The sequence below is a fragment of the Giraffa tippelskirchi genome, chromosome 3 (genome assembly GCF_054371585.1).
Source record: "Giraffa tippelskirchi isolate mGirTip1 chromosome 3, T2T-mGirTip1v1.2.pri, whole genome shotgun sequence".
NCBI lineage: Eukaryota > Metazoa > Chordata > Mammalia > Artiodactyla > Giraffidae > Giraffa > Giraffa tippelskirchi.
In genome coordinates this window covers 82,307,444-82,379,532 of record NC_137277.1, presented here as the reverse complement: position 1 = coordinate 82,379,532, position 72,089 = coordinate 82,307,444, and the positions used below count along the sequence as shown (strand labels likewise).

Genomic DNA, 72,089 nt, shown 5'->3' with positions numbered 1-72,089 from the left:
CAGAGCACGTGAGTTGATGCTTCGTCCAGTAACCAAATAAAGTCTACAATGCCTCTTTTAGGGAAAACAACATGCAATAAAACAGCTTTAAAATGGGAAAGATTATATCTGAACCCTCCATCGTTTCATAGTCAACGATTTCTCCCCTTCATAGGAAAGGGGTTTCATACTCAGAGGAGTTGTTTTTTTGTCTATGAACATTAAATGTTAGACATGGAAGAGCTATTTATCCTCAGCCTGCTGAAGAGAACAGTGGAAATTTCTCTTTATTGGTCTATAAATAAGCCACGTCTGAACATACCCTTTGTTGGAAGAAGAGCCACGGCAGCTCAGCTCATGTGCCAACAGGCTCGTCAGGATCCCTTCATTTGATATTGCCGTGAGCATGCCGAGGAAGACACAGACAAAAGATTGCCTTCTACAACTATCAAACTTATTTAACCTGAGAGCAAGGAGTATTCCCTAGGTGAAAGAAAGATGCACATAAAACATAAACATTTATGATTAACAGGTGTTACTGTTTAAGAAGAGCAAGGTGAATCAGGAAAGTGTCATTTAACACAGCTCAGAAGTGACAAATCAAATGGCCGTAGGTTCCTTTGTTTTACAATTACATATTATCAACAAAGACATGTCGGGCTTTGGGGCTTTATCTATATAGTACCAAAGTTAATTGGTTAATTCAGGAAGAAAAAAAAAAGAAAACTTCCCCCCAAATAGCAATTAAGATGCCTATTTGAATTCCACAGCCAGATGATCTGGTTGCATTTATTTTATATATATATATATATTATTTGTGGTTGTGAACATGTAGAAAAGCCGTTGAAAATGTCTATATATGGGCAATATAGTCCATCTTTTCTATTTGAATCTGTTTAATTTGTTCATGTGTATTAACTTTTTCAGATTAGCTATCCCGTGAAAACAGACAGCTCCACTAGGGAAATCTAGTTGTGCAGACAAAATTAAAAGGCTATCAGTGTGAAAAGGAAGAACAGACAGAAAGCTTAACAAATTGGAAGGAACAACAAAGCAGCCAGCAATAATTGTGTTCCCTTTCCACAGAAGGAACTCTGTTCTCTGTACATGATTTGAGGCTCATACCCATATTAATAATGATACCTCTTCCATCAATATCTTAGATTATTACCAGTGTCTGGGAGAAATTTTATTGGCTGCTGCAGTTCATTGAGAATTAATTGATATGACACAGTTACTCTACATGAACTTGAAAAAAAGTCTATCCGGTGGAGTGATTTAATTCATTTTATGTTAATTATAAATTATGCCTGGAAACACTTATTAAGGGTGGACTTGTTTCCAGCTCTTGGACTGCACATGTGAGCAGTTTGTACTTCTGACATTCTGGATACCCTGACTTTAGCTGGCTGGCTAACACCTTAGGAAAGGCATTCATTTGGCATTCTCACCAATATTTGTGATGTGGCATGTTCTTAAACAAATTAGGCCAGAAGGAGGCAGCAAAACTGCCCACTTATCTTTATTTGTAATTTAAGCAACAGGATGAGAGACAACTTCCAAATTGGATAATTAAAAATATTTACCCACACTCTGTATATTTTAAATAATCTCCTAAGTGTTTCATAAAACTGGAAAGGAAGGGGGTGGGGACCAGTTGCCAAACCAAACGGAAAATGAAAGATGACTTTGGAAAGAGAATGTAAAGAGTTACTGGACGCATCCTAAAGAACTCTTTGTTTTCATTTCCTGTTCAATACTGCTGATGAGTAGATTCGTCATGATTCTTCCTCTTGGTGAGCGCGCACTAGTACTTTTATTAAAAGAAGTCCATCAGAATGCGGATAGTTGTTATGCAGGAGCAGTAACTCACATAATGGGGGATGGCATTTCTTTCCACTCGTGCTGCTCCGCTGGCTCTAATAGCAACCTGGAGCTCAATTTCCTCCTCAAGAACATTGCATTTCATGTGGAATGTCAATTATTAAAATGCAGTGTCCCGTGTCTTACTTCTCACTAGATGAATTCATTTGCAAAATTTGCTAATTTATGCAAATGATCCTTAACCTGTAATTGCCTGGAATCTATTTTACTGTTTCTGGCTTTTGGCAGCTTGGCGCCTAGATGCGGGTTAATGCAAAATTGGTCACTTCTGTCATCATTATGTTGGTTATTGAGTTGTTACCCACCTCCCCAGCAAAAACCACCACCTCCAGTAACCACAGATAAAAATGTGTTACTAAGTCGAAGCTGGCTGACAGCTGGAGTGAAAAAATCTGAAGATTAAATGAAAAATAAACTAGAATGAGAGGATCTGGTACCTGCAAGTCCTGACACTCTGAGTAATGTTAGAAGCTAATCACCTCCTTTCTGGGAAAAACTAACTGGTTAATAACCCAAGGAGGATCTATCAGCTATTGACTAAGACAGATACAGATAGTAGCCAGATAAGAAATTTCTTCCTGAGGGTAACAATTGAACTGGCCTGGGTTTTAGTATACACACAGCATGATTTTCAATTTGGGGCCATGGTTTTACATGTAAGAAAAGCAGCAAAAAAGGGATGTTTGTCAAGAAGGAGATTGCTGAGTGTGTGTGTGTGTGTGTATGCGTGTGTGGCAGTGCACATATGCATGCATTCAGATCTGGGGGGCTACAAGTGGGCCTGCTTGATGTTTCCGTCTGACTGTGCATCCCACAGGTACCCTCTACATCAGATCTGGAGGTGTTCCTCTGAATGAGTTGGGCTTTGTACTTTCTTACAGCAGGGGCACCATCTTAATCATCCACTGGCCCTGAGTGTTACACAGTTTATGTTTATGAAAAAGAGCTTCCTGCAAACCTCAGAGCTGGTTTTCCTTTTTGTTTCTGAGGTCAGGGGAAGGATTCAGAATCTATAGGAAATGGATACATCACATCATTTTTATTGTGTTCTTCATTCTGGCAAATTTCCGAAGGCCATTGCATTGAGCAGTTGGGCAAGCTGGATTGGATTGGCCAGGGAGACTGGACCAGGGAAGCAGATGGTCACGGTGTGTGTGTGTGTGTGTGTGTGTGTGTGTGTGAGAGAGAGAGAGAGAGAGAGAGAGAGAAAAGCATAGGTGAGCTTTAGTCTGGATACCTTCTCTGGGCTACTGATACATAATCTAGCCATCAAACAGCCCCCACCCCAGATTCCTGCATCACATAGATCTCTCTCCACTGTCCTCCACGATTTCTTTCATTTGGGCTATGACTTGTCTGAATCCATGCTACACATTCATAGCCACAAGCTGTCCTTGTAACCCACTCTTCTGACTGCTGGGTTGTATTTTCCTCTTTCAGGTGCACCAGTAGTTGCAAAGTAGGTGGAGGCATTTGCCATGGATATTGGAATGGATTCTTTCACTCCACAAGGGATTTCAATTAAAGAGAAAAAAAATTCTGCCTTTGGTAAAATGGACAATTACCACTTCAAGGAACATGTCCGAACTCTAGAAGAATAATATGAGAAGACACATTTAATTGCTCACTTTGCTGTTGTTTCTCTCAGAATCATAATCTCTTTAAATCTACTGAGGGAGCTATTCCTCTGGCCCACAGGATGCCAAAATGACTTGATTTATTTATGCAGCACTTGGCAACCCATAGTCCAGATTGTGCCTGAAGTTGAATTTTATGAGCCTTCCCCTAGCGAGTATATTTTAACATTATATTAAAAAAAATACTTTTTGAAAACCTCAGTCATGTTTGGTTCAGCCTCAGGCCCTGAGAAAGACAGTAACAGAAGCAAGGAATTAATACTGCTAAAGACTTCGCTGATGAAATTTTTTATTGTGAGGGATTAGAAAGATGTAAAGTTTTTATTTAAGGAAGGAGAAAATGGTATTAAGACCTAAATGCTTTAGTGATATCAAATGTGACCTTTTCTACTTATAGCCATTCATCTGGTCAGTCAACAATTTATTGGGCCTCTACTGTGGTCCAGAAAGTATTCTAGGCCCAGAGGATTGTGGTGAAAAGACAAGCCCTGTCCCTTCTATTGTGGAACAGACATATCAGAGAAGGGAGATAAATGATCAACAGGTAAATAAATACTGTAGGTGAACAGAATGGGTTCAAATCACAATTATAATAAGTCCCATATAATAAAGAGGAACTTTGAGCTGAGACTTGGCCTGAGGCACACAGAATTTATACAGTTGCCTGAGAAGATAGCTTCTCTAGTGTCAAATCAGAAAAGTAGAAGGTCTGACAAAATAGTTTCCTGGACAGTTTTATTTCTGCAAAATCCAGGTCAAAAGAAAAATATGTTGTCAAACTCAAATGAAAGGGTTTAGACCTTGAAGAAATGAAGATGGTCAGGAAGCATGATTCTAGAGGCAGCTTTGCAGTTTGAAATCATGGATTTAAAATTCATGTGATCAGTGATTAATTGTTTTAAGGAGGTCCAAGTTTATAAGATCTGAAAAAAAGGCCAGAGGGGCAGGGGTTTTATCAATGGGAAATAAAAAATGAGACAGTAAGGATATGATCTTAAAATCCTTGTCAGTTTTTACTGAGAACTATTTGTAGAAGTACCTCATACTTGCATGCCATTTTATGTTTTTTCTAGAGTACAATTCACATTTCTTATGTCCTTTAATTTCCATGACAATCCCATAAGGTGTTACAATATTGACATTAGGTGAAGAAACTGTCACAGAAAAGTCAGACAGCTAAAAAAAAGATGGCACTGTAGTCTCTACCATGGTTAGCCATTCCCTCATAAATGGAGATATTTTACCATTTTAAAGGAACCATTGTTTGTTATTATGTTACACACTGGTGGTCCATTACTTTGTCCCAAGTTTTATTCATTTTTACATGGATTTTTAAAACTGAAGTTATGTCTTCAAATAGCCACTTAAATAAGCAAATGGGGTCAGGGGGAGATGGAGAATGCTCAGGTTGCTCAACCAAATGCTCAACCAAACAAGGTATTTGAAGCCATAGTCTGTTGTGGTGTCAAGCAGACAAGGACTCAAGTTCAAAGACATAGTCTGGCTGTTACTGCTGACACAGTGGAGACAGATTTCACTTCACTTTAATTACTATAGAAAAGTGAAGGTCAAAGGAAAGCCTGGGATTCTGTCTAAGTCTAGACCAGAAGATATCAGGGGTCTTGTTATTTTTAAAAACCTTAGCCAAGAACAATCAGGAAAGCTAAGACACAGATGTGAGCTGTTATAATCAAGACTTTAGCTTCTTAAGAACTGCTGGCCAAGAAATGAAAAATCAATAATTTAAACTCACTGAAACTATTTTAATAACTCTGTTTGGTAAACAAAGATCTTTTCTCAAAACAAAATTTCAAGCGATTCGTCACTTATAAAGGAACAGATGTAATTATTACCATGTAACATTAATTGAGTGTCAAAAGCATTTTAATGACTTTATTGGGTACTAATAATGTATAAGGATATTGCATAGAACATGAAACTAGATGCTTTTCTGCCTATTAAGTATTTAATCATAATTTAACAGATAGACACAGTTCAACATTCTTAAGCTGAAGTGAATCTATCATCAGTAAATTACTAGTGATCATCTTTACAAAAAAATCGTTATTGCAGCTTCACAATTTAATCTTCAGTGCTCATTCCAGTCCATGGAAATTACTTTATGAGAGAATTATGTGTGTGTTAGTGTGTTTCATTGAAGATTCTCAAGCGTACACTTGAGTTAGGATTACAGTAATTTTGTCCAAAAATATCAAGGAAGAGAAGGTTTGATTCCTTCCGAACTGGCAGGTACACAACTATATGCTATAATGAGCTGACTCATAGGGAAAACTTGGGTATGGTCAGGCTCCATATTCTTGAGAATGTGGAAGAATCCTCCTGCTCTATTCCAGTCAAGGGTCATGGTGCTTCTCGAGGAGACAATAACAGCTAAATCCTGGATTCTATTCTGTCCATAACTCACAATCTGAAGCAAACTTGGATTAGTCAGGTTCAACTACTTTCCAGGGGAGTGAATGACAGTCCCGCGGTCGTGTCCAACTCTTTGCGACCCCATGGACTGTAGCCCACCAGGCACCTTTTCCATGGAATTCTCCAGGCAAGAATACTGGACTGGGTTGCCATTTCCTTCTCCAGGAGATCTTCCCAAGCCAGGGATGGAACACAGGTCTCCTGCATTGCAGGCAGATTCTTTACCATCTGAGCCGGCAGGGAAGCCTACTATAAAGAGACATTTCTAAGCATAAGGACAGGTCAACTTAAAAAGTATCAGCAGATACATGCTTGACTTTATCTTATAATCTATAGACAATACATTAGAATATGTAATGAATTTATACACCTTTTCCAAAGGAATACTGGAGAGAGAAGCAGCAATAAAGTTATAAATGACAGTCATCAATCAGATGAAATAATTTAGATGAAGCTTATCTCTCTCAAAGAGATGGGGGCTGGACTTCCCAGGGGAGAGTTCCTCAATTGGTGAAATGTCTGGATCCCATGGAACTTCATTAAAAAAATGTTCTCACCATAGAGAGCCAAAAACCCTTTGATTCTTTCTCTACCCTTCAGGACTCCCAGCATGATGGCTGGCCTCTCTGGTTATTCTAGAAGAGTCTAAGTCAAATCTCTAGTGAGACTAGCAGTCTTAAGCAAGGGACACCATAGTACTGATGGAAAGGTACAGCTTTGGAATCAGCTATAACTGAATTTGAATGTCACACCTTCTTTGTGAACTTGGGCAGATACACACTACTACTTGAGCCTGAATTTCCTTATTCATAAAATGGGGATTATCATACCTACTTTATAGGATGTTGTAAGGACTAAATGAGAGAAGAGTCCGGCACTAAGCATCTAGTAAGGGCTCAATACTGCAAGCTCCCTTACCTTTCAGCTCTCGAGTACCTTACCTTATAAATATACCTCCATCACATATACCATTTCAAGTCATAGGTATTCAAAGTGGATTTTATACCTTAGTTTCATCTGGTGCATATTTCATCTTCTAAGTACTTCACTGGCATAGTAAAGTCCTCTAATGTCTAGAGTCATTGAATTAATATAAATGGAAAAGTGTAAAACAGAATTTCCTTCAAACAGGGTTTATGTTGAGCTCACCTTATATTGCATGGCAGAATGGGGAATGGCCACCATGTAGTATCCTCCAAGGTGATACTAAATTCCATTGTGTAGTTAGGACTTAGGTTCTTTGTCATACTAAAGTCACACTTCAAAAAGCAAAAAAATGTGGACTAACATTGTTATTTTGTTAATACCATGGAAAATAATCAGATTTGATTTAATTAATTCATTAATTTCCCATCAGAGGTAGCCTTGTCACTTTCACAGAGACAGGGAATTAGTCCCTTTTAATGAATGTGGTTTCTTAGAGGCAAGGTTCTGTATAGACACTGTGATTCTTATGGCCCATTCTATTTTCCCCACGGTTATCTAGACAGGATCAGTGTTGTTACCTCAAGAGTTATACAATGGAATGGGGGGAGTTATAGGTAATCCCTTCTTCTGAACTAGCTTGAAATAAAAATTAAATGGGCCTTGAGCGTTTGTGAATTGCAGTGTTTCACTGGGGCCATGGAACACTAAGTGAGGCTCAGAAACAGGGTGTTAATTCAGGCCTAATCATTTAATTCCACTCTGTTATGTGCCGTATTTATTGCCCTCCTGGATCTGTTTTCTATAGCCTGATAAAGAGACAGTGATTCTCTGAAGCTCAGTCAGGGACTATTTTATTTATATCGTTAGTTAGTCCAATAAAAGCACTGGCTTCAGATTCCTGCTGTTACTTTCTGTTTTGTAGCCCTGTCATTAACTATGAAAATGCTGATGGTTTTTCATCTCTTGGGCTGGAGTTGCTTTGCAGTTGAAAGTGGAATTTGTAAGAAGAGGGGATGGTCTGGTTAGGCTGATAGTAGAAAATTCCAGGTCGATGTAACCAGATAGATGCAAACTGACAGGGAGAAAACTCAGGTTTCAGCTACAAATGTGAACTTGCCTCTCTTAAGCATATTGGTGTGAAAATTTGATTGACACTTTTCAGGGTGAACTTAAACATGTTTAGGCTGTGATTCTGTTTGTGACCCAGACCAGTTTAAAAGGAAGTTTTAATCAAAAACTTGCTGTGTCTCTATTCAAAATGAAAACAGTTCTAATATCACACAAAAAGAAATGGAACATAGCTCTATCTACAGTTGTCTGTGTATATCAAGTAAAGGAGAAGTCATGAAAAACAGACCCCAAAAATACAATAGATCACACTTCAGATCTTCCTTTCCAGAAATAGTTTAAACCATATAGTTTAATTGATTAATTGATTGTTTTCTTAACAATCTATAAAGTGCCATAAAGAGGCCCAGAATGAGGAAGTGATGGTGGAAACAGATTTACAGAGGTCACTTGAATGAATGATATGGCAATCAGATGATAACACAGGTGCGTTAACATAACATACTGAGTAATTACCAGTGCTTCCAATGGAGTTAATGTGTAGTTATGCATGTGATAATAGACATTATTTCATAGTAGATATGCAATTAGCTCATGTCATTGGTGTGCAGTGCACAAATGAAGTAAATCATTACTGTTGCTTCAACACTAAAAGATGAGAACATTTTGAGGACCAACAGCCTCTCAACCAGACAGATCATATTTTTAAGCCTTCCAAAGCATACATCCAGCAAAGAAACGTGAAAAGTAACCAGTCAATGGTTTCCATACTTATGATAGTGTTTATATGTTTGGAACACTTAGCACTGAGGATAGTTGTATTTGAGGAATGTGGTTGAAATATCATAAGTAGATGTGCTTGAAAGTGTAAATATAAATAACCAAAAGTTCTCATATTCTTACTGAAAGATAAGAACTGAATATTCATTCATTTTTCCAACAACGGTTTGTTTACCATTTTCTACGGGAGAAAGACAGTTAAAGATTATGGTCATACCTCTAAGCACCAGGTGGAGCCTGCTGATTTGAGAAATCTTGCCAGTTCCAATATGGCAGAAAGAGGAGGCAGAATTTTCCACAACCCCAAAAGCCATCTGAAGGGGATAAAATGAACAATATGTGAAATTCTCTTAAATATTGAGAGACATACCCTTGAATTGTGGAACATCTTTTTTAGAGTACTTGCTAAGTCCTCATTGGCTCTACCCAACTACATGGATAGGGTGGGGCAGACAGAAGGGCTGTGCTGTGTACCAGGACATCTGAAATGGTTAACAGCACTTAGTTCTTTATAATTTATGAATCACTCTCTTATGCATGATCACGTTTGACATTCAAAGCAAACTTGTGGAGCAGATGGGTAAGATATCTCCCTTTTACAGATGTGGAAACTGAATCTTGTAGAGCTCATGTGGCTGGCCCAAGGTCAGCTGTGGAGAAGATGGTGGAGTCAGGTCTTCTCATCCTTAATCCAGTGCAACTCCACTAAATCAGGATTGAGAGGAGGCTTGTAAAAAAATAAATAAATAAATGGTCCCATTCATGTCCCTGCCAGCTCTAAAACTTTTCATCATTCTGTGGCAAATTTTAAATTGTGGATTTTAGAGAGGAAAGGAGCTTAGACAATTAAAAAAAGAATTTCAGAGATGTGGGGAGTGTGTGGGAGGGGGTCTGGAGGGAATGGTAGAGTCCCTTGGGGCTGATGAAGTGAAATGCTGGCTAGAGGGTGCAGCATTCTTGGGGTCAGAAAGTGTGCCAGCCACAGAGGGTTTGCAAAAGGAAGCATGGGAAATACGCACTGAAGAGTAGGCAGTACCCAGACGGCAGAGTCCTTGAATGCCAGCTCGAGAGTCTGGCTGAAAAAAAGCAAGGAACCGCTGAAAGTTTTGAGTAGGAGAATGATGTCATAAACATGACTTTTATGAGGATTAGTCTAGTGGTGTGCAGGAAAAAGTAGCTATTGTTGGCAAAGACACAGCTATGAGACCACAGCAATTGTCTAAACATGAAAGAGAAACTAATACTGCTCAAGAGAGTATACAACCACAAAGATTTAATGATTCTCTGGTGAATTAGAAAAACAATTTTAAAATGTTCTAAAGTATTTAAATAAATCAGTCACAGCTGCTCCCCATTCTTAAGAAATGGCTCCAAATTAAGCTCAGCTTTTAGTAGACATGAAAAACAAAATTATGCAGTCCTCTAAAATCTGGGACAATGCCCTATACTTAATAAGTGCTCAATAATTTTTTTTATAATTTTGATGGAAATAGCATTCAATTCAATCAAGAAAAATCATATTTCTCTAGATGGTCAACTTTTTAAGACATTGATATTTCTGTTAAAATATGACGTATAAGGCTGCTTTAATTTTTCTATTTATTTTAAATGTATGGGTGTAGAATAAATACATACTAAATTTGGAGGCAAGTAGAGAACCTTTTTTTTCTTTATAAGCTAAGTGATATTAAACAGGATAGTAATAGAAATTTTAAAAGGAATTTAATTTTTGATTTGAATCTAGAATATTATAGACTTTTCCTAAGGGTCACAATTTCAATTAATTGAACCATGTGGTCTTAAGATCAGTAAATTCTATTATTCTTACAGAGTCTTGGGTTAAATTATGAACTAAGATAAATGAGCTTTTGGAGGCACCTGATTCTTTAGTATATTCATCGTACTGGCTGGGTACTCGTGATGAGCAGGTTCCTTAACATCTCTGGGCCTCCATTTTCCCATCTGGGAAATGGGGATGATATAATGGTGGCAGTACTTGCTCTCACAAATGAACTGTACAAATGTTAATCACTTTTGTGATTCATTCCCTATCCTTTCTGTGTGCCCCCTGCTTCTTCTCTTGCTCTGTACCTGCATGATGTCTTTTGAGCAACATTTCATTCTCCCCTCTCCCGTAGGAAAGGTTACCTGTGCTGAGTTCCAGCTCATCTTACTCAGCACACTAATTTTGGCTATTTGATCATCTGCTGCAGACCAAGATGTTAACAAATGTGAATATATCTATTTAGCAGTCATTCCCGACACCTTGTTTGCATTTTGACAGGACTTAAGAGGCTTAAGACTTCCCTGTGGCTCAGATGGTAAAGAATCTGCCTGCAATGCAGGCGACCAGGGTTCAATCCCTGGGTCAGGAAGATCCCTTGTAGATGGGAATGGCTACCCACTCCAGTATTCTTGCTGGAAAAATCCCATGGACAGAGGAGTCTGGCAGGCTAGAGTCCGTGAGGTCACAAAGAGTCAGATACATAGAGCAACAAACACTTTCACTTTTGAGAGCCTTAAGCCAAACACTGAAAATGGTATTGATTTTATTTTCTTCAGTTGTCTAGTGAGGAAGATTCTAGAGGGGAGTGATGGAAGGAGGACCTAAATCTAGCCACACCTAAGACAGACTCTGGGGAGAGCCTGGCTTCGGGGTGGTCCCTTAGTGGCTCCATAACTGACACCCAAAATAGTGGCTGCTCCGACCATAAGCTGATTTCCTCTCAAAGTCGGTCCTGTGCATCAGGAAGTGTTTTCTAGTTAATAAAATGTGCTGCCATCCCTTTTGCCTTTAGGAAACATGAAGGACTCCCTCTTTGAGTCCAGTATCTACACTTCCTATAGGTTCTGTGGCATCCCATGTTCCAGCTGCAGTAACGGCCCACTGGGTCTTCCTCCTGCGTTTACAAAACCGGGCATTTAATCCACAGCCGAGCTCCCCCTTGCTGGAAAAGAGCTGCCTGCATCCCTGTACGACGGTCTGTTTCCAGTCAAACCAATCGTGGCGCTTTCTTCCCTTGGCCCTGGTGCCTACCTACAGCTGTGTTTACTGAAGTGCGACTGTAATTTGCTACAGCATGCCAGAGTATTAATAGACAATTATTTATTGCAAATCTGTACCATTTATACTGTTTACTGGCTGACACAATGTAAAATTTTGATCCAAATGTTAATGTGTCCATGACATTGCATAATTCTATTCCATGCCATGGTTTTTTCTCTTCTAAATGAATCGAATTTGCAGTACAAGGAAATGGCATTTTTAATGGATGAGTGATTTACAACCTCAAACTTAGAAGGCTATTATTTGGGTAACTGAGGGAGAATTGACTAATTGCAATAACACAGCAAATTAGACAAATTTAGGATTGTACTGGGAATAAATTCATAGCAAGAAAACGAAAATAACTCACAAAGTTCTTAAAGGGTAACTGAATAAATCTCACTTTAGTTTTACAGGGCAATTGTATTTTGGTGGGGGGAGATCAGGTACTTTTGAGGCCAAACAGACTTATAAATATTCAATTGAGTAGAACGTAGATAAAAATTACCTCTTCATAAAGAACCATATGTGTAGGAGAGAACACTTCCAATTCTCCAAATGTTTACTGAAATTGCCTACACAAATGTTTTCAGCAGTTGGATGAAAACAAAGAGCTTTATAGTTATGTGGTTTTCATGAAAAAGACACCAATTTTAGCATATTTACCTTGTATGTTGTTAAGCATGCAACACAATGCCAAGGAAGAATGATTTCCTAATAGAGATCCTCATGATTTTTCAAAATAAAATATGTGCATCAGCAAAAGTAATATTTCTTTCTTTCTGAGGTATTCCACTTAGGTTGTTGATATTGATTCCTGTGATTCTGTTTGTTACCTCTGCCCACAGAGAGATTGTTAAGATAAAAAGTGTCTCAGTGCAGCTCTATTTAAATCTCTGGGAACTACATTGGGATGCCTAAACACAAGTTCATTCAAAGTGAAGATTCCTTCAGTGTTTTAGTCCAGGTGGTCCCCACAAATTAATGAAGAGAGAAAACAGATTGGAGGAGGTGGCAGCTCTAAGAATAACGATAAAATATGTGTGTGTTCTTTCAAATTACATACAAAATGGCCTTCTCTTCTCTAGTAGGCAAGATTTGCCCCTGCTCCCCAACTCCAGCTTCACTGATCCCTTCCTTGGTTTTCTTTCCTGCCACCAGTCTTATTCCCTTTCTTTCTGTTCTCCGCTTTCTAGCTGATCATCTTGCTAAATGTATGCTTGTCTGAATGGTCAGGATATGGCACAAGCACTTTAGCATGGGACACTTGATCCTTCTGAACCTCTCCACCACCTCTCATGCTGGTCCCCTTCTGCCCCACCCAGAGCAGTCCCCTCACCCCACATGTGAACAGCAAGATCGAGATAACTTGGGCTCCTTGGGACAGGCCATACATGTGCCTCTCTCTCTTTGGAGGGCTTCCTGCTGGTTCCCTTGTGATGCTCTCCCTGCTCTCTTCACCTGGTTCTTACTGATGCTCCAGGAAAGGGTTCAGATGATATCTCTGGGAAGCCTTTGCTGAGCCCTCCAGGTAGATGGATGTCTCTGCCTCCCCTCTCAGAGCGCATCCACACCCAGGTGACAGCTTTGCTTCTTTAACCTCCTTCTTCACTGGGCTGGAGGCTTCTGGAGGGCACGACTTCTTTCCTGGACTTGGCCACAGAGTAAACAGTTAACATATGAGGAATAAATGAAATACCTCCCTTGAAAATCTACTTTGCCCCAGGCACTGAACAAGGCCTGTGAAGAACGGAAAAAAATGGTTTGCACATGCTTCCTACTCTCAAATAGAGCTTTTAATTAAGTAGGGGTGATATAAGAAGGCCAGAAATAACAAAACAGAATTTGATACGGACCACAATAAAGACATTTCAGAAAATTGAGATTTGTTCTTTAAAAATCATTATCCTCTCTTTGTTTCTCTCTCATGTTCTCTGAAATCAAGCAAGTGAAAATGTTAGTCGCTCAGTCATGTCTGACTCTTTGCAACTCCATGGACTATAGTCCTCCAGGCTCCTCTGTCCATGGAATTCTCCAGGCAAGAACACGGGAGTGGGTTGCAATTTCCTTCCCCAGGGGATCTTCCAGGGATCTAACCTGGGTTTCTTCCATCGCAGGCAGATTCTTTATCATCTGAGCCACCAGGGAAGCCTGAAATCAAACAAACCGGAAATTAAATCCTTGTTCAACCACTTATTAACAATGGGATGCTAGACAGTTTACCAAAGCCTCAATTTCCTCATCTGCAAAATGAAGACAATAATATTTACCTTACAAGGTACCATGCCAATTAAGACTTGGTGGGAAGGGCCAGTGCATAGAAAAGACTCAACAAATGGTGCTAGGAATAGTATTTCAAGTGGATATGCTACTTGTTTCCTCAGGCCTGCTCCACTGTACTTCAGCCTTTATTATTTAGCATCTCATATTTCACCCGTCCAAGTAGGAGCCTTATCTGCTTACTGGCATATAGCCAATAGTTCATTTTTAAATTCAGTGCAGTTCGGTCGCTCAGTCGTGTCCGACTCTTTGCAACCCCATGAATTGCAGCACACCAGGCCTCTCTGTCCATCACCAACTCCCGGAGTCTACCCAAACCCATGTCCATCGAGTTGGTGATGCCATCCAACCATCTCATCCTCTGTCGTCCCCTTCTCCTCCTGCCCCCAATCCTACCCAGCATTAGGGTCTTTTCCAATGAGTCAACTCTTTGCATGAGGTGGTCAAAGTATTGGAGTTTCAGCTTCAACATCAGTCCTTCCAATGAACACCCAGGATTGATCTCTTTTAGGATGGATTGATTGGATCTCCTTGCAGTGCAAGGGACTCTCAAGAGTCTTCTCCAACACCACAGTTCAAAAGCATCAATTCTGCGGCACTCAGCTTTCTTCACCATCCAACTCTCACATCCATACATGACCACTGGAAAAACCATAGCCTTGACTAGACGGACTTTTGTTGGCATAAAAAAGATCTTCACGACCCAGATAATCACGATGGTGTGACCACTCACCTAGAGCCAGACATCCTGGAATGTGAAGTCAAGTGGGCCTTAGAAAGCATCACTACGAACAAAGCTAGTGGAGGTGATGGAATTCCAGTTGAGCTATTTCAAATCCTCAAAGGTGATGCTGTGAAAGTGCTGTACTCGATATGCCAGCAAATCTGGAAAACTCAGCAGTGGCCACAGGATTGGAAAAGGTCAGTTTTCGTTCCAATCCCAAAGAGAGGCAATGCCAAAGAATGCTCAAACTACTGCACAATTGCACTCATCTCACATGCTAGTAAAGTAGAGCTCAAAATTCTCCAAGTCAGGCTTCAGCAATACATGAACCATGAACTTCCAGATGTTCAAGCTGGTTTTAGAAAAGGCAGAGGAAACAGAGACCAAATTGCCAATATCCTCTGGATCATCGAAAAAACAAGAGAGTTCCAGAAAAACATCTATTTCTGCTTTATTGACTATGCCAAAGCCTTTGACTGTGTGGATCAGAATAAACTGTGGAAAATTCTGAAAGAGATGGGAATACCAGACCATCTGACCTGTCTCTTGAGAAACCTGTAGGCAGGTCAGGAAGCAACAGTTAGAACTGGACATGGAACAACAGACTGGTTCCAAATAGGAAAAGGAGTCCGTCAAGGCTGTATATTGTCACCCTGCTTATTTAACTTATATGCAGAGTACATCATGAGAAACGCTGGGCTGGAAGAAACACAAGCTGGAATCAAGATTGCCGGGAGAAATATCAATAACCTCAGATATGCGGATGACACCACCCTTATGGCAGAAAATGAAGAAGAGCTAAAGAGCCTCTTGAAGAAAGTGAAAGAGGAGAGTGAAAAAGTTGGCTTAAAGCTCAATGTTCAGAAAACTAAGATCATGGCATCTAGTCCCATCACTTAATGGGAAATAGATGGGGAAACAGTGGAAACAGTGTCAGACTTTATTTTTTGCAGCTCCAAAATCACTGCTCATGGTGATTGCAGCCATGAAATTAAAAGACGCTTACTCCTTGGAAGGAAAGTTATGGCCAACCTAGATAGCATATTTAAAAGCAGAGACATTACTTAAATTAGGACACAATATACTCAGTTCCTTTCAAAACTGATGGTAAATTAATAATTGGAAGGGCTGCCTGGCTACTAATAGGCTTTCTTTTGGTTCTTTTTGAAATTTTAAGGACTCAAAAACAGAAACCATACCTTACAATCTGCAGGTAGTCAATGATTTTCTGTTGAATTTGATTGGAGAACTGAAAAACCTGGATTATTTGTTCAGCACACATTTATTGAATTCTTGCTTACACCTTCTTATTGGATCTGTCTTTCCTTCCACAGACTTTTATCTAAAATAGAGAAATGTCAGGGAGAAATGGAAAGCAGTTAACAATTGCACCAATGTAGACAACAGTGATGTAATGACTGGTTGAAATTGAATCAGACTTTAACATTATTTGTCCTGTCCATGTCAGATAGAAGGACCAAATGCCACTGCTGTAGCTTACGTGGTAAATGAAGCCAAGCCATATTAATAGTGGACCCAAGGCTATATAGTGATCAAGAAATTGAGTTGCAAAATTAGAGAGGCCTACACAGCTGTGTGACTTTGTATCGATCTTTTAAAATTCCAGGTTAGGGATTGTAAAATCTACTTTGGGAGATTATTTTGTGACTTAATTGAGACAAGTCCATGGGTCACAAAGAGTTGGACATGACTGAAGTGACTTAGCATGCATGCATGCATATATAAAATACCACGATAAGAACTCAATACATGGATATTTTTATTATCATTTTGAAGATAAGTCATGGAATCTGTGGTATTTTAAAAGACCTAAGTTAAGGATGCCCATTTGAGAGAGAAGATTTTTACATTATTCTTACTTGACTGAATGCCCTGGCCATAATTATTAGACAGTGCAACCTTGCCTTCCTACAGACTGCCAAAGAACGAAGCAGGTGTTAAACACACATGGAAGGAGAAAGATCAATAGACCCCAAGGCCCTAAATAAATCAATGCAAATAGAAATTTGGCATTATTTGTAATCAGCTACAACCTTCGGTACATGTGACATTGCTTAGTCTTGCTTTCTTTGCCATCGTGAAAAATTAGAATGTGGAAAAATTAAAGAAATTAAAAAGAACCATTTTTTAAGATTTATCTCAGAAAGCCTGGAGAGCAGTTTGGCTCAGGCCTGTGCATTCATGAAGAGCCTCCAATTTAGTTTTTGAACATCTTTTCTAACCTGTAACCACCCACAAAGACACAGTGACAGAGTTAAAGAAAACACACATCTGACAAAATTCAACTTGGGTCTCCACGTTGGATCACAAGGCTTGCAACAAAGTATTAAGGAACATTGTTTACATGTTATTTAAATATCTTTAGAACAACAGTTATCTTGTCTAAAACATTTTGTGTTGAAGGCATGGAATCAGAACAGTTTATTAATTGAAAATATATGCCACAGATGTTTCTTCACTTGGTAATACTCGGAGCTTCTAGAAACAGGAGTAGCTGAGCCACTATCTTGACATGTCAGGGCCTTCCTAACACACTCACCTGGTTAACAACTGATTTGATCAACAGGGGGAAGCCACCCTTTTCCCTATTAAATGCATTTATCTTACTTTCACAGCCCATCCAAGAAGAAAAGCCATAAACGAAATATATTGGTTAAGAGCCAGTTTTTAATTGTGTCCAATGGAAGAATTCCTTGGGAGTTGTGTAGGGCTGTATCCCTGATGAACATCAAGAGGAATTCAGATTTTATATTATTTGTTCTAAACCAGAACATTTTACTTATTATTCATAATACACATTGAAAGCAGACACCAAAATGGCTCATTTGGAGCATTTCCGTGCTCGCTCACTAATGTACATTAACGCCAGTACACATTCTGTATTACGGATCCATAAAATGCATTTGCATAATATTGAAATTATAATCCCAAATGCGTAGTAAAAACCTTTATGAAAAATTGTTACTGCTCAGCTACTATACAGTGGCTAATTTTTAATCTTCAGCCTCTCTGCTGCAAGTTAAGATAGGGTATTCTTTAAATAAAAACCTCAAGAGTAGGAGCCTGGAACGGAGCCCTCCTTTCTTCTAAGTAGGATATTTTTAGGCAGAAGAATATAATCTCAACTGTGTTAAACAGCTGCCTTCACAGTGATCTTGGCCTTTTGTGGACTGGTGTCTTGACTTTAGATTCAGTAGAGCAGTATCACTAATACACCAGCCTCACCTCAGCAGTGGCAAGAGGGTTTCTCTCATTTCTCTCATGACCGCATTCAAGAGTCTCTACCGAGTCCATGAAGAAGCCATCTGGAAAAGAATCCCAGTGACTGAGCTGGCAAGTAATTTTGGCAGAGAATCCACTGGCCATGATTTCTTGATCCTGACTCTGTGCTCACTGCTGTGATGAACTCTGTGTTTTTTTTTTTTACGCTATTTTTTTTTAATGTGGACCATTTTTAAAGTCTTTATTGAATTTGTTACAGTATTGTTTCTGTTTTATGTTTGGGGTTTTTTTGGCTGTGAGGCATGTGAGATGTTAGCTCCCCGACCAGGGACTGAACCTGCATCCCCTGCATTGGAAGGTGAAGTCTTGACCACTGGACCCCCCGGGGAAGTCTCTGTGGTGAACTCTTGATTAGATTATAACAAAGAGCCCTCATATTGCTTCAATGAGGTGAATAGATACATCATTCCCAATGAAACAGACTAGAAAGGTTGAACCCTTTCCAGGGTCTCTCATCTCTCACAGGTAGACCCATACCTGTTAACTCCCAGATTCCAAGTGCTGAACCCAACTACAGTGTTAAGTACAAATGCTTGATTCTTCCTTCAAGTGATTCCACAATCATGTTTTCAAATAATTGTCAGAGAGCTCTAGCTGACACTTTCCAGAATTAATGTTACCAAATTACATTTCTACTAGGCTTTATAGACATAGCTCTTAATAAAGGGAGCCCCAGTGGCTGGGCTGAATACCCACCCGTGCCCAGTCAGAGAATGTTTCCCCTATGGAAGTGGTCATCTCTTGGTCATTGGCCCCTCTTGCCTTTTCCCATGCTCCCGGCAGAAATGCAGGTTCCTGTGCAACCTCATGAAGCTCTACTCAATTCACATTCACACAGAGACCAAACTGCAAAACAAGAACGTGTTCTCCAGCGCCCTCTCACAGGGCTCTGCCACCTTCTCACTCTTCTCTTTCTTCTGAAATTTCAAGCTGCTGGAAGAAGAGAAAATCGGAGTCAAACAGGCCTGCCTTCACTGGATGCCACCTTATACTAGGGGTTTTCCTGGCAAGGAAGGAGGGAGAGCAGAAATGAGACAGAATAGATCTACTTTATTTGTGGAATTTGGGCTTGGAAAAAAAATTTTTTTTTTCTTATTCATTTATTTTGGTTTGTTTAATAGGTATACAATGCAAATCCAAATAGTTCAAAAGTTATTTTTTATACTGTGGAAAGTCTCTTTTCTATTTCTTAAAACCAACAGGATATTGATATTCAGCATTACCAATTTTCAACAATGATATTAATTGTTGAATAAATATCAACAATTATTCAACAATGATATTTTCATTTTTTCATCTACTAGTATCTTTGAGATTCTTTTCTACAGGGACACATAGAGCTGCCTCTTTCTTTTAACACATTTGTGCCTTAACTTATTCAACCAGTCTTCTTTTGATGGATATTTAAGTTGTTCCCCCCTGTTATTTGCTGGTATAAACACTCCTGCAATAAATTACCAGTTCATATCACCAATTCATCACCTTTTGAAATGTGTGACTAGATCTGTAAGATAAGGTCCTGGAAATGTAACTGTAGGGACAGAGAGATGTACACTTAAATTTGAATGGATTTTGAAAAATTATTCACCATAGAGATTTAACCAATTTACAGTGCTCCCTCTCCCCAACTCACCAGCAACGTATGAGAGTTCCTTAGCTTAACCTTTCAGATCAGGAGGGTCTGGTAAGCGATGACTAGGACTTGAGAGAAGATGGATCTGGAGGAGGAGTGTATGGAGGCCTGGCTTGTGGATGGATGGCAGCTGGACTGTAGGGGCATGTGACAGAGTGAGAAAGACCGGGAAACTCTTCACGAGCCCATTCTATTCATTTCAAACTACTCTGAAATAAATCTCAACATATGGGTCTCCTGTCTGCTGCTAAAAGTCTCCAGGAGGTAAATTCCACAGCTTTCTTGGGTAAACTATTTGGACTTCTCACAACTCTTCTAAAAGTCAGGACATTTTTCCTTATGTGTAGTATAAATCTTTCCTGCACACATCCACTTGTGAAAAACATGTCTAATATTTCCCCAAAGCGATGCAAGTTCAACTAAACAGACAACATGATGCTATAATTTCATGGCTAGAGTATGTATCCTCTTTTTAAAAAATTGCATACATCTCCTAAATCATTTTAGAGTGATTTAATGCATACATGAGGGATACCATGAGTGTTTTTTTTAACCCTGTGTTTATCGTAGCTATGGACTTTACAGAGACTGTGTGTATGTGTGTGTACATTTTAAAATTTTGCTACCCTCTCTTGTTTTATTCCTCTTACATATTCTAATCATAGAATTATCTTACTTTCTTGTTAGATGCTGATTAATATATAGCTTTCTTAATAACACTTCCAATATCACTTCTGCTGAATGAGAAAATGGTGATGTAACCCAGAGGTTTGTAGGTTATTTCTGAGTGTATCTTTCTTCCTCTGTTGAGATACAATAACCCTTTTAAGAACATTTGGCATCCAAAAAAATCTCAGCATTGTGCAAATTAAAACATCTGCTTATACTTTGACATCCTCATTCTTCAAAGGTTAGTTGGATTTGCGGTTGCTTTGTTCAACAAGACTGCTCTTAGAGCCCAAGGATGCACATTTAATTATTGGGAAGATATGTTTGACAGAGCTGTGGGGGAAAAAAATTACCCTTCATATTCACACCAGTATTAACATTTTTATAGAATGAGATTGCCTGAGAGTCAAAGAAGGGGGAAACTCCATGAAAATAAATGTGAATCTATTTGGTCACTGGTCTTCTTCTGCTGATTTACAAGACTCCAACCAACGATTCTTTGCTCTGATGCCTAGAACTCATCAGTTTGCTCTCACACTGGCATTGCTGATTTCTGCTGAGGTTAAAGGCAGCAAAGTAAACTCTGCTTCCAACAATAAATAACAGAGGGAGTTATTCTTTTCACTCAAACAGGCTTTAGATCACAGCAGACAACCACAGCCAGGTGCATTTAGCTACATTTGTCATTGCCACGAATGCAAAACATGTAAAGAATCTGCTGCAAACGGGTCCCTAGCCAGCCCTTTTTCCCCTGAAATATCCTTCCATCCCCAACTGTGGTCGAGCTGTTGTCACCCAACACCAGAAGGAAGGGCCGAGGTGCCTGTAGGAACACCAGCATCTCCCGACCGGTTTGTTAATTTACACAGGTCACTGGTGCCAGCTAGCAGATTGTGCCCTGGAAGGCTTTCTGTGTCTCTGGCCAAAGACTGGTAATCTCCCCGGGCAACGCCGAGATAACACATGTCAGGAGGCAGCAGTGGCTGGTGAGCCAAGTCATCACTCACCTCGCCCCACCGCCCCTCCTGGCCCCCTCTTGCTGCAGTCTTTTCACGGCCATTCCAGAAGCCCCAGACCTTAGCTGTTGGATTGGCGGGAGGTTGGGGGCGGGGTGGGGGGAGGTAAAGGAGAAGCGGGATACAGAACACGGGCTGCCAGAGGGATTTGGTGAGGCAGAAACCAGCAGGTGAACAATGACTCATTTGGAAACGAGCAGCTGGGGGTGTGTCATCTGCATGTCAGGGACCCTTTGTTAAGGTGGCTTGCCCCGCTGTGCGGGCGCATCCGCGTGGGAGCTGCTGTGGGGCGGGAGATGAATTCTCAGGAGAGCGCAGTTACTTCCTATCTAATTTGTGCACAAGTTAGGGGAAGGCGCGCTCATCCGGGACCTGCCGCCGCCGAGAGGCTTCGAGGTTCTGAGATTTATTTTCATTCCGCCAAGTATATTATTTCCAAACTCGTCTTTTCAAGATCTTTCAAATTCCCTTGAAAATGATTTAACAATTTAATGAAAACAACACTGAGACAAAAGCCACGTTGATGAGGGGTAGAGGTAAGGCTGGGTTGGAAATGAGTGACGAACCTCGTAATGAGGTGTGCAGCTTTGTATATTAAGCGATTTCTCTGCGGTACTTTTCCAGATGTGATGGAATACATTTATTTTTGTGCTCATCTGAACTGAAATAATACAAATGAGATAGTAAAAAGATATCATTACGTGCAGAAGTAGGAGAAGAATTTAGAATCCCAATTCCGTAAGTTAACAGCTGTGCATGAAGCAATTGGAAACTGCTTCCAGTCTGCAGGTTGCCGGCGAACCTCTGTCAAGCTCGTATGGACCAGTGATGATCAACGTGTGAATCCTGCATGTAGATAGTTCAAGCCGACTTTATTTCAGGCAAAAATAAATAGCTGGTAGTAAGAAGTCCTTCCCCACCTAAAGCCTGCAGTACGGCTGAATACAGCTACTGGGGTAGTGCAATAAAACGGGATGAGTTTTAAACTACCAGATGGTACCCTGTACAGTGCCTGAAATAAAATGGAGAATTAGGGTGCCCTAAGGTGTGCACAGGAAAGGCAATTACATGAAATAAATGGGCCTCAGGCCTACAGGATGCTCAAGTATGCTACACAGGAGACGAATAGTACATCTGGTGAACAGATTTTATCACACACTGGAAAGCCATAAAGCACACCGTTGAATATCGGAGCCCCATCTCACAATGACATTTTACCTGTGTTGGTATTCAGTGCTGTTTATTTTAAAAGGTGCTGTAATCTCAATGATGTGTTTTAAAAGCTTCCTTAACATTGTTTTTGACTATGTACTATTTTGAGGGGGACAGATTGATACAAAGCAATGAGATTTTGTGGACAGATAGCCACTCTGGTTGCAGGAGATTGTGTTTTTTCTTTCATTTAGCACATTGCTGATGTGATTTTAGTAATAGGATTATACTTGTCAGCACTCCCTGTTTGGGAAAATGCCAACATATTTTTAATGCTAGTTCCCACATCTCCATTTCATTGTCTGTAACTGCACTAAAGTTTCCCTCCTCACCCTACCTCCTTTTTCCTAAGCCTCAAAGAAAAACCAATTTTAGGTGGTGGGGATTTGCGAGGAGAATTCATTGACACAAAACCCTTTCTTATTTCTTCTCCACAAATGCAAATCTGTTTTCTGTTTTAAAATTGTGTGTTCCTCTTCTATAGTAAAAAGACCAAGGAACACGCAACATTCATTATTGTTTTAAGAGTTGCTGTAATAAAATTGTCTCAGTACTTAAAGATAGTTTTAGTGTCCCTCCTAGGATTCATTCTAGCTCTGATAATTGGGTAATTGCATCCCCTCCCCCACCAATAAATATTTTCACCCAATTAAGTTTAAAACGATAATAAATTTTAAAGAATTATAGTCTAAAAATTCATACCCTAGAACCAGTATTAAGTATGAATATTTATCTTAAGCTGTGGAGCAGTGAAGCCTGTTTAAATGTTTCTCTACCTCTGTGCAGTGTCCTTGCTTGAGAGCTGCCGCTGGCAGTGTGGATTCCCTGAGTGCTGGGTACGAGGTAAGGGAGCCCAGAACTAGAGCCTTTCACTGCCTGAACTATCCCTTGATTACCACATTCCAGTCCTTCTTTGTTTCCAGATAGCATTATTCAACCCTTCACCCTCTCATTCACTCATTCCTTCCCTCGTTTGTTCATTCATTCCTGTCCAGTAACTTCTAATCCAGAGATGAGGCCCTTGCCTGGAGCTGAGGCCAGGCGTGGAAGGCTCACAGGATCCACAAGGGAGCTACTTGTGCAGGGCTCACTCTCGACTCCTTCCCATGGCTCCGCAAGCCAACGTGTCTAAATCAACTTTCCAGGGCTTCGTTACAAGGGAAGCCCTCTGTTGCATAGACGCTCAATGCTAAAGGGCAGTCAAGTGACCCAAGGCACTAACCACATCGTTCACATGTGTAGTAAAGCTCCAGCCCACTAGAGACTCACAAACCTCCTGTTCCCTCCTTAACAAAAGAGAAGTGCAGTCACAGTGCTCAAAGCCAGTAGCTTTTGGCAGCAGTCATACATGGGGCCCTGGAGCCAGCAGCAAGGACAAAGGACACCACTGGCACAGCCAAAGGCCAGATCTGTTGTTGTTGTTGTTTAGTTGCTAAGTTGTATCTGATGTTTTTGCGACCCTATGAACTGTAGCCCACCAAGCTACTCCGTCCATTGGATTTCCCAGGCAAGAATACTGGAATAGGTTGCCATTTCCTTCTCCAGGGAATCTTCCCAACCCACTGATCGAACCCACATCTCTTATGTCTCCTGCCTTGGCAGGCGGATTCTTCACTGCTGAGCCACCAGGGAAGCCCCACGTCAGGTCTGGGAGAAAGGAAGAGGGCAAGAGAGACTTGGTGCAGCCGTAGCAGGAGAGAGAAAGAGGCAGGGAACTGTTTACTAGGGGAAGAAAGAGAACCAGGAGAGACTCAGGATGCTCAGCTGGTGGAAAGGAGAAACTGACCCTGGATCCCGGGGACAGGCAAACTGTGAAAGTATTCCTGGCCAGCTACCTGTCTTCCCTCCACCATCACTTGCCGCAGACCTGCTGCTTCCTGTCACACTCACTGCCCCCTCCTCTAAGCCAGCCAGTTCTATCATGCCACCACCAAGTGCCCAGATGGGCTCTTCCCTGGTCCCTCTCTGCCTCCTTCATCACCCATCTCTGTCCCATTCCCACTCTCTATGACCAGGGGAAGTTCATGGTGGCACTGGATGCCAGGTGGTTGTACTACAAATGAAAAGTGGTGAGAGAAAAATGGCTTGAAGACACAAAAGCAGAGGTGTTAACAATGATTTAAGGTGCTGAATTCTATTAAAGAAGACTATGCCGGTGATACAATGAGGTTGCTAAGGAAAAAATATAGGATATTTAGAGAAACGTTAGCTTCATAAGCTCTACATAAATTTCAACAATTTTTGAGGACATCATCGGGGAAGTTGTTTTAAAATCAGGATTATAATACCTGAAAAGATATCCTGAAAAAATTCAGAATCTAGTAAACTTTTTTCTTCAAAACATTTCAGGTAAGTGGCAGTGTTGGTGGTGGTAGTTGAGGCAACTGAGGCAAGGAGGAAACACCCTAAATTTTGAAGTTCAACAGCTAAGCGGGAGCTAAAAACCAATCTGATATTTGTCTCACTACATCAGATGCAGAACTGATCAACATGATGGCAGTAATGCATGATGTTTTATTCACTTTCAAATACTTCAATTGATTTTGAAGATTTCACTTGGGAAATAAAAGTAATGCATTTAAGAAAATAGCTTATTTAAGCCAAGGGCAGAAAAAAGATGACAGGAAAGAACTTTCAGGGAATCTCTTTTGTGTCTGGATTCAATTTTTACTTATTCAGATTTTTCATCAGTTCTTGATCAGCAGGCAAGTTGCAGGCTAGGATTGCATCAGGGGAAGGGGATGTGGATAGCTGTATGTTCCTAGGAGGCTAGGAAAGAAGGTGTGTGGAAGTGTGAGTTCTTGTTAGGAAATCTGTAAGTCAGTTTCAGTGGTGTTTTTCCAAGGTCACATTGGACCACAGGTGGCTGCTTGCTGCCTAATGCCCTCGTGTCCCAAGGCAGAGTAGCTGAAGAAGGGCTCAGACCAGAATTAGCCAAGGTTGCAGGGAGCCCCCCCTCCCAGGTGGAAGTCATCTGAGCAGGTGCAGAGGGTCGTTTCCGTGGCAGCCATCACTAGGCGCTCTGCTGCCCGGAAGGCTGTCTGGGACTTGGCGGACTGGAGGCGAGAGCTCAGCATCTCTGTCCCGCGCTGCTGCTCCAGCGGTCAGCGAGTCACCCCCAGCCTCTCAGAGCAAGGCCTTCCAGCACAACAGATACAGTGGAGTGCGAGGGTCTCACGCCTGCTGCTGTTCTCTAGCTCTGTAACCTCAGGCACGTTTCTTCATCTAAAAGCCTCAGTTCTGCACTCTATAAAGTGGACATGAAAATAGTAGTACCTTCCTCATAAAACTACAATGAAGAATAAATGAGATAATCCACATAAAGTGCAAAGTCCACTGCCTGGCTCACAGTAAGAGCGCAATGATTTTTAGCTCTTATTATAAACAATAATGCTGGAGGCAAGAAGAAATGAATTAGAGGAGTAGAGAGAAGGAGAGGAAAATAATGCTTTCTCTGGGGTGCTGTAGAAAATCGTCAGAAGGCATATTAAGAGATAAAAAGACTTGGAGGACAGCACAGTGGGGTGGAGGACACACAGGTGATGACAAATAGAATTCGATCAGATTCACTCTCCCCCTGATGTTGCAGGGCTCCTTAGCACCATGGAGCCATTAGCCAAGGAATGGGACTTGTTTAGGATAGAGAAAAATGATGAACGTGGAAGAGTAAATCTGAAACTGTCCTAGAAGCCAGTTGGTTGACAGTGATAATTGTACAGCAACTTACCCAGCAGTTGTTGGGTGTGGTGAAGGTGGGAGCATATCTATCATGGTTCAGTTCAGTTCAGTAGCTCAGTCGTGTCTGACTCTTTGCGACCCCATGAATTGCAGCACGCCAGGCCTCCCTGTCCATCACCAACTCCTGGAGTTTACCCAAACCCTCGTCCATCGAGTCAGTGATGCCATCCAACCATCTCATCCTCTGTCATCCCCTTCTCCTCCTGCCCCCAATCCTTCCCAGCATCAGGGTCTTTTCCAATGAGTCAACTCTTCTCATGAGGTAGCCAAAGTATTGGAGTTTCAGCTTCAACATCAGTCCTTCCAATGAACACCCAGGACTGATCTCCTTTAGGATGGATTGATTGGATCTCCCTGCAGTCCAAGGGACTCTTAAGAGTCTTCTCCAACACCACAGTTCAAAAGCATCAATTCTTCGGCGCTCAGCTTTCTTCACCGTCCAACTCTCACATCCATACATGACCACTGGAAAAACCATAGCCTTGACTAGACGAACCTTTGTTGGCAAAGTAATGTCTCTGCTTTTAAATATGCTATCTAGGTTGGCCATAACTTTCCTTCCAAGGAGTAAGCATCTTTTAATTTCATGGCTGCAATCACCATCAGCAGTGATTTTGGAGCCCCAAAAAATAAAGTCTGACACTGTTTCCACTGTTTCCCCATCTATTTGCCACGAAGTGATGGGACCAGATGCCATGATCTTGGTTTTCTGAACATTGAGCTTTAAGCCAACTTTTTCACTCTCCTCTTTCACTTTCTTCAAGAGGCTCTTTAGCTCTTCTTCATTTTCTGCCATAAGGGTGGTGTCATCCGCATATCTGAGGTTATTGATATTTCTCCCGGCAATCTTGATTCCAGCTTGTGTTTCTTCCAGCCCAGCGTTTCTCATGATGTACTCTGCATTTAAGTTAAATAAGCAAGGTGACAAAATACAGCCTTGACGTACTCCTTTTCCTATTTGGAACCAGTCTGTTGTTCCATGTCCAGTTCTAACTGTTGCTTCCTGACCTGCATACAGGTTTCTCAAGAGACAGGTCAGACGGTCTGGTATTCCCATCTCTTTCAGAATTTTCCACAGTTTATTGTGATCCACACAGTCAAAGGCTTTGGCATAGTCAATAAAGCAGAAATAGATGTTTTTCTGGAACTCTCTTGCTTTTTTGATGATCCAGTGGATATTGGCAATTTGATCTCTGGTTCCTCTGCCTTTTCTAAAACCAGCTTGAACATCTGGAAGTTCACAGTTCACATATTGCTGAAGCCTGGCTTGGAGAATTTTGAGCATTACTTTGCTAGCGTGTGAGATGAGTGCAATTGTGCAGTAGTTTGAGCATTCTATCATGGTACATGTGGGTATAAAGGCTGGAGAAAGGGGAGATGGGATCTGAGGGTAATTGTTGGCTATTAAGAAGGAAAAGTGAGGAAAACTTATCATCACAGGGTTATTGCCAATGCCATTTGAAAGTCCTTAGAGACCATAGGACCTGCAGAGTCTCAACATGTAGATGAAGGTGATGCAATGGAAAGATTTTGTGCTTGCAGGAAATTGGTGACATTGAGGAACAGGAGAGAATAAAAGGTTCTGAATGAATGTAAATGGTATTAGATGCTGGCTTTCATTTCTTTTTAAGGTAACAGAGTAAAATGCATTTTAATTTGCAGGGAAAATGAGAAATGTAATGAAAATATAGGAATTGAATTAACCTAGAGAGCCTTGCCCATGGGGGTCACAAAGAGTCAGACACAACTGAGCAACTAAGCACACACAGCACAGAGATAATTCCAAAATGTACCAAAGATGAAAAGGACTGAAAAAAATAGCTGATGTGTCAAAATGCATCAGCAGTAATGTTGGATAAAGCAAAACTGAAACTAGATTGTAGAAATATTTGCATGTCAATCCCATCAATTAAACAAATCTGAGATGTTTAAGGCTTAAGGACCAAGACCTTGTTGTTTAGCTGTTTGTTCATTTGCTATTGATATATAATTGACTTACAATATTGTATTAATTCCAGTGGTACCATATAGTGATTCAAGATTTTTATACATTATGAAATGATCACCATGGTAAGTCTAGTTACTGTCTGCTGCCATACAAAGTTACTACAATATTGCTGACTATATTCCCTATGCTGTACATTACATCTCTGTGACTTATTTTATAACTAGAAGTTTGTACCAATTAATCCCCTTCCCCTGTTTTGCCTATCCCCCATCCTCCTCTCCTCTGGCAACCACCAACAAAGGCCTTACTATATATATATAGCTGCCTGTTCAGTGCTGAACAGGAAAATGACAAATGGGATTTCTCTAGGCTATAGACAGAAGAGAAATAGGAAGATAGAGGCTCGTAGTTTATGAGAACAATCTCCATGGATAAAAACTCCATACATGTACATAATATTTTTGTAATATCATTTTTTACAGACTTCTGTTTACTCACTACCCTTTCTCAGCTTACAGTCTTGAATTCTAGTTCTGTCTCTTTGACTCCATTTACTCTCCTGTTTGAAAGATCAGTTACCAAAATCACTTACTTCTGTCCATATACTCATTTCTTCAGTGCATCTTTACAAAGCATCGGTTGCATCTAGGGCCCTACACTAGACATTGAGTAGCATGATCCCTACCTTCAGAAAGCTTACAATCCATATAAAAGGCAGCTATACACAGATAAGTAAATAGGAGTTCTGTAAAGACAGTGTTTTGAGGTATGGCATATGAGGCAGGAGCTATGCATTTTCAGATTTTAAGATTTTAAACAAGGAGAGCAGGGTTGTGAGAGGGTGTTCAAGGATGTGAGAGGCACAGGAATGAGCCAAGATGATTTCAGGAAGTGACAGGAAGTGGAGAGTTCAGGAGAGTAGAAGAAGCACCATTCAGTTGCGCAAGGCCCCATTTGCCACAGGATTGGTTGTACATAATACAAAGGGATTGCTCTCGGCAATGTGAGCAAAGAGAGAGACAAAGAGAGAGACTAGTAGCCCTGGGGGGAGGTGACAACAGCTTGAAAGGACTCTAGCAGAGGGAGTGGAGTTGAGGGGCCACGTTTGAAATGCTGTGGGGGTAGAATCAACAAGACAGAATGACCTGTGGGGTATGGGGAGTGAGGAAGAGGTTGGAACACAAGATTCTTTTCTGAGTCCTCATTCTCTTTAACCTTTCCCCCATGACACTGTTCACCACGGTGGACTTCTTGACGATCTCTTCTGCTTCATTTAATGAGGCAGCGCTATCTCGCTTCTCCTTCTGGTTATGAGCAAAAATTTGATAAATGACCTTTTGTAAGACACTTGGCTCTTCATTCCAACACTCATCTCTCTAAAAGATTAAGTGATTTATGTGACTCAGGTCAAGTTGGAGTTAAGTGCTAGGTCTGAGACCCTGCAACTTATCTACCAAGCTGAGTTCCATCCTCCAGGAAGGAGAAAGGGGGAAGAGGTTTTGGTTGCAGGTGTGTACAGATGTAAGCCTAGAGAACTGAAAGGTTTCTAGAACTCTCTTGGCTGGGGAACTTAATGCTTCATACCGCCAGGCAGAAAGAGTTTAAAGTTCATTCCCAAGATAGTGAGTTTTAAATAGAGATATGATTTGGAATGATGAACATATAAATCTTCTTCCCAGGCTTCAATGTGAAGCACTAGTTTGATCCAACAGACAGCAATGAGTCTTTAAGAGCTGTAATGGCCCATCGTGTCAGAGGATATTTATGGATTTACAGTCTTAAGATATCTGGATCTTGTGCAAGCATGATAAAAGCTCTCTGAATTTTTGTTTGTTTTTGCACAAATAAATGAGTGCTTAGCTAGCTGTGTTTCTTAAATTAAATGACTCAACCATTGTTCACTTGTGAAATACTCAAGGGTCCTAGTCTACATTTTGGAGGAAAGTGCTGTTATACTTCTATTGGAAGAACAAAGCAGGTTGGGGGCTATAGGAAATCACTAACTTCTTTTTTGTTTTTCATATGGCTAACTTAATAAGAAATACGTTGCTGAGTACAAGTTTTTATGACAAGCATTTCTTAGGTCATATCTCTAGTGACAAACAGGGGTGACAGGAGCAAAACAGTATTGTATTAAGGAGAAACACTGACTTGGGACATAGGTCAATAGTCTTAGGAACCATTTTGCTAGACTCTTAATTGATGGGATCTACAAGCTAATCATTGTGCAAATGGAAATCCTGCCTGCTGAATCATTGAGTCCTCCCATTCTCAGCAAGTAGTTGCAGAACATTTTTGCTATTTTACAAGTCCTCTTCTTGGATATGGAGAAAAATTGTTATTCTCTGTATCTTTATGAAATGCTTGCCATGATATGGAATTAAAGTACTCCCTTTCATTCAGTGTTGAAACAAAATACTTATTTATAAACAAGGCTTTTCCATAAGAAGTTGGTACTAAAATAGTTGACTTCACCAGAGGATGTTCAGGCTCCCCAGGTATTCTGTATGGCAGAAGGCAAGTGCTTTGGCTTACTTAAAACCAGGGACCCAAAGGTTTCCTGATTTGTGTCAGGGTGGTAAATCTGGGCCCAGAAGGATCATTTCTTTTAGAAAACGTTTTTTCAGTCTATACTTTTTGTGAGATAAGTTTTGAGAAAGGGCTGGATATAGTGTTTTTCCCTTGTTTTGGGATATTGACTTGGGAACATCACATACAATGATGGAGAAGGCAATGGCACCCCACTCCAGTACTCTTGCCTGGAAAATCCCATGGGTGGAGGAGCCTGGTAGGCTGCAGACCCATGGGGTCGCTAGGAGTTGGACATGACTGAGCGACTTCACTTTCACTTTTCCCTTTCATGCACTGGAGAAGGAAATGGCAACCCACTCCAGTATTCTTGCCTGGAGAATCCCAGGGACGGCAGAGCCTGGTGGGCTGCCGTCTATGGGGTCGCACAGAGTTGGACACGACTGAAGCGACTTAGCAGCAGCAGCAGCAGCAGCAGCGTACAATGATGGAACAAAGTCTGAAGCAAAGTCAGAGGGCCTGGGGAAGGCTGCTGCCAGCGTCACCTCTGCTGTAGCCCTCCAGGAAGTCTTGCAGATCCCAGGCAGCAGGCAGAGTTCTCTAGTTTGCTGTCGTGAGAACTAGGAGATTGAAAACTGGAGGGTAGAGGGGGGAGTTGGACCTTCTGCCTCTGCCAGAGTGACCCATCTTGCCTTCGAGTCAAGTCTTCCTGGTTTGTTACTTTACCTATTAAAGAAAAACTCAGCCTTTCTGAAGATGAGCAACCTCAACTTCCGTTTATATGTGATTTAATTGACTATTCAGAGAACACTAAAAAGCCATATATAATGGAGTCTCCTCTGGGAATTACATAGAATTCCAACCATATATACCAGCAAACATTTAAAGAAAAGTAGAAGCCTGGCACGTTAGAGGCATTGGGGCAGCAGAGATGAAGACGTGGTTCCAAAGGGAAAAAAGAATCAATTTTCAAAGCTGAATTCTAAGTCCTCTAGAGTGGATCTTCAGGGAGACTCTAGAATCAATGTTAGGAACTGAACAGCTTTTCAGGTCTATGAAGCTATAAACATTTCCTTGGTTGTGAAGACATTTGATCTCCAGGCGAGGGGAGAAACTCATGTGGCTTTCTCTAATCCTTTAAACTTCTTCTAATCCAGATGACTGGGTGAATGCTTACAGGAAGTGATGAAAAGCCATCCTCACGTTTTCCAGACTTTTGCTAGTACTGTACTCTACTGCAACCACCAACTCCACCTGGATTCAAGGCTCAAGTGATTGGCAATGGTGTGCTTAGGTCTAAGGTGTTATCCTTTGCTTCTGGCCACTAGACTTACTTGGGTAAGCAATGGACACCAGCAAAGACCACTGAGCAGAGAAGGGACATGAGTGGAACTGTGTTCTAGAAAGATCACTCTGGTAGAAGTGTAGAGGATGGAATTACAGCAGGAAGAGAATGATGGCAGGGAGCAGAGTCAGAGCTTTTCACATCCTTCAAGTGAGAAATGATGAATATTTGAAGAAGGACAGTGGCGCTCACACTGGCCCACCCATGATTACAGATATTGGTGTTAAGAGAAACCATGGGCCTAAAAAACCCCTCCACATGACCCCAGACCATGTTATGCCCATCTTAATGGCTTCGGATCTATGCCTACTTTCTCCCATGGGATCTTCCACCCCTTCCTCAAACATGAATCTACATGTCATACGCATGTCTGCCTCTAATAGGTTTTAATGGGCATTCCTTACCATAAGAGACTTGTGGTGAATTTATGGTTTTGGCACAGGGCCATTTCCTTATCCTGCTTGTAATTAAACCCAGAAGAATCTATCACATTTAACTTCTGATGACAAAGACAGGTAGGGCAAGGATGGGCACATGATGACAGCCCAGTAAACAGCCTTTCTCTTTTGGGATGAGTAAGGTCAGGAGGGGACTCCACAGCTAGAATCAGTTTGGACTCACAGAATTGTGAGCAAATAATTATTATAGCTTTATACCCAGCACTTGCTTTGTACTAGACTCTGGGCTGTGTTTTATATATATTTTTTCATTTATTTCTCACAAAACCCCTATGAAGTGGGTAGTCAGTATTCTTATTAAACAAAGAGAAAAACCAAGGATTAAGTGGAATTTAAGAAACCTTAAATGCACGTTAAGTGTGTACATTGTTACATGTCAATTATATCCCAATAAAACTGGGACAAAAATACAGAGTTAGGAGTTCTATGGCACACACAAACCAAAAAAGAAAGCTTAAAATTTCATAGGTAGTATGTTGGCAGAGCAGAGGTTCAAATCCAGGTCTGTCTTATTCCTGAGCTCAAGCTCCATGACCTTGTGTCATGAAGACACTGACATCTTGTCATTGCCTGCACAGATGCTAATCTATTTCTGAACAACCCCATGGTATAAGTGAAAGTCGCTCAGTTGTGTCCGACTCTTTGTGACCTCATGGACTATACAGTCCATGGAATTCTCTAGGCCAGAATACTGGAGTGGGTAGTCTACACGTCATAAGCATGTAGTCTCTCCCTTCTCCAGGGGTTCTTCCCAACCCAAGGATCAAGCTCAGGTCTTCCACATTGCAGGCGGGTTCTTTACCAGCTGAACCACAAGGGGAGCCCCTGATAGTTCAGTTGATAAGGAATCCACCTACAATGCAGGAGATCCCAGTTTGATTCCTGGGTTGGGAAGATCTGCTGGAGAAGGGAAAAGCTACCCTCTCCAGTATTCTTGGGCTTCCCTTGTGGCTAAGCTGGTAAAGAATCCAACTGCAATGCAGGAGACCTGGATTCAACCCCTAGGTTGGGAAGCTAACCTGGAGAAAAGAAAGACTAGCCTCTCCAGTATTCTGGCCTGGAGAATTCCATGGACTATATAGTCCATGGGGTTGCAAAGAGTCGGACATGACTGAGTGACTTTCACTTTCATGGTGTAAGGTCAAACTAAACCAACCAGCAGGAATTTCTTCCCATCTGATTCAATATGGGAAGAAGAGTCTGCCTCAAGTCATGAGAGATTCTCTTAGATTTAATCCAGTACTTGGAACCTGGACCTTGGTAGAAGGGCATTTATCAAAGAATCCAGACCAGATGAACTCTCAAACCCACTATAGTGTGGGTCTAACCCTTCTTGTGAAAAAGGAATGGAATGTGTCCTGCATCCATAATGTCCTTCCTTCCAGGGTTGATCATTAAACTCATTCCAGTCACCTTGCAGGAACTTCTTGGCATGGACTCAATTCATAAAACTCGTAAACTAGTAGACTGTCTTGACAGACTTACAAAAAGGCTCAGGTGAGATTTTTGTGCCCGGGCACTAATAATATGCAACCTTGATGAGCACTAGGTCACCGTGTCTGCCAAAGGAAGCGGGTCTATCAGCCAGGGCTCCAAGATCAAGCCTTCACCTGCCACTGTGAATTGGCAGCTAAAAAAGTCACTCTGTCGCAAATGGAGAAACTGCTTCTGGTCATCAGTTAAGAGTACATTACAAAGAAACTCTAAAAAGTCTGATGGCATAGAAAAAGTAAACAAAAGATTAATACCCAACATTTATATGCAAGCGATACATCATTAATGATCATTATAGAGAACTTGCTTAGTTCAAATGAGGTTCCAGAAGACTGGAAGCATTTCACTATAGCAACAGTATTTATAATAGCCACCTTGGGGAACAGTAGGCCCATCAAGTTGACACAGCTAATATGCAAGGTAATGGAAATAAGCAGAGGTGAAACGGAGCCACACGGACACTGAATTATCTTGGGAGCCAAACTCCATGCAAATAATTAGAGACTGCCCTGTTTATTAGCAGAGTGGAGAGGACATTCCTCAGACACCTTAGGTCACTCTTTAGTTTATTGTTTGAAACGGGCACATCAAGTCACCCTGCTGCTTACAAATCACAACAAAGAACATTTTGAGGAAATGCGAGGACAGAGTTTGTCCATGGGGTCTGGGAAGCAGACTGCTGTTGGAGAAGAGGGTAGTCTCCCAAATGACTCACTATGCGGCATTTCTCAATTCACTTAACCTATCCTTTCATTAGTTTCCCCAACTATAAAATGTGGATAGTGTTGCTTAGCCTCCCATCTTACAGTGTGTGCAAAACAAAATAGAAGAGCCTCCTGGAAAGTGCTTGGTGGCTTGTAAGACAGGAGAGGGAAAATGCAAATGGCTCAGCGGACCACAGGAGGGCACAGTGGGATTTTGCAAACTGGTGATACACGTCCCTGGAAAGGGTCCTTCAGCTCTTGCCCAGGGTTGCCTTGCAGGATGCAGGCCCGATGACATAGGTCCCCTTATTTTAAAGCAAAACTGGAAATACCTTTTGTGTGTGTGAGAAATCTCTCAATTTTAAAATGCAGCAATGAAAACAGAGACTTCTAAAACTCTCTTCATGTAGATGGCATCCTATTCATTGGCTGTTAGTTTGCAACCTCTCCCTAATGCATCATCTAGTATAAGAGCAACTGGGAATTTTATTAGTTGATAATAATAGTAATTGTTAACATTTATAGAATACTTACTATGTACTAGATGCCATTCTAAAAATTATATGAAGTAGTCCCAAGAAGCCCATGAGACACCTAATTTCATAATCCCCATTTTACACATGTGGAAACTGGGTGAGATTATCACTGGCTAAAGTTATCTGAATTTTATAGAAGCTTTCATTTTTTTAATTCAGCAGAGTGTAATGTAGAATTCCCCTGCTCTCAACTTTTCTTAATAAAACCCTTCTCTGTGACTGTTCCAAGGAAATATTTTCTTAAAGCATGATTAGTTGTAGATATTGCCTATACATAAAAACAGAAAATTTGTTCACATTTCCTCTCATACTTTTCTTTAGCTTGCCTTGACTCACGGAGTTAGTAAACGAAAAAGAACTAACAATCCATTTTCATTTTGCCAAGCAATAATAAGTATCGAGGCTGTAAAGAACAAAGAAGTTTATTTGGTGTCATAAGAATTGCAATTCAGGAGACTCTGATTCAGATTCAGATTCAGGGAAAACTGAAAGAGTATTCTGGGAAAGAGAAGTCTTTAACAAAGTTTGTTAAAGTTGCCAGGTGAGAATAGTGATAGACTCTGATGCAAGTCTGGAAATATTTGTTCTCTAAGGAATCACAAGTTGTTTTAGGGTAAGGGTTTGATAAATAGTAAGGGTGTCACATTATTTTAGAGGAAGAGTCCAATAGGTATCTTGAGTAAGATAAAAAACGGTCAAAAGTCAGACTTCATGCAGGCTGAGGTCCCACTTCCTCAATGGTTGCCCAGCTCCATGTTAGAGAGTTCTCTTAACAACGCCAACTCCATTTTCATTGTCTTTTCACAGGTTACCTGGGCAAAGCAGGGAATGACCAGGGGAGGCAATGTTTAGCCTGAATTAGCTATTTCCTGGAGCTGAACATAGAGTGAAAGAAGTGAGCTACACAGTGTCTGTCTTGAGCAAACTTCCAACACAAGGGCACCGAGTCCAGAGGTGGCACGGCAGTGTTTCATCTTCTTGTTATTGTGAATTAAAGACTCCAGCAGAAGTCCTTCATCTGGAGACTAATGTCTTGAGGGAGTCTTCAAGTTCAAGAAAGTACTTCCAAGAAGATGTAGGACTAAAGAAAAGCAGATGCTGACTGGAAAGGTCTCTCTTTCTGTGTGAGCAGCCGGCGGTCAGAATGATGGGACTTCCTTGTCCCTGCCTCCTTCTCCCTCAGTCAGCCTTGGGCTTATCTTCGCTGATTAGCATGACTGCCAGAGAGTACACGGAAGAAAACTTGAACAGCAATATTCCTTGTGGGACAGTTAGCGGAAAATGATCATCTGTTGTGATTATTAGAAAAAGGGCTAACGGTGAAAGACGTTTCTGATGACCGAAAATCACAAAGCATGCAGGAGCCTGTTGTTTTTCCTTCCTAGCACTCCAATTTTCCAGCATTTTCTATTGCCAGCATTCTCTGGCAGTGTGGGCATGAAGGACTGACCCCCAGGCGGTAGAAAGCAGATAAAAGGATGAGGAGCTGGCCAAGGAAGGTCACGGTGCAGGGAAGTAAGAAATGGAATCTTACCAAGGGTCAGTGTGGCACTCAGGGGATTCTGGTGCACGTGAGTGACGGACTTGGGCAGAAGAGAAGACGAAGTGGGCAGCCCAGACGCAGAGGAGCCTCGGCTCATCTCCTCCCTGTCTGTGGGGCTCGGGGCCTGCACCCCTCCTCTTCCCGTCCGTCACAGGCTGAGTGCTTCCCCAAGGAATCGGGGAATTAGAACAGGATGTGTGTAACCCCCAAGGGAATCTGAAACAAAAGCAAAACAAGAAAAGAAACTTCCCTTCGTGTGCCCTTCACCAGAAGGGCATTCATTCTGAGAAACGGAGAGAGTTCTTTTAAAATGGCGTTTCCTTGGCCTGTGAGAGAGAACTAGTTAGTGAATTCTCAGAAGCAATGATGAAAGAAGAGTCTTGGGATTATGACAACTTGTAGGTATCCTTGGTATTCATCATGAAAGGAAATGTCAACCATTAGAAAATTCCCCCAAATAGGTCATACTGGGACAGAGGGGAGAGCAGTATTCATTTTTTTAAAAGGAGCTACATGCCTACCCTTTGCACCACCCCTAAAATGCAGCCTGTGGGTCTCAAGCTTTTTAAAGCAACACATTCGACTGTGTGGGCATTTACAGAGCCTTGCTGCGTGCCGATGGCTGTGCTGTGTGTGCCTCTGCAAGATCATTAAGGGAAGGCTTTTTTCACTGCCAGAGTCATCACACTGGGGATGGAGCTAGTGGGGTCAGGAGCTGTTTTCAAGAGTCAGACACGACTTGGCGACTAAACCACATCGAGCCTACTTGGGAATTTATGTCTCAGTCCTTGACGTGAGGTCAGAAAACTGTTTTCTGTACATTCCAGAAGCCAGCATTTCAGAAGGTGAGGGCATCTCAGGTATGGAAAAAGTCATGGGGCTTTCAGGCAATGTGCAGCCCATTGCAGGCCCAAACCTAAGGCTCTGTGGAGAACTGGACTGTGTTAAGCAGGGGGGCCACTGTGCAAATGCCAAGTTTCTTGCAGCTTCTGATGGATTTGGACTGAGGAGTAGAGACAGACACAGAGCAAAATGAGCTGAGTTGGGAGAGGAGAAAATGGATTCAGAATGTAAAAGCAGGCTTCTCTGATGGGCTGAGGAACTGACACATGGAAAATGTAATGCGTTATTGACAAACACGTATGCTGGCTGCAAAAATAATTAGCACAAGCAGAAAAGAAATAGGAATGAAATGGAGCAGAAAGACTTTGAAGGATTGGGAAGTGGCCGCTGAAATTGCCAAGCTAATGTCAGAGAGATGATTAAAATTTTCCAATAGAACAGGTGAGTAGGTAGTTAGGAGAGTGGGATGTAAACTGAGAGAGAGTGGATCATTCTACAAATCTGCACTGAGGTACTAATCAGCATTTCATGTGAAACTTTGCAGTGCACATTTCAGCAGATGGAGGAAGGTCTTAAAAGCTGATAGCTAAACCGAGTCTGACTTTCTGTTCCATAATAACCGTCCTGGGAATGGGTACTTGCTCCAAGTGAGCACTGCAGGACCAGTTCTCTGAACAGAGTTCCAGACATCTCAATATGCTTACAAAGGCTGCTGCTGCTGCTGCTAAGTCGCTTCAGTTGTGTCCGACTCTGCGACCCCATAGACAGCAGCCCACCAGGCTCCGCCATCCCTGTGATTCTCCAGGCAAGAATACTGGAGTGGGTTGCCATTTCCTTCTCCAGTGCATGAAAGGGAAAAGTGAAAGTGAAGTCGCTCAGTCGTGTCCGACTCTTAGCGACCCCATGGACTGTAGCCTACCAGGCTCCTCCGTCCATGAGATTTTCCAGGCAAGAGTACTGGAGTGGGGTGCCATTGCCTTCTCCGTTACAAAGGCTAGATACTTGCAAAACTCTAGGACGGAGGGAGAGGAAGTGGAGCAGTGGGAGGTCTCTGTCTTCCTGAGTAGAGGTGCCTGGATGAATAGGTTCTAAACAGAAAAACTGGAGGCTCACTAATGGGAACTCAAAGTGAAGATTAGCAGCAACAAGAAGAAAATCCTCCGCAAGCCAAGCTGTATGCGTGCACGCAGGCACGCATGCGCACATTCCTGTGGAAACTATTGCTGCCATAACAAAAACAATTAGGTGGTGGATTGTGGGCATGTTAAAAGGGAATAATTCTTCATGATCAGAATGACTTTTTCGCTCATTCAACAGAAAAAAGACTCTTATTTTTTATTTGTTGGCAAAGCCAAATTAGAAAAAATATATATCTTTACGACCCTGGGAGACAAATGAGTGATACCAGATATCACTAAAAATGCTATTAATCTACAGTGATATAAAATTACCATCTCAGCACAAAGAAAGCCTATATAATCTGAATTTCTCTAGTATCATAAAAACGAATGAGAAGCGAAATTGAGAGTAAGTATGCTTTTGAGATGCCGTTAAGAGTTACATGCATTGTTAACAAATGTGGTTAGACAGAGTGGTGATTTACCTTGAGAAACAAATCTATAGAGACACAGAAGATTTCCAAATGATACCAACTCATTGCCCTACTCGTGGGATGATGAAACCTTTGAGGGTGTCATTCTCCTTTCTTAGGTCTTTAAGTGTAGTGGAGTAGTTGTTGACTTTAGGGAGTATTTCCCTCTGTTTTCATTTGCTCATTTCCTGCACATTTCAGAAGCCAAACGTAGCTTTGGGTGGGGTGAGGGAGTAACAGGAAAGGGAATACAGGTCAGGGGTTTCTGCCTCAGGCACCAGAGGACCCTGAGTGACACCACTGGGTGACTAGTGAGGAACGCAAAGCACTGATGGCTCCATCACTAGACGACTCTCCCCAGATCTGAACAAAGCCAACCCTCTGTTACTCATCCACTGTATCTTGGCCCATCTGGGGGCGTGGAATATCAGCCTAAATTCTGGGGTGCTTCACAAGCCTCTGGAAGAGCTGGAAGAGGGTAATAGCCAGGTCAGAAATCCAACAGGAAGTAGAGGGCAGTGGCATTGAGCTAATGATGGGCTGGGAGGGTAATGAGGATATGGAAAGGAAGGGCTGTGTGCCATGTGCTCAATCGTGTCCAACTCTTTTCAACCCCATGGACTGTAGCCCTTCAGACACTTCTGTCTACGGAATTTTCCAGGCAAGAATACTGGGATGGGTTGCCATTTCTTCCTCCAGGGGATCTTTCTGACCCAGAGATCGAAGCCATATCTCCTGTGTCTCTTGCATTGGCAGGCAGATTCTTTACTCTCTGGACCATGAGGGAAGTGGTATTGGGCTAATGATGGGGTCGGAGGCTCATGAGGATACGGAAAGGAAGGGCTGAGTAACGTAAAAAGACAGAGAAATGGAAAACAGGAGGGAAATGAGTGTTTCCACTTCTTCCATATATATAAAAGGAAAAAAGGAAACCTACCACCACCACAACCAACACCACCACTCTGGGGAAATTTAGAAAGAGATATGTGACAGTTTTCAATTGGTCTCAAGGGTGGTGTGGGGACAGCACATTTAGGTGGTAAAGCTTGACTAAGATATTACCAGTAACCTCAGTTTCCTGCCAGCCAGAGGAATGTGCAAGGAGTGAGTGCGTGTGTGCTCAGTCACACAGTCACGTCTGACTCTTTGCAAACCTATGGACTTGTAGCCTGCCAGGCTCCTCTGTCCATGAAATTTTCCAGGCATGAAAACTGAAATGGGTTGCCATTTTCTACTCCAGAGGTTCTTCCTGACCCAGGAATCACACCCATGTCTCCTGCATCTCCTGTATTGGCAAGCAGATTCTTTATTACTACTGCACCACCTGGTAGCTATGGCTTTTTCCTCTTGGTGGGTCATCTTCTTCTACAAAAGTTTTAACATCTATATTGCAATACTACATGCAGGAAAGATGAGGAGGGGTTCTTATTTAGAATCCAACTAATGGGAGAATATAGTCATGAACTTCATAGTCTCTTGCCCAGGGGCACATAATTAGATCAAAGTTAATCCAGAAATAGACTTGAAGTCCCACTCCAGCCCATTGTTATTGCTATGAAACTGAACTAGGCACCAATTCCTAACATCCCTGTTGGCAGAGATCCCCTGAGAACACAGAGATGCTAGGCACAGCCTTTTGTATCTCAGCAGAAGTTTTAGGAACAGATCCTCATTTGTAGCACCTGAAGCTTAACCCTCTCCAGTATTCCTGCCTAGAGAATTCCACAGACAGAGGAGCCTGGCGGGCTACAGTCCATGGGGTTGCAAAGAGTTGGACACGACTGAGAGACTAAGCACAGCATAGCACACAGCACAGTATGAAATAGAAGGCTTGCTTTCAGAGCCTAGCTTTCTCCTTGGAGCATTTCCTGTTTTTGGAATGTAACTGCAGTGGAAAGTCACAGCTAAGCTGTTTACAGTAGTAAGTTTCGAAGTTCAAAAGTTTTCTAACCTACCAATAATAAACTATCAAATTGCGATCAATCTTGTTAGAGGAAATACTAAACTATCTTTCTGTTCTCTCGGTAGTAAATAATGCAAAATTGTCATATGAAGAGTGAATCAGAGTATGCAACTAAACAAAGTGCAGAAAAAATGTATTGTGGTGGTATGGCCCCTCAGCAGCCCCAGAACCAGAAGACATATCCCCACCCATGAGATACTCCCAACCCTATGGGGACTTATTCTTGGCTTCCTAGAAGAGGTCATTAAGAAATGTTTTCCTTTCAAATAAATGCCTGGGAACCATCCAACCCCATCTAACCATCTAACCTTTGAGTGACTAAATTTAGTTGAGAAACACTTAAAAATCATCAAGACTTGAAGGAACATAGCTGCAATTGTGGGACTTCATAGAACCAGTAGGGAAGATATTGTGAGGCTGGAGAATTTCCCCTTAATTAAGCGGAAAAATAGGCACATCCATCAGATGTATGTGTAAAGTCAACCCCAAGTCTGAGCTTAGCAGGTTTTGATCATTTACTAGCTATAACAAATTTCACAACCTTTTTTATTAGTCCTGGTTTCGTCACCAGTTAGAAAGGAATGATGCTATAGTTTTGACTTGAAAGATTTGAAAGCACCTATCACAGTGCCCTACATATGGTGCTTAAATAAATGTTCTTTCCTTCCCATGGCTTTACAATATAGGCTCTTGAATTTTACAGATGGTTTTCTATGATGTCTTTCATCTTTACTAAATGCTCCTTTTATGTAACTTGAGTTCCTGCTGAAACCCAAGAGACCCCATTGTTTTTAAAACCTTACTAATTTCTGACTTTTACTTTGTCTTCTTCACCCAAAGACCAAACCCTGAACTCGTGCTTCCACTCTATAGTACCTGTTTTCTGTGATGTTGACACTAATCTTCAGAATAAATGAGCTGACAATGTTAGATCATTTCTTCATATAGCTTTTGATGTTCAATCTTCCTAGAAAAATGACTACACATCTCAGAGGGAGTATAAGTCACCACGATACATAACTATAACTTTTTCTGCTACTCGGACTTCTCCAGGCTGTACATAATTCTAATTCTAAGAGTGCCTGTGAACAGTCAGGAGACATGCACTTACATATTAAATGATATGGGTGATCAGAGAGCACGTGCTTGGTTATTCTGAACCCTTTCCTTTGAAATGGATGCTTTAATACTTCAAAGTTCTCTGATATTCAGTGATATACTTTTCCAGACCTCTTCCTAAAGTACATTGATGTTAGGTTCTGCAGTAGAGCTTTTATCTGCTCTTGGCTGTATCTTGCTCACTTATTTATTTTTTAAAAAAATTCTTTGTCTGCTTGTAGAGGGGCAAGAGGCTAGGGACAAGAAGGTAGGTAAGGTAGAATTCTGGTTCAAAGCAAGCTGATTAAAAAGTAGTGATTGCCTTTCAGATCCTCAGCCTCACTCTCCACCTGAGATAGTTGTTTTCAAAAGTGAAAGGGATGGCTAGAAATCAATGGGCAGGCCTTTTGGGAATGTAAAAGTGATCAATGTGGGCACAGTCCATATCAGCAGAGCCTCTGATTGCAGAGGGAAAGGATACCAGGGATTCCTTCAAATTGATCTGTGTTTCCAAACTTGAACAGGTAAATGCTTGCAGAAATTTTAACTTGTGCAAAAGGGCTTGTGGTGTTAGCATACTACCTTGAGTTCTTTGGAGTCAAGGCAATGGCTACATTTTCCTTGCTAATAAATATTTTGGTCACAAAGTCGTATCCAATCCCATTATCTGTTCTATGCATACAAGTTTCTTTGGTTTATAGCAGACTATTTTGCATTGTTTAAAAATCATGATCAGGGCTTCCTTGGTGGCTCAGTGGTAAAGAGCCAATGCAGGAGACACAGGTTCGATCCCTGATTGAGGAAGATTCTATGTGCCATGGAGCAACTAAGCCCATGCACCACAACTATTGAGCCCATGCTCTAGAACCTGTAAGCCACAACTGCTGAGCTTACGTGCCACAACTACTGAAGCCCATGGATCATAGAGCCCATTCTCCACAAGAGGAGAAGCCAGAAAAATGAGAAGCCTGCACACCGCAACTAGAGAGTAGCCTCTGCTCACCACAACTAGAGAAAAACCTGAGCAGCAATGAAGACCCAGCACAGCCAAAAATAAATAAATAAATAAATGATTTTAAAAATCATGATCAATTGCTAAGATGTATCCTCATAAGCAGTGATTTTGGAGCCCCCAAAAATAAAGTCTGACACTGTTTCCACTGTTTCCCCATCTATTTCCCATGAAGTGATGGGACCAGATGCCATGATCTTAGTTTTCTGAACGCTGAGCTTTAAGCCAACTTTTTCACTCTTCTCTTTCACCTTCATCAAGAGGCTCTTTAGTTCTTCTTCACTTTCTGCCATAAGGGTGGTGTCATCCGCATATCTGAGGTTATTGATATTTCTCCCGGCAATCTTGATTCCAGCTTGTGTTTCTTCTAGCCCAGTGTTTCTCATGATGTGCTCTGCATATAAGTTAAATAAGCAGGGTGACAATATACAGCCTTGATGTACTCCTTTTCCTATTTGGAACCAGTCTGTTGTTCCCTGTCCAGTTCTAACTGTTGCTTCCTGACCTGCCTACAGGTTTCTCAAGAGACAGGTCAGATGGTCTGGTATTCCCATCTCTTTCAGAATTTTCCACAGTTTATTCTGATCCACACAGTCAAAGGCTTTGGGCTCCAAAATTACTGCTGATGGTGATTGCAGCCATGAAATTAAAAGACGCTTACTCCTTGGAAGGAAGGTTATGGCCAATCTAGATAGCATATTTAAAAGCAGAGACATTACTTTGCCAACAAAAGTCCGTCTAGTCAAGGCTATGGTTTTTCCAGTGGTCATGTATGGATGTGAGAGTTGGACGGTGAAGAAAGCTGAGCGCCGCAGAATTGATGCTTTTGAACTGTGGTGTTGGAGAAGACTCTTGAGAGTCCCTTGGACTGCAAGGAGATCCAATCAATCCATCCTAAAAGAGATCAATCCTGGGTATTCATTGGAAGGTCTGATGTTGAAGCTGAAACTCCAATACTTTGGCCACCTCATGCGAAGGGCTGACTCATTGGAAAAGACCCTAATGCTGGGTAGGATTGGGGTTAGGAGGAGAAGGGGATGACAGAGGATGAGATGGTTGGATGGCATAACCGACTCGATGGGCATGGGTTTGGGTAAACTCCGGGAGTTGGTGATGGACAGAGAGGCCTGGCGTGCTGCAATTCATGGGGTCGCAAAGAGTCAGACACGACTGAGCGACTGAACTGAACTGATCCTCATAAGCAATAAATCCATGTCATGACCATAGAAATAAACAGGCTGTTAAAAATAACTTCACCATTGAAGTAAAAAGACTATTCAAATTAAACCTTAGAAGTAACTTAATCTAATCTGGTCATTTGACAGATGAGAGTACTGAGGCCCAAGCCAAGCCATTCATGTGATTTGGTCAGAGAAAGTTAGTAGCAGATAGTATTAACATCCAGGTGTTCTGAGGTCTGCTTGAAACCAAGATATTTCTTGATGTGATAATACTTGTACACCACGCTGGAATAAATTGGAGGGGACTTGAGGACATCTACATGGGCTAGGTGAAAACAGTTACTACATGTTCTTTATATTTTATTACTATGGTAATAAAAATAAAATGCAGAGCATTAGAGATGGATGTTAAATATTGAATTTGTATAAAAGCCTCAAATAAAATCTTTTCCAAAATTTTTAAGGAGAAATTTGAGCTTGCTTTCATGCACATAACTGTTTCATACCAAGTTTTATATTTGAAATGGCTACAAGGAAGTCCTGATCAAGTCTTTTTAACGATCTCTTCAAATTCTTGATAGTCACCATTGATGAGAAACTTTGTTTCCACAAGTAAGTGATAAACAATTTAAAGCTATTTTTTACAGCCATTCAAAAATTTATGACAGTTGAAATTGTCTTTAAAGAGTTGAAGAACTCTTCTTTTTTATTTTCTTTCACCGATGTAAGTGTTGAAAATGTCTTTTGTTAATAGGAATGGATTTCAAATCCAGTCAAACATTTTTGTTCTAAGAATTTCAAAAGAAAGATGCCTAACATGCTGAATGTCCATGCAGCCGTAGAACCCTCACCCTGCCACTGTGTGGATTCTGTTAAAGGGCACAGGGACTTCCCTGGTGGTCCAGTGGCTAAGACTCCTCGCTCCCAATGCAGGGGTCCCAAGTTTGATCCCTCGTCAGGGAACTAGATCCTACATGCTGCAACTAAGAGCTGACATGCTGCAACTGTGATGTAGAGCAGCCAAATAAATAAAATTTGTTTTTTGAAAGGGCATGTTTAAATGGGCTTAAGTATCCTAGATATATGCAGAAAGAGGTACAGGGCTGCCTTTAGAGCTATGCCTTGCAGGAGTCCCACCTGACCTCCTCGCCTCCCCATCTTCCACTCTCAGTCCAGGCTTGGACTGCACGTCACTCTCCTGGAACATAATCCCAGCATCTCTTCAGCCCTCTGTCCACAGTGGGTGGCAGTGTGCTCTGCAGTGGACACTTGAGGTATTCAGTAAAGAGCACCTTCTTGGGAGTGCTCAGTGCCCTACGGAGAAGTTCAGGGTGTCCGCCAGCTACAGGGACTACGGGGATGCTGTCAGAACCCTCAGGTTGCCCTTGATTAGTCCTGGACTGACAACCACCTGGGGACCTCAGTTACCCCAGAGCGTAGGGGTTCAGGCTTCACTAGATCACAGTATACCTGTAACCTCTTTGAGCACAGCAGTCAGGAAGCCCAGAGAGGTACCAATGCAGCCCAGGTCTGCAAGGGACAGGCCAAGATCAGAATGGAACTGTCCACCAGTCAATCTGTGCTCTCCCCCCTTTCCAGGGTATATGTTCCATTAATAATATGCCAATGTACCTACCATCCAATATACTGGCCAATATACCATCCTTTAGCTGAAGGTAATTTCTCTCCAGTTCTGCTGCTGGACCAGCAAATGTGGTAGGTTTATGTCTCTCACCTAATAAATGATGGTTCTGGAAATTCATACAACCAGGATCTAATTGAAATTTTATTTAGCAAATAAATTATTATACTTAATCCTATTATACCCACTGTGTGATCACAGAAGTACTATTGCTTTCTTCCCCCGAATGCTCAATGTCAATAAGAACTGCATCACTGACCACTTTAAAAACAAGCATTGCTACGGATAGAAAAATAAAATCAAGCAATTTCTATCATTTTTTTCACCCAAACTCCATTCATTAGCTGACTTTGCATATGCTCCATCCATTTCAGTTCCCCTTGGCTGAGCAGTTTATGTGGTAAAGAGCTGCAGCCTGCACTAAAAATGCCCTTCTTTCATCTTTCTTAAAAATAAAAACCAAAACATCTTTTTTTCTGTGTCTGGTAAGAAGTGCTGAGTGGACAGCCCTGGTGGCTTCTGTTTATTCTGTGAGCAACTGCGGCACAAATCAGTACCAAGTTTCTCTTGATTTCTGCCTGGAACAATATTATCCTGCAGGGACCCACTCTGGGGGTCCAGAGGCTGATATATTCTTTACTGTCATATGTATGTGCCTAAGAGAGCAATTTTAGCCCCTCTGATGCTGCCAGAAGCAGTGGACAGTGATGGGGTGGCACCATGCCACCATATTCTTTTCATAAGCCATCAACAGCACACGTTTATCTAGTGCCTACTGTGTACAATTCTATCTCCTAATTTTATGTACTAAGTACTGTGTACTAAGTGGGCGTCCCCCATGGCTCAAGCGGTAAAGAATACGCCTGCAACGAAGGAGACGCAGCTTTGATTCCTGAGTCAGGAGGATCCCCTGGAGGAGGAAATGGCAACCCACTCCAGTATTCTTGCCTAGAAAATCCCATGGTCAGAGAAGCCTGGCAGGCTACAGTCCATGGGGTCACACAGAGTCAGAAATGACTGAGCACACACACATGCACATGACATGACATGATGTAGTAAGTATATGAGCTAAGAATAGAAGAAATATTAAATATTTGTTGAGCATTACCTATGTGCCGAGCACTAAATCAAATGTGTTATGCATGCATTGTCTAATTAGGCCTCCCTTACTATGATCCTTTGTTGGCAGAGTAATGTCTCTGCTTTACAACACCCTGTCTAGGTTTGTCATCACTTTCCTGCCAAGAAGCAATTGCCTTCTGATTTCATGACTGCAGTCACCATCCGCAGTGATTTTGGAGCCTGAGAAGAGGAAATTTGTCACTACTTCCACCTTTCCCCCTTCTATTTGCCATGCAGTAATGAGGCCGGATGCCATGATCTTAGTTTTTTTAATATTTAGTCTTTAGCTGGCTCTTTCACTCTCCTCCTTCACCCTCATCAAGAGGCTCTTTAGTTCCTCTTCGCTTTCTGCCATTAGAGTGGTGTCATCCATATATCCGAGGTTGTTGATGTTTCTCCCACCTATCTTGATTCCAGCTGGTAACTCATCCAGCCCAACATTTCTCATGATGTGCTCTGCATATAGGTTAAACAAACAGGGTGACACAAGACATCCCTGTTGTACTCCTTTCTCCATCTTGAACCAATCAGTTGTTCCATACAGGGTTCTAACTGTTGTTTCTTGACCCGCATACAGGTTTCTCGAGAGACAGGTAAGATGGTCTTGGCAGGAAAGCAATGACAGACCTAGAAAAGGTGTTGAAAAGCAGAGACATTACTCTGCAAACAAAGGTCCGTATAGTCAAGGCTATGGCCTTCCCAGTGGTCATGTATGGTTGTAACAGCTGGACTGGAAAGAAGGCAGAATGCCAAAGAATTCATGCCTATAAACTGTGGTGCTGGAGAAGATTCCTGAGAGTCCCTTGCACAGCAAAGAGATCAAATCAGTCAATCTTAAGGGAGATCAACCCTGAGTATTCACTGGAAGAACTGATGCTGAAGTAGAAGCCCCAGTATTTTGTTATCTGATGTGAACAGATGACTCATTGGTAAAGTCCCTGATGATGGGAAAGATTAAGGGCAGGAGAGGATGAGACTGGACGGCATCACTGATGCAATGAACATGAACTTGGGCAAACTCTGGGAGATGGTGAGGGGCAGGGAGGCCTGACATGCTGAAGTCTATGGAGTTGCAAAGAGTTGGACACGACTGGGTGATTGAATAACCACAACACTCTGATCCAATGCAGGCTTTATTGTTATCCCAACTTTATGCTTAAACATATTGCCAAGATTATGGCACCTCTATAAAAAGGTACTCCCTTGTTACTTTATCTAATGCAAGTACCTTTTTCTCCATCTCAGCTCCTGGTTTTTTCTTTATAATGCTCTTCACATTTTTAAATTTATTTGTTCATTTATTGGATTTTTTGCCATCTCTCTCACTAGAATGTTATGCTGCATGTGGCTAGAGGTTGTTTTACTGCCTAGCAGAGTACCTGGACACACAATATGATTTCAGAAAGTGTTAGATGGATGGATGCCTGAATGAATGAGTGAATGAATGAATAAAATTGAAAGGGAGAAATTAAGTGTCTTGCTCAAGCTCATAGAGCTAGTGAGTGACAGAGCTGGGATTCAATATCCACTTGCTTAAGCATATCTATACTCTTCTAAATATATGACAATTTTATCAGGAATTTGGAGTCTAGCCACAGAAAGCAATACAGGGGACTCAGGGGGTCTGCACCCAAGAGAAAAGGTATTTCCTTGGGTGTGGTCTGGAACTACTTCCTATTTTAGAACTTGATAGATCCTCAACTGAATGTGTGGTAAGATACCTTCTAAATATACTGATCCACCAACCGCATCACCCTTTCTCATTCATTTTTTATTTCTTTCCTCCACTTTCCTTTGTGCTATTATCACCCTAAAATGATACAGTGGAATTTCCATAGAAGTAATAGCTTAGCTGTGTTCTTCTTCCAGCAGGGCTGGGTCATTTGTTGAAGCCATTGCAAAAAGACCCCTCCTCCCAGCATCATCAAGATAGCTTTATGGGTACTTACTGTGGGCATTGGGCCAACTAGAACTCTCAAGCACCTGCATAAAGTAACTAGAATGTCTCTGCAGCCCATCAATATGTGCATTCAAATGAGGTCCCATTAACATTATCTCAAATGACTTTCTCTCAGCCCTCCCTGTTCCAACCTCTGCCAAACCTTCCCAATAGATTCCTGGGCATCCCTAAGGAGAGTATGGCCTAGCTCGCACACCTTTCATGTAAGTCCCCTAACACTCCAGTATCTTCTATTCCTCCGCTCATGACAAAGCTGGAGGGAACCTCAGCATGGTAGCAATGGATGAGGCCCATGATGGGAACACAGCGTTTGTAACACAGGTGATACCTCTCTCACTCACCAGTCTGCAATGAGCCAAAGTTCTCTGGGCTCCTGAGCATGAGGGTCCTCACCCAGGTTCTGTGCTTCATTCAGTGTGCCCAGGAGGGGTCACATTGGGGTCCAGATACCAAAGTCTCTTGTGAAATTAGCTCCTTCAGCTTCTCCTACCAACCAACAACCCAGCCCAGGGAATCAGTTGCAGGCAGAGTCTAAACCATGTCTTCAGTTCTCCATGTCTCTGTGCCCCTCTCAAAGCCATGCAACACAAAACAAAACAAAATGAAACAAAGAAACCACCACCAAGAACAACACTAGCACACTCTGTCTCCTTGCTTTAAAAACAAGAGCCCTCATGGATTCTGACTCATACAAAGTTGTACCCAGAATAGTCACGGGTACATGCTGGTGTATGTATATACTTGGAGACCCGGAGTAGCCTCTTCTGTTCCACAGGCTACCAAAATCTGACCCTTGCCCTATTTTCAGCTGTAGCATCATGCTACCATGCACCAAAGGTCTGCTCCATGTGTGACCCCCACCATTAATCACTCAGAGACACCACCATGCCACTAACTCTCTGTGTCCTACAAACACTGCTGCTGCTAAGTTGCTTCAGTCCTGTCCGACTCTGTGCGACCCCATAGATGGCAGCCCACCAGGCTCCCTTGTCCTTGGGATTATCCAGGCAAGGATACTGGAGTGGGTTGCCATTTCCTTCTCCAATGCATGAAAGTGAAAAGTGAAAGTGAAGTCGCTCAGTCACGTCTGACTCTTTGCGACCCCATGGACTGCAGCCTACCAGGCTCCTCCGTCCATGGGATTTTCCAGGCAAGAGTACTGGAGAGGGGTGCCATATTCCTTGTCTCCTTTGCTGGCTCAGTCAGCAGTTTTGCTTATGTCTGTTACCTACAGCTGCAAATGTTACATAACACACCACTCCCAATGTTGGTGGCTTAAAGAACAACTGTTTATTCTCACTCATACATAGGGTTTGTCTAGTTCAGGCTTGATTCAGCTGGCCTTGATCTCAGTCTACAGATTGGATCAAGATCTGCTGTACATACTTGTTGTCATCCTTATTCAATCACAAGGCTGGCCTTGGCATTTTCTTCTCATGGCAGAAACATGAGAAGGGCCAGCCCAACTGTACTAGCAGCTTTCCAGCCTTTGCTTCTGTCATGTCTGCTACTATCCCATTGAGCAAAGCAGATCACGTGGCCAAACGCAGCATCAGTGGAGCAGGAAAGTACAGCCCCGTGTGAAGGTATGGAGGTCAGGATTTGGGGGCAGGAGTGAATATATGGTGAATAATCACCTAATGTACCACACACCCAAATCTAAATGCACAGGGTCAGTAAACATGCCATCAGGAAGAAGTCAAGATTTGGCCTGAGACAATCTGCTCTAAGAAGTTTACGTGAAAGAGCACAGGCACCTCATACAGTGCAAATAGTTCCCATCAAAGCGCTACCGCTTGACACCTTGGTCAGCAACTGGATGATCTTGCTTGAAACAGTCACGACTTGCCCAGTGAGGGACCCTGGTTTCCAGAACCAATGCAGTCTTGTCACTAAAGAAGTCATACCTTCTTTCTCTGATTTGTATTGCATGCTATTTGAATTGCCTGGGCTCCAGAACCTTCTGTTTACTTTCTGTCTCCCCATCCCGGGCCCATTTTCAACTCCCCTGGGTTCATACTTTTCTCCTTGTCCCAGACTACTCCTGGAGAAGCCTGGGATGGCTTTGTAAACTCAAAGCAAGAAGAAACAGAGGTCCCCCCCTAACTCCCTCCTTCTTCCAGTTCAAATGACATGTGTGGGGAGAGATATCTCTTTCTGTATATGATACACCATGTTCAGTAACCACATGCACAAAACTTGCCCTCCTACAGTGGGGGAAGTTTCCAGCCCTACGCTGGGGCCCCACTGGCCTCTATTGCTCTACATTTTACCTTTGACCTCAAATAGTCACAGAGAAGCTTTCTTTTACAGGAACAATGATATAGAGTTTCATCACATGTTTAATTCTTCAAAGTCAATATTTGCAAAAAAAACATAAGCACAGCATGATACTGCCTTGGAGTTGTTGATTAATCCCTTTCTGAGGCTTCTCTTCTTTAAGTTTCTTTTTTATTTTCAGCTCATCATTAGTCCTGTAATGGGGTGTGTACCAGTTTGTGTGAGTACATTATCTTGTTGCCCTAAAGCCTGGTAAAGACTATAGTGAATATTTATTCTGGGTGTATACTTCCTCCTTCCCATCTTGCTCCAGGAAGAATAATAAGAGTGCTTAATCCCGCATCCTTGGGAAATAGGAAGCAGCCATAGATGGCTAAGAGAAGCCATGTTGGTACTGATGTAATCTGCAGCCTAGATGAGGAGGATGTTTGTCACCTGTTTAAAAGTGAAAGCTAAACATCACCATGAAGTAAATAGCTCTTTGGTACCCATTTCATGTACAAAGAAAAGGAGGCACGTGGATAGACTAAATAACAAAACAGAGTCACACTGAATTAGTGGGAACTTTAAATGAACTTTAGGAGTCTCTGCTTCTCAAAGCACTGAAATCCTCTTTTGAGACTTGGCATCATGATTCTTTTACTGCACAAATCCCCTTTTACGTGGCTTTTAGATATGAGAAAGAAGTGGAATTGAGAAAATATCAGAAAAGTTCTGTTCTGTAAGAGAAAGATGAGCCACTTCAGTCTCCTACCAATTTTCCATTCCTCCCTCCTAAGAGATTAAACAGATTTTAATCACAAATCTTCTGGCCCACTGGTTTTCCAGCCCATCGCTACACCATGGGATAGGGAATTTTCATTTTTGTATATTGGTTTATATGATCGCTTATGTAACCTGCAGACCTCAGAGAAATGAAACATTGATTTCTTTCAAATATTAGGGCTTTACTGTATTTTCACTTCCAAAAATGTAGTCTGAGTATCTTAGCTTGGGATCATTAAGTGGCAAAAAATTAGCCAAGTAACATGGCTCATAGAACTTGGGACAATTACAGCTTCTTGCAAAGCTGAAAGGAAAAGCTTTTGAGTCAAGCCCATTCAGCAAATTTCAGGTAAAATGAAAATTCCATTAAGTTTTGTAAAATCTGTTTGCTTGGCAAGAAGTAAAAAAATAATTTAGAAACCAATGAAAAAACCTAAAATTCATTCAGACTGGCTTGTCTGGACAAAGGCCTTCAACAGGTTTCTGCCTGTTACTGGAGCCAGAACATCTAATGTTCACTAACTCTTGGGTCCTCTTTATTCCCAGAGCTCACAGTCTGCCTGTTTCTATTCCTCTGTACCAGCATATCTGTTAATGTCCCAAGTGGCTTCCTTTACAGCCGCGTGATCATCTGTGTATTATTAACTAACCGCAAATTAAAATCATTACTTGGTGCTTAATTTTATGTAACATTTCTTTGTAATGTGTACAAAAGAAATTTGTTTTTACAGGAGTTTGGTAAATAGCATGTGCCATGATTAATTAGAGAATATAATGGGTCTGTTGATTTGAAATTAAATTCAGTGCAACAATCTTCTCTAAAAATAATTTCTTAAATGACATTTCAAGGTGTGTGAGCCTCTGAAAACAAGTGAAAATCCTGCATCCGTAGTCTTTATGCTTTGTCCTAGATCTATCTGTTGGATTTTACCTGCTAAAGGACTCACTTTTATTTTTCTCAAATAAAAAGTGTGCCTGGAGCACTCTAAGAAACAGCAACATTCAAAGAGCAATTTTTAATCCTTTTTTGGGGGGACAAGGTAGAGTGTATAAATGAATAAACTAACAAATAAGCAAATCCTTAATTACTTGGAGGTCAGTTACAGTTCAGTATAGTTCATTCCTATGTATGTATGTATGTGAAAGTCGCTCAGTCATGTCCAACTCTTTGCAACCCAATGGACTATACAGTCCATGGAATTCTCTACGCCAGAATACTGGAGTGGGTAGCCTTTCCCTTCTCCAGGGGATCTTCCCAACCCAGGGATCAAACCCAGGTCTTCCACATTACAGGCAGATTCTTTACCCGCTGAGCCACAAGAGAAACCCTATACCTTCGCATACCTGATGCCTCTTTGGAAAAAACCTTGATTCTGGGAAAGATTGAAGTCAGGAGGAGAAGGGGATGACAGAGGTTGAGATGGTTGGAGAGCATCACCGATTCTATGGACATGAGTTTGAGTAAGCTCCGGGAGTTGGTGATGGACAGGGAAGCCTGGCATGCTGCAGTCCACTGGGTCACAAAGAGTTGGACATGACTGAGTGACTGAACTGAACTGATAGTTTCCCTCCAGTTACATGCTCTCCTCCTTGTCTTTATACACAACAAGTGCATTCCTGCATCAGGATCTTTGCACTTATTCTTTCTGCCTAGACATCTTTCTGCCTGGGTTTTCATGTGACTCAAATCTTAGGGACTTCTCTGGCCATCCAAGCTAAGGAAGATCCCTACCCCAGACCCTCTCACATCACTGTTGAATGTTTTATTCACAAAACAAATCACTCTGATTATTATTTGGCTTTGTGTTTGTTCATTGCTTTTCCTCTGTCTCTTTCTGTAGAAGGTAAGATCCTTGAGAATGGAAACTTGCTGCCTTATCCTCCTTATATCTCAAACATGTAGAACAATGCCTGACATCTTAGTTAGTGCTTAACAAATCTTTATGGAATGAAAGAATGAATTGCATTGTTCTCACCAGCCCCTTTGACTATGTTCTTAATGGAGAGAAAGCACAATTGGCTGTAAAGTTTCCTGAAGAAACAGAAAAGAGAAATTCAGTATTTGATGGCTAAGCATGAGATGCGCTGGAAGGAAATGAAAACTTAAAATGTGAACAAGTTAAATGACAGGAAGGGCAGAAACAAAGGCTGGTACTAATTGCTTAGTTTGCACAAACACAAAATATCAACTGGTAAGTGAAACCTTCAATTAGTTGGCACCTTCTTTATAAACCCAACAACCAATTTGAGTTAGTCCCATTAAAATAATAAGACACTCTCTTTGCTGAGAGTAAACTAAAAAATCTGAATATTCCTTCAACTTTCTTATATTTAAGACAGGATTCTTGGGGTGATACGATGTTTCACAGTGTAGAGATAAAAGGAAGCATGAGATGAGGGTGCTGCAGTAATGCAAGAGTTTCTGGCAGAATAAGAACCGAAAGGCATAGATTTCCATGTGAAGTATCATACCATATTTACAGTTTGTCTTCAAAATACACTGAAGTCTCTCTTCCTCCCCAGGCTCCTATGCCTTTTAAAGCTCTTCTCAACTCAACAAGAAGTCTATATCAAACAACGGAGCTAGCCTACTAGTATTAACAATATTTTATTGTCCAATTGTGATTGGGATCCAGAAAATATCTATATGCTGATTTTTTCAATGTGCTTAGGGTGAACTGAAGTCTAGGTGACAGTGTGCCATAAGTTACAATTTCCTTGTGTTCAAATCTTATCTCTGCCACTTACTAACTGCAAACTTTGCCAAGATATTAATTTCTCTGAGTCTCAGATTTCTCATCTATAAAATGGGCCTGATGTAACTCCTGTGGATTAGACGTAAAACTCTAGTTTTCCTGTAATTGCACGTGTCAAATTTTGTACTTATTACTTTTTGACTTTCATTTGTAATATAGAGAGTTGTTCCTATGCCAGATTTTAGAGAAATTCACCCAGGACTTTTTACATGTTATTTTTTTACCTGTAAATTTCCCAGTCATTCAAAAGTTGTCCTGTAAATTTCCCAGTCATTCAAAAGTTGTCCTGGTATACACAGAAATATCTCTTTGCATATGGCTATTCAGTTATCCTAATACCATTATTAAAGAGTATATTTTGTCCTCACTAATTAGGGATGCCCTTTTACTTTACACTAAATTTTTATATGCAGGTAGGTCTATCTCTGAATTTTATGCTCTGTCTATCTATTCATGCATTAATACCAAACTAATTTAATTATATGTTTATGACATATTTTAATATTATGCATTTTTTTTAATTTTTGAGGAGTTTCCTGGCTATTCTTGCATGTTTATTCTTCCAAACATACTATAAAATCAACATATTTGGCTCTAGGAAAAAAACTTAATAGCATTTTTTAATGGAATTTTATGAAATTGTTTAAATAAATAAAAGAAAAACTAAGATCCTATTACAATGTTGAATTTTTCTATGAACACAGTTCATCTTTCCAACTAAGTTTTATTTTATGTCTTCATGACTGCTTATAACTTTCTTCATATGTTTTGAATACTTCTTGTTAAACAGTATTTTATTTTGTTTATAATTACCAAATATTTAGTCTTTTCTTCCATTATGTCTAACTGGTTTTTGTTTGTGTCTCTTGATTCAATCATCATACTGTAGCAGTATTAATATTGTTGTTCTGAAACTTTTGTGTATGTATTAGTAACAAAAATGTGTGTGTGTCACTGAGAACTGGGATTTGTAGCTTTGGTGAGAGCAGGCCCAAATGTTAGATCAATGAGAGTAAGTAAAAATCCTGTAGTTCTGAAAATGAATGAGGTAGCAATACTAACTCATTATATGTTTTACGTTTTAAAAGTATTCATTTTCTAGTTCTGTCCACTGTAAAAGCCTGTAAACAATGACTAGCCCAACAGCAATGAGCACTTCCAGAACCCTGGCTGTGTCTGTAACTTCTATTTCCCACCAAAAGAAAACAAACCTTTTGGAAAGACAACTGATTCTGGGTGTGAGGCAGGAAGTTTATTAAATGAGTCGGGAATATCTTGTCATATCAGTAGCAAGAAAATGATGGAAAACTACTAGAATTCTGTCCAAAGAATTTGGGTACCAGCTTAAAGAAGATTCAGCTGACTAGAGATGGAATCATCTGAGCATCAGTAGGATGATAAATGCAATGAATTGAAACATATCAGGTATATTTAAATCAGTAGGATACCAAAAAACTAAACCCATTAATCACTTTTAGAGGATGCTAAGGGGAACAATCCAATGTGTTAAAAAAAAAAAAATGATCTCCAAGTGATGGAAAAATCAAGGGGAACTCTCTTTGCAGAATTTTTTTCAACTAATAAACAAATAAGGAATGACAGAATTAGGATATTACCATTTGCAGCCTCCTAAATACTCTTGCCTGGAGAATCCCATGAATGGAGGAGCCTGGTGGGCTACAATCCATGGGGTCGCTACGAGTCAGACACAGCTGAGCAACTTCACTTTCACTTTTCCCTTTCATGCAATGGAGAAGGAAATGGCAACCCACTCCAGTATTCTTGCCTGGAGAATCCCAGGGGCGGCGGAGCCTGGTGGGCTGCCATCTATGGGGTCGCACAGAGTCGGACACGACTGAAGCAACTTAGCAGCAGTAGCAGCAATGAATTAATGGATCTGGGCAATGACCACCACTGGCTGTTCATGTCACCAAAAAGAGGCAATCAGGCATTATATACCTCCTCATAGAAGTGCAAAACACTATGTGTAAAATATTCTTGACAAAATAATTGAACCTGAATCTTATCAAGCCTCTAGATCTAACTACCAATTTACAGCTTACAATGGCAAAGGAACATGTTAAACAACATCACAGGGACATGATCAACAAAATTCAAATTGTTGGAAACCCCAGGACAAACAGCCAGTCTCTTCAACAATAACAAACAGCTAAATGAACAAAATTGCAAGGAACAAAAACAGAGAAAGAAATGGTAGGGAGACCTATAAATGTTGTTGACTTGCAAATGTATTTATTTGATCATTTCTGAAAAGGTGGGGTAGAATAAATCCATTTTCTTATAGTACCACTGTAAACAGACTGAATTTCAGAGCTGTTAGTTTGCTTTACAAATTTCTGAAGAGTGAACATAAGCAACTTAGCAAGCTTCTTTCTTCCCCTCCAGGTTCTCCTGAACTTGGAGGTGGGGCTGTGCTGAGGGGGTGTGCTGCTTGGGGAGGAATTGGTGATACTTGATGCTAAATAAATAGCGTGTGGTTGAACTTGCCAAACTCTTTCCACCTCCTCCCATAGGCAACAGGAGGACTTGGCTTATTCTTTAATTAAAGTCATTTAGTAAGCAAGTTAAGTTTATCAAACACAGAGAATGGAGGGTGGCTTCTGTTATAGATAATTTCCAAAGGTAGGAACAAATGAACCTAGAGCTTAATTATTCAGCCCTTTCTTTTGCTGTCCAGAGTGAAGTATGCTAGCAATGGAGCTCAGATCCTTGGTCCACTGAGTCATTGATATAATTCACTCAGTACCTTTGACTAAAATGTGTTGGAAAAGTCATCTTTGGATGGAGTAGTTAGTTTATTATAATGATGATACTATACAAGGAAAATCAAAGCAGTAAGAAGCAGACAGAGACCCTTTCCTCTTGAACCCCAATGATCACTCCACTCGTGTCAGCTTTATAGCCCAGATCAACTCACCTGGGACAGCAGAGGGTGAGCTCAAAGAAAGAGGGGACCTTTTCCCGGATTTGTGAACCACACTTCCAAGCTTCCTGGATCCCAGCATCCTTACCTTTGTGGTTGAAGAGTTGTGGGGGATTGAAGGTTTAAGACTCTATTTTTTCACCAGTGCAGTAAAATGATATAAATAGCTGATCTTTTTAAGGTATACCATACAATTACCTTGTTCTTTTCCCATTGCACTCTCCGTGATTTAGATACATAGATAGCTTCCCCATTATGTTCAGCCACTTCCCAGCAGCAAGATGCCTGCCTTGGGAGAGATAACTATTAGTACATCTTTAGCTGGTCCAATGTTGAGAAGACAGTTACCTCCCAAACTCATGTCTGAACCAGTTTGGAAATGATTTTGGATTCACTTGTGATGTCCCATGTCCCAGTGACAGTCCTGGGTGCCTTGGCCATGGGGGTGCACATCTATTTGTGATCTAGCAACCTCCCTGGTCTGAATTTACCTTGATCCTTGCAGTATCCTCCATGATGTCAGGAGTATTTCGGACCCCATCGTCAGTTACTACCACTTCACCCTTGACAGGGCTATCACTGTAGAGCCAAGAAAGAAAATCTGTAGAATTCCAGTAAGTATCAGGACATTCTTACTCTCCATCAGACCAAATCAGGTCAGGTTTCTACCTGTTAACCATGTCATACAACTCTGGCATTGTTCTCACACTGAAAAATGTTGTCATTTTGAAGCCAGTTTTCTTAAAAGTAGGTAGAGTGGATGGAACCATTCTAAGAGTGTGATGCAGTCCATAGCTGCACACTCCTCTTCGGGACAGCTGCTCCCAACTCCTCAACTCAGCAAAACACAATGGAGGCTCAGGTTCTCCAAGTTCCAGCTCCAAGACACAGGACTCAGTCAGTTTTTGAAGCCTTGGTGATGTTTTGTGGTCAGAACTGTATATGAGGCTTCCCTGGTGGCTCAGTGGTAAAGAATCCACCAGCCAGTGCAGGAGACATGGGTTTGATCCCTGATCCAGGAAGCTCACACGTGCCACAGAACAGCTAAACCCATGTGCTACAACTATTGAACCTGTGCTCTACAGCCTGGGAGCCACAGCTACTGAGACCACGTGCCACATCTACTGCAGCCTGAGTGCCCTAGAGCCCATGCTCCAAAACAAGAGAAGCCACTGCAGTGAGAAGCCCCTGTACCACAGCTAGAGAGTAGCCCCTGCTCGCCTCAACTATAGAAAGCCATTGCAGCAACAAAGATCTAGCACAGCCAAAAGTAAATAAATGAAAACTATTTTTTTTAAAAGACTATATATGGAGTCTGGAAGAGACGAGCCCATTTCTGGTGGAAGAAGGCGTGGTGAACCGTCACTCTGAATCCGCATAGCTGAAGCCAGGTGGGTGGTTATTGCGCACTGGTACTGGGGCAGCTGATCACCCTTCCAGTGTCACCAGAAGCACACAATGCCCCAGGCCACTCACCCCAAATGTTGCTTGTCCAACCAGCCTGGAGCTGAGACTCAGCTCACCAGATGTGCAGCTGCAAGCACTGCACTGAGCCCTGAGCCCCCACCTGGCCCGCCCAGCAGCAGCCACTCTCCCGCCACCCCATCTTGAGAGTGGGAACACCTGTCTATTAAAATTGACTTTTACTTCACCAATCCTAATGAACGGAGCTTGTTTGGAACCTGTCTCAAGCAAAGGAAACATTGTTATGTTCCATTTTAAGGAAAACAGGACCAGTAAAATGTTCATGAAAAGTAGATGAGGTGGGCTGCAGAAATCAGGAAGTATTAAGAGCACCAGGGCCCAGAAGTCAGGGAGGGTGAAAGTACAGGCCAAGTGAGACAGTCATGACATCTTCCCCACTAATTGATACCTGTCACAACCTCATTTGCTAGGGTCACCAGTTTGGCCCTCTGGGAAATATTGGGGTTTGAAAGAATGCTAGAATAGGAACCGGGGAAAAGCTTAGCTATATTAAACTGTGCCCTCCAATTCAACTAGAGATGCAACAAGAGAGGAAGGAGACATATCTCCAAATTCAATTCTCCTATCTTTGCTTATGTTTTATGGAGAACTTATGTCATTCACAAAAGAGATGTAGTTTCCCCAGGGGAGACAGCAGGTGTACATTTCCTCTCAAGGTTATTTAATTGCTGTCAAGAAGACATATGATTAACAAACCAAATGCTGGAAATATGAAGTAAAGACAATTTTAAAGTTGTTTATATAGTTGATTACAGTATATCATACTCTGTGTTTATTTGCCATAAAGCTGTCTATCACAGACTGTTTCCACACCTGTGCATCCTCACTAAACAGCCCACCGCTTAGCTGTGTGGAAATTCCCAATGGAGACAATGGCCAGTGCCCAGCAGAAGTGGCTTTTTCTTGTGGTGTCTCAGTTACTCCCTGGACACTAGCTTCATGCCAATAAAGGTGGGGCCTGAAGCCTGCCGACCCAGCCTAAAGTCTGTTTTGATGAGAGCCCTTTGAACATTACAGAAGGAAAGCAGTAGGGAAATGACAGACTTCTGGGCTCCTCATTGCTCTTTGTGAGGTTGCTGCTCAAAGTGAAGCCTACTGTCAGTATTTTGTTAGTTATTGTTCGGAGATGAGACAAGAACGGAATTGAGAGGAAGCATTTAGAACTGCTGGGCTTCATTGGTGGCTCACAGTAAAGAATCCACCTGCAATGCAGGAGATGCAGGAGACGTGGGTTCGATCGCTGGGCTAGGAAGATCTCCTGGAGGAGGACATGGCAACCCACTCCAGTATTCTTGCCTGGAGAATCCCATGGACAGAAGAGACTGGAAGGCTACAGTCCATGGGGTCACAAAGAGTCAGACACGACTGAAGTGATAGCATAGCACAGCATTTAGAACTGTTGGCAGCTGTGTGGCAGCTTCAGTTTATTTCTGTTGAATCTAATTTAAAAATGGGACTTGAATTTTGTGTACACTGATTTTTATTCCATTTTAAGTTATTTTTATTGCATTTTATAAAAGATTAGGCTGTGACAGACTGGAAATTAAAAAAGAAACAGATTCTTCAGCACTCATAGTTTGAGAAGCATTGCTTCAGAGAAAAAGCCCACATCCATGCTACATCCCAGGGTTTCACTTTGACACTCTGACACTCTGTCCCCAGGGAGCAGCCAAAAAAAAAAAAAAGTGAATTTAAAAAGATGGTCTCCCAAAGGATCAAACGGTCCCTCATAGGTGAGAAGCAAGTATGTAATCTACTACACATGTGTTAGGTCCATGCCAGAGGTTGGTAGTCCTAATGAAACCAGCCCAACTGATCCCCTGTCACAGCATAATCCTTAGGCTTTTCAATAGTACTAGTAGTAGTAGCAGTAGAAACAGTAGCAGCAGCTAAGATTTACAAAGGACTTACCATGATGCAGATACTGTCCTAAATACTTTACATATACAAAATATCAAATCGTTTCTCTCTCTTTGGAGTAATATACAGTCTCACCTATACATGTACCAAAAGAAGTATAGCATCAAGTCTGTTTACAATGATTCCTTGTACAGCTAGGAAAATTTGCTAACAACTGACCTCTTTTTCAGGTATTTCAAGACATGATGCCATGTATACTAGAAACAAGTATTAAAGACTAGAAACATAATACCCAGGAAGTAAGAGTTTTGTGTTCAGATATTGGGCATAGGGCATAGCGGGAAAACAATTTAATACTGAAACAGCATTCAGTTTTGGAAAATACAAGGATATTTTGAACTACATTTTCCTTTTTTGTTGTTCCATTTGGAAGTTCTCAGGCATGAAACAGAGATAAAAATATAAATGGAAGAAGCAAAGACAATGTAAGCCAACTTGCTTCAGAGCATAGAGACATTATTTAAGATGAAGTCTTCCACCTGCAACTTTTCTCCCCACAACCTGGATGATTTTTTGAAAAGACAAATAAAAATTTTAAAAACCTTTAGATAAACTAAATAGAAAAGACTCAAATAAGTAAGACCAGAAATGAAAGAGGAGACATTACAACTCTTACTATGCAAATACAAAGGATCTTAAGAGACTATCACTGTTATATGCCAACAAATTGGATAACTTAGAAGAAAAAGATATATTCCTAGAAATAGATGACCTACCAAGACTGAATCATGAGGAAACAGAAAATCTGTACAGACCAGTAACAAGTAAGGAGATTGAAAAACCTCCACACAAAGAAAAGTCTAAGATCAGATGGTGAATTCCTCCCAACATTTGAGGAAGAATTAATGCCAATTCTTCTCAAACTTCCCAGACCCTGATGCTGGGAAAGATTGAAGGCAGGAGGAGAAGGGGCGACAGAGGATGAGATGGTTGGATGGCATCACTGACTCAATGGACATGAATTTGAACAAGCTCTGGGAGATGGTGAAGGACAGAGAAGCCTGGTGCGCTCAAGTCCGTTGGGTCACAAAGAGTCAGACACAACTGAGTGACTGAACAACAGCTTCTCAAACTCTTCCAAAAAATTAACAGGAAGGAGCACTCTCAAACTTGTTTTATGAGGTTAGTATTATCCTGATAACAAAGCCAGATAAGGATACTACAAGAAAACTACAGACCAATATCCTTGATGAATCAGTTCAGTTCAGTTCAGTCACTCAGCAAACTGGATCTATCTCTGGGATGCAAGAGTAGTTCAGCACACACAAATCAATAAATATGATACACAACATTAAAATAATGGAAGATAAAGATCAGATGATCATCTCAATAGATGCAGAAACTGGATACAGAAAGAACATATTTCAACATAATAAAGGCTGTATATGACAAACTCACAGCTAACACATCTTTTTTCTCTAAGATCAGGAAAAAGAAGAAGGCCCACTCTCACCACTCCTATTCAACACAGTACTAAAACTCCTAGCCAAAGCAATCAGGTAAGAAAATGATATAAAAGCCATCCAAATTGGAAGATTAGAACTAAAACTGTCTTTTCTTCAGATGATATGATCTCCTATATAGATAATCCTAAAAACTCCATTAAAGAACAGTTAAAATGAATCAGTGAATTCAGTAAAGTTGCAGGACATAAAATTAACTTACAGAAATCAGTTGTGTTTCTATACATTAACAACGAAAAATTTCAAAAATAAGAAAACAATTCCATTCACAATAGCATCATAACAATAAAATACTTAGGAATAAATTTAACCAAGGAGGTAAAAGATTTGTGCACTGAAAACTATAAGACTTTGATGAGAGAAATTGAAGACACAAACAAATGGAAAGATATTCTTTGTTGATATTGTTTAAATGTCCATACCACTCAACTCATCTATAGATTCAATGCAATTTCTGTTGAACTTCAATGCCATTTTTCACAGAAACAGAAAAAAAACCCTAAAATTTGTATGGAATCACAAAAGATCTCAAAACAATCTGAGAAAACAAACAAAGCAGAAGCCATCATTTCCTGATTTCAAACTATAGCACAAATCTATAGTAATCAGAACAGTATTATATGGGCATAAAAAATAGACACAGACACCAATGGAGTAGAATAAAGGCCCGAGAAATAAACCCTTGCATGTACAGTCAACAAGTATTTGATAAGTGAGCCAAGAATACTCAATGAGGAAAGGATAGTCTCTTCAATAAATGATGTTGAGAAACTGGGTTGACACATAGAGAAGAAAAAAATTGGACCCCTATATTAACCACTCACAAAAATTAACTCAAAATGGATTAAAGACTTAAACATAAGACATGAAGCCTTACAATTCTTAGAAGACAACATAGGTGTAAAAACCTTTGAAATTGGTCTTGAAAATATTTCTTTGGATTTGACACCAGAAGCACAAACAACAAGAGCAAAAATTAATAGGGGGGACTATATTAAATTAAAAAACTTCTGAGCAGCAAAAGAAACAATCAACAAAATTAAAAGACAACCTGTGGGGCAGCAAGAAATATTGGCCAATCATGTATCTGCTAAGAAGTTAATATCCAAAATAGATAAAGAACTCATACAACTCAACAGCAAATAAACCAAACAATTCAATTAAAAAATAAGCAAAGGATCTGAATAGACAAGTCCTTTTCACAGAAGACTTGGTGCATGAAAAGATGCTCAACATAACTAATCATTAGGGATATGCAAATCAAAACCACCATGAGATATCACTTCACACACATTAGGATAGCTATTATCAAAAAGATAAGAGGTAAGCTTTGGCAAGGATGTGGATAAAATGGAATCCTTGTACACCGTTGGTAGGAATATAAATTGGGGAAGCCTATGGAAAATAGTGATAGAGGTTCCTCAAAAAATTAAAACTACCATATGATCTAAAAATCCTGCTTCTGGGTATATATCCAATGGAAATAAAATCAGGATCTTGAAGAAATATCTGTACTCCCATGTTCATTGTAGCATCATTCACAACAGCCAGGATACAGAAACAACCTAAGTGCCCAACAACAGATGAGTGGAAAAGGAAACTGTATTATGCAAGGAATTATAGCCATTATGTTGGCTATAATCTGTATTATAATCAGTAAAAATACTGAACCATTATGCTGTACACCTGAAACTAATATAATATTGTAAATCAACTCTTGTTGTTCAGTCGTTAAGTCATATTTGACTCTTTGCGACCCCATAGACTGCAGCACTTCAGGCTTCTCTGTCCTATCTCCCAAAGTTTGCTCAAACTCATGTCCATTGATTCGGTGATGCCATCCAACCATCTCATTCTCTGTTGCACCCTTCTCCTGGCCTCAGTCTTTCCCAGTATCAGGGTCTTTTGCAGTGAGTTGGCTCTTCACATCAGGTGGCCAAAGTATTGGAACTTTAGCTTCAGCATCAACTGGTTGATGATGATGATTGATCATCGTCAATCATCAGTTTGATCTCCTTGCTGTTCAAGCAACTCTTAAGAGTCTTCTCCAGTACCACAGTTCAAAAACACCAATTCTTCAGCGCTCAGGCTTCTTTATGGTCCATTTCTCAGCTATACTGAGAGTGTATCAGCTGTACTTCAATAAAAGAAGACGATAGGGTACATATATACAACTGAATATTATTCAGTCAAGAGGAAAAAGTAAATTCTGCCGTTTGTGACAAGATGGATGAAACTTGGGGGCATGCTAAGTGAAATTAACAGAGAAACATAGATACTGTCTGGCATCACTTACATGTGAAATCTAAAAAAGCCAAACTCATAGAAACAAAGAGTAGAATGGTGGTTACCAGGGGCTGGGGGGTGAGGTAAATGGGAAGGTGTTGAGCAAAATTTAGTTATAAAATGAAAAAGTTTGGAGGATCTAATGTGCAGCATGGTAATTATAGTTAACAATATCATATTATATACTTGAAAGTTGCTGAGAGTAGATCTTAAATGTTCTCACCACAAAAAAGAAATGATAATTGTGTAAGGTGATGGAGGTGTTGGCTCACACTGCAGTGGTGATTATTTCACAATATATGTGTATCAAATCAACACATTGTACATCTAAAACTTGCACAGTATTATATATCAATTATGTTTCAATAAAACTGAAAAAAAGATACTTTCTTTATTGGTAAAATGACAACATGTGGGGAAAAACCCACAAAGATATATTTCTGTGATGGGGTCCTGTACACTGGTTCTTGTTGCCCTGAATCAAATGCTTAACTAAGTGACTGTTATAATATTATTGCTGATCTCCTCTCTTCAAAATATATACCCAACTATCACTTAATCTTACGTTCCTTCTTGGAATCTGAAACCATATATTCTAAGGACATTCAAGAAAAGGAATTTTTAAATTTACTGTTTTATACAGACTGGATCACATGCTTGCATGCTCAGTCGCTTCAGTCATGTCTGGCTCTTTGAGACCCCATGGACCATCGTCTGCCAGGCTCCTCTGTCCATGGGATTCTCCAGGCAAGAATACTGGAGCGGGTTACCATTTCCTCCTCCAGGTGATCTTCCTGACCCAGGGATCAAACACATATCGCCTAAGTCTCCTGCACTGCAGGAGGATTCTTTACTCACTGAGCCACCTGGGATTGGGTCACTACAAAATACAATCTTTTTTGTCAGCTCTCTGTAGTCTAGGCAAAGTATTTCTTTTCTCTCCAAGTCCATGTTGTTGAAAAATTTACCTGGAGCTGCCCCAAAACTGGGTCTTGATGCTAAAGTGCACTCCTAGAATTGCAAAGATAATGTGTAAAAGAAAAAACCTGTCAGTGATGTTAGAAAATGAATGTTAGAGCAATTCCCAGGCAGCAGAGAAAGAACTCAGTGTTTACATGATCCTAATGTGCATACATGGCTTCTTCATATTTTCCTGCTAAAGCTCATCTGGCTTTGCTCAAGACTTCAAATGCAGTGAATTCTAGGCAGCACCTAATATTTATTCATGCCATTGTAAGAGCATCTTTGCAGTTCTTGCCAAGGTCTGTCATAGAATATGTTTATCCAGCTGCATGGCAAAAACATCATACACAGTCATCATTTTACTCAGTCACCTACTCAATATTTTCTTCTATGATTAAATTAACTCATAAATATTACACCTTTAATGCCAGAAAGCTATGGTTCATCCAGCCAGTTGAATACTTGTTTGTCCATTTTCTAATGGCACTCAGTCATTTCATTATAGAGTCTGAAATAATGAAAATCATTGCATTTACTTAACATGCACAATAAACAGAGCAGGACCCTTCTATGAGCTCCTTTATTATGCAGTGCAAGCCTGCAGAAGAAATTTTGTAGGAAGAACTGTAGGGATTGTGTTGGAAACGATTTTGGTAAATATAAGCAAATAAGCTCTGATTGCTTAATGCATAGGATAGAAATGCTGACTCTATTTGCAACTGGCACAACTTTTTGCTCAACCCTGGAGGGTTTCAAATAAACACACACATCTTGGTCTTACTTGTACTTAATTCATTACCAGACTATGCTCATGAACCTGGTAAGCTGTTTCCAGGTGCTGTGGCATTGTTGAGACTCTTTCCTTTAAACATCCACACCCAGTCTGTTTTTTTTAAAGTATTCATCTCCATAGTAAAAGGATGGGAGCTTTGGGCAAGAATCTGCTGTGCCCTCCAAGGCTGACCTTGGTGACAGCAGCACAATATGCTTCTCCATTGATATCTGGCCCTGGAGGCAAGGGCCACCTACCACAGTACCCTTACCAAATCACCTTCTGAATGACATATTTATAGTTGGCACTGCAGGGCAGTTAGCTTTTCTAGAATTATATCCAAATTTGCTCCATCATTCTTGGAATAGCCTTGGTTAGCAATTGCTCATAATGTCAATGCTTTTGGAAACTTTTTACAGTCGTTTTACTGTTTTTATTTCAAAAATAAAACTTAAAGGAGCTTGAAAAGTAGGTTTTTAGATGATCACACGATGGCCTGATTTCAGTGGTTTCAGTTCTGTGCATTTTACTTTATGTGCACCCACTGAAATTAACCAAAATTAATCCATATTTGAACAAAGACTGTGGATACAAATGAGCCCTAACTTCCTAGCTCCTCAGTGTACTGCGCTAGCTGAAATGTTTGGAATGCATTGGCCCTGGGAGGCGAAGAAGTTATAGGAAACAACATATGGGCTTTAAAATCTGGAACTATCCAAGACAGAACAAGAAAGCTATTTTCACTTTCCTTGTTTCCTTTTTTTCCCCCTCCAGAAGATGAGTAATTACTAATCACATTTTATTTTCATCTTTAGAGCTGCATCCCAAAAAAGCCAGGTCAGTTTAAAACTGCTGGTGAGTCTGTACCCCTGTCCAATGATTACCTAATGCATTTGTGTCATCTGCTTTCCCTGTTGTGTGAAAATGCACGAAGGAAATGTGTTAAGTCCACTGAACTGTTCCCAGCTCTTTTATTCACCTTTCAGCATGCTAGTTCCTTCCCTTGGCATTGATATCATTATGCATTTGTCAAAGGCAGACTCTCACTTCAGGGGTCTCTATTATGTGTGACATTTGGCAGCAAATTTCGCCACTGGGGTTTGCTTATATCCTCTGTATGTTATTGTACTTCTCTGGCATTCAGTAAATTCCGTACACCCACTTCTTTGATGTTCATTCCAGCCCCTAAATGTGGAAACAATGACTGAAATTTTGGATCAAAGCATCTCATAGATGGCAGGCAACACAACTCTCTGATTAGTCACCAGAACAGAGGGGATCTCCCCTCCCCACCTCCCCCAGCTAAGATCTAGGCCAGTAGTCCCTCCAGGAACAGCTCTGACTTCCCTAGTGCAAAGGCACGAGAGGAAGCTAAAGAAAACAAGTCCAAGGTTTTAGGAAAAAAGAGACTCAACTAAACAACTAAAGTGAAGCTCATGGTCATTTCTAACTGTAGGGAAAGGCTAACAACGGTTTCATTTGGTCCTCTCACTTCTTTCCATGGGTCATATTTTAGTCTAGCACTTCTACGGGGCCAGGATTTTTTCAGGTTTGGAAAAGTCTCCAGATCTAATTTCTGTATAACGTCAGCTGTACAAGATGGCCTAGATTTTTTTTTAAAATGCATATTTAAAAGAAGAAGTAAAGGGGTCCAGGGATTAAGAAATTTTTTAAGTAATTGAAAAAACCCAAAACTACCCAAATTTCAACGAGTTACTTTTGCAAACTATAATTAGCTGTCTGGAACAGTTTTCAGTGTTTGCTTTTGCTTTACTCCTGGGATAGCAGTGCAAATAATTACTTCATTCAATTTATTTCACAGGTCAACTTTGACTCATAAAAGCATTAAAGCAGGTAACCCCCTAGGGATGTTGGGAAGACAGATGAGCAAATAGATACGAAACTGTCCTAAGCACTTTGAGAGGGGGAAAGGCACTTTATAAATCCAGGATATTTTATGGTTATGTGTTCACTTCACTCCATTTGGTATCCAGAATGTGCTAGTTATAATTAACACACAATGTTGGGAACTATTATAAATGTACCATACTCTTTAAATAGTGAAGAAGATAATTGTGTTTGAGAAATCCCATCCTGTATAAATTAGAATTCCCAGTAGAGTGCCATAATTGAGAATAGGGCTGAGTGCACTGAATGGAGAAGATAGTCGTCTTAGCATGATAGCATGTGTTCAATCAAAAGGTAGAGTGCCAAGAAGGAAGCGTGAAAGCCCTTAAAATACCAGTTTCAGCTTGCCCAAGCGGGAAGCTTTTACTGCCCAGGCGTATGCAACAGTGACATCCAGCGGTTGTGGAGATAATTACAAGTGAATCTCATTTTAAAATATAAAATGTTTTAAATTATAATAAAATATTCTGTATGGTCAAATGTTGTCTAGATTCTTTATCTGGCCACAGTGTAAGTCAATAATTCAGGCTGGATGCCAAGTTAAACAAAATCCACTCTATTTCCTAAGTAGTTTCCAAAATCTGTTTTGTTAAGTGTTATTTTGATGTTTTTTAATTTACTAAAATTATAGTGCTCCAAGGGTCTCCCTGACCCTCCTAAGCACATTTAGACATTTTTTCAAGGACAAATGAGACCGCATGCATGCTGTAGACACAGCAGAAGTGAAAGCTATACTCGACTCCTCTGTTACATACTCCAGGGAAAACATCCGTGACCTTGAACATTTTCATGGTTGTGGAATTGCTCTAAGAAATTCATTATGATTTTTTCCAAGTCATTGAAGATGAAGAGAAGGAAGAAGGGTAAGAGAAGAAAAGGAAAGGAGAATAAAGGAGAGAAGGAAGGAAAGAAAAAAGGAAGGAAGATTGGGAAGGGATAAATGGGAGAAGGGAGGGAGGGAGAGGGAAGGGAGGCGGGAGAAGAAAGAACAGGACTACTCATTAATCTTCAACAAGTTTTGGTAATAAGTCCATGTAGGATAATACATCTGAAGAGGGAATTCAAAGGGATAATTAGCTCCCCCCTCAACTTCTTGTTTTAAGTTGCATTCCTGCAATGGCCAACCAATTAACTAAGTTAAAAACTAATAATTTTCATTAAAACAAAAATCTGAAAACAGCTGCTGCTGCTGTACCTAGACCACTGCCACTTGTAGGAGGATGCTGTCAAGGTGGCCCCCTCAATGACCCTGGGAAAGAACTCTCAACAGAAGCCTGCTAGGTCACCTCAGCCTGTAAATTATGTATGTCCATGTCAACGCTGAGTGTATCAGGTGACAGCTTACCAACTTCCCAGGTGGCACTCCCAGAAAAACCATCATCTTGTGCCAAGCTTTTCTCAATCTTAGATTTACCCCTCCTATTGGGGTTCTTTCCCTTCATCTGTCTGCCTCTTTAAAGTTCTCAAGTTGGGCAGAATTTACAGGCAGCCTCTCAAATCCTCCTCGTTAGAGGAGGGGAAAAAAACAAACAAGTTTCACATCTATCCACCTCCAACAAGATAATCAAGACGTAATTCCATAAAACTTTGCAAATACCCTTCAGCTCATATACCTCTCTGTTGTGCCCTAATAGAGGAGAAAGCACTGCTCAGAAGCTGTTGGATTGAAGGAGCACGTGAACAGGAGACCTGCAGTGGGCACTCTGCAGAGAGCGCCAATCCAGAGACGTGGGGAGGGTCTCCGGAAGGAGTGCCTGGGAAGTGACCTGTGTCAGTGAGAGCTCCGGAGACACGTGTTGACACAGAGCGGGTAAATCTGCAGGCTTTAGCCAGGTTTGTTTGCTTTTACAAGGCCTTTGAACTGCAAGGGAATTATCCAGATTCTAAAGAAAAAGAATGTGTTCCTATCACTCCTCTCTCAGTATCTTCACTCAGAGATCCCTCTGGCTTAGTGCTTCTTTGTGGGGAATATATGGAGAATTGGCACACCCAGGTCTCACCTCTCCTTTTAGTTCTGCAGGAGTCTGGCCGGGTGGCTCTTATCCGGAGCACCCTGTAACTCTCATTTGATAATTTATTTCTAGAATCAAACCTGGGGTCCCTCAAGAGCAAAGGTAGAACCTTCCCTTGACAGGCTGGAACCTCCTACATCAAGGTGGCCATGGCCACCACATTACCAGCTCCTGCCAGTCTGAAGAGCAAGAGACTGGCATGTGGGATCAGTTCCCTTCTTTTCTCCCTAAGGAAAAATCCTGTCTTGCAAAGCTTCCTTTGATGTTTCAAGATTCCCTAAAAAAGGTAGTTGCCAACATGCATAACCTCTCCTGGCTTACAGCTTCTGGTATAGTTTTACTGCAGTATATAATCTAATAATCTGTTTAATTTCTTTAGAGAGATGTTATATATATATACAGGTGGCATTTGGATGGAATCACATGCCATAAACCTGTCTGCTCCTATCCAGGTTCAGAATACAGAAGAATTTGTTTTACAGACATTCTAGAATTTTTACATGGTCAATTGGCTGGTTTTGTATTCTGGAACCTATCGGAGCATCTACAGGAAAATATATACATAAATTCTATAAAATGGTGGCAAGATTTCTGATTTACTGATACTACTGGTTTGAATTTTCACAAAAATATTTAGCTATAGGACAATGTATTAGGCGTATTCTTAAAGGTAAATAACTGCAGCCAATAAAAGTTGGGCCTATAAAGGGTCCCATCTTCTACTAGTTTTCTGCACCGAGAATTACTACCAGTATAATCATGGCTCCCTGCACGCTAATATTTCCTCTGATACAGTATGATCAATGTTGTGGAAAAACATTTATTATATTTCTTCTAGCTACTTAAAGGCATTACTGAATTATGGGCATCACAAAACGAATCCACTGTGCATTTTTTCTTTATGTGACGTTTTTACAATCTTCATTTTCTGCTTTGCAGCCACTGAGCTATAGAGATCCACACTCTGTCCCTCATACAACTGCCACTGGGGCCACCCTCTCCTTTCTGCTTTACTACGTCTGAAATGCACTTCCTATGATAACATTCCTTTTCATTCTGTGCTGGACTCTTCTCTGAAAGGAAGAAGTGAAGAAAGTGTTGTTAATAACAGTTCTTAATCTTCTTCCTTAATGAAGGTGATGAAGTTTAGACTGAGAAAAGGACAAGGGGAGGAGATGGTATTTTACAGAATCATTCCAGGAGAGCTGATGGACACTGAATGGGTGTGGGTTTTGCA

The 72,089-nt window shown here is 41.0% G+C and overlaps 1 pseudogene; it reads right to left on the bottom strand.

Moving 5' to 3' along the window:
* Positions 1 to 18,891: 18,891 nt before the first annotated feature.
* Positions 18,892 to 58,741, bottom strand: LOC145540446 (tissue alpha-L-fucosidase pseudogene; annotated as a pseudogene).
* Between the last annotated feature and the right edge of the window lie 13,348 nt (positions 58,742 to 72,089).